This window comes from Triticum urartu, chromosome 7 (genome assembly GCF_003073215.2).
Source record: "Triticum urartu cultivar G1812 chromosome 7, Tu2.1, whole genome shotgun sequence".
Taxonomy (NCBI): Eukaryota; Viridiplantae; Streptophyta; class Magnoliopsida; order Poales; family Poaceae; genus Triticum; species Triticum urartu.
Window position 1 is genome coordinate 180,381,303 of NC_053028.1, and position 72,089 is coordinate 180,453,391.

General features: G+C 42.0%; 2 protein-coding genes and 1 pseudogene across 2 annotated transcripts; 1 reads left to right on the top strand and 2 right to left on the bottom strand.

The window, feature by feature from the left end:
• Window positions 1–39,704: 39,704 nt before the first annotated feature.
• Window positions 39,705–42,414, bottom strand: LOC125518640. The gene is made up of 3 exons (XM_048683466.1): window positions 42,128–42,414; window positions 40,011–40,202; window positions 39,705–39,922 (listed from the first exon to the last, which is right to left on the bottom strand). Exons 1-3 carry the CDS (start codon window positions 42,412–42,414, stop codon window positions 39,856–39,858), a joined length of 546 nt encoding a protein of 181 aa, XP_048539423.1. The 3' UTR covers window positions 39,705–39,855.
• A 1,228-nt stretch (window positions 42,415–43,642) lies between these two features.
• LOC125518641 lies at window positions 43,643–45,389 on the bottom strand (annotated as a pseudogene).
• Window positions 45,390–46,262: 873 nt separating this feature from the next.
• On the top strand, window positions 46,263–53,036 carry LOC125521408 (very-long-chain 3-oxoacyl-CoA reductase 1-like). Its single transcript, XM_048686466.1, has 4 exons — window positions 46,263–46,637; window positions 46,734–47,022; window positions 47,655–47,724; window positions 52,600–53,036. The coding sequence occupies exons 1-4, from the start codon at window positions 46,286–46,288 to the stop codon at window positions 52,900–52,902; spliced, it is 1,014 nt and encodes a 337-aa protein (XP_048542423.1). The 5' UTR covers window positions 46,263–46,285; the 3' UTR covers window positions 52,903–53,036.
• Window positions 53,037–72,089: the final 19,053 nt, after the last annotated feature.

The window sequence follows — 72,089 nt, forward strand, 5'->3', positions numbered from 1 at the left end:
CCAATTTATATGCACTGGAGCATGTGCATGTAGTTCAAATTTGAATTATGCACATAAATGCATCGAAAACTCAGTTAATGCATAAAATGTCCAAAAGAACCCCAAAAAATCACAAAAATTGACACAACACTCATGTTGTTCTATGTTGACACGAGAAAAATTTTAGAAGCAATAAAAGGCAGTGGATATCATTTTGTCCCCAAAGGTGGGACGTTCCCTACCGAAACCATGATGCTTGTTGTGAGAAGCATATACCCAAACCTGCCCCAAACGGGACAAAAATTTTACCACGACATGTTGATGCCGCTCCATGAAAGCATGCCAAGTTTCATGAATTTCAGATGAGTTTTGGATTTACTAGAATTTTAAAACAAGGCATCTCAATGTTTTGCCGGCAATCAACGGTGCCCTGGTGTTTGAAATTCATTCACATTTCTTGCATGGGACCTAAGCATGCACCCAAGGACATAGATTTGATTCTTCAACCAATTTATATGCACTCGAGCATATGCACGTAGTTCAAATTTGAATTATGCGCATAAATGCATTGCAAACTTAGTTAATGCAAAAAATGTCCAAACGAACCCCGAAAAATCCCAAAAATTGACACAACACTCCTGCTGTCGTTCTATGTTGAAACGAGAAAATTTTTGAAAGCAATAAGAGGCAATGGATATCGTTTCGTCCCCAAAGGTGGGACGTTCCCTACCTAAACCATCATGCTTGTTGTGAGAAGCTCTGGTTTCTGAGAAGCATATACCCGAACCTACCGCAAATGGGACAAATTTTTTAACACAACACGTTCATGCCGCTCCATGATAGCATGCCAAGTTTCATGAATTTCATACAAGTTTTGGATTTACTAGAATTTAAAAACCAGGCATCTCAACGTTTTGCCGACAATCAACAGTGCCCTGGTGTTTGAATTTCATTCCCATCTCTTGCATGGGACCTAGAAATTCACCCAAGGACACACATGTGATTTTTCAACCAACCTTAGTGCATTGGAGCATGTGCTTGTAGTTCAAATTTGAATTATGCACATAAAATGCCTAGAAAACCCAGTTAATGCATAAAAAAGGCCAAACGAACCCCGAAAAATTCCAAGATTGAACAAAACACTCATGTTGTTCTATGTAGGCAACAGATATCGTCTCGTCCCCAAAGGTGGTACATTCCCTATCGAAACCATCATGCTTGTTGTGAGAAGCTCTGGTTTGTGAGAAGCTTATACCCGAACCTGCCCCAAATGGGACAAAATTTTCACCACGACATGTTGATGCTGCTCCATGATAGCATGCCAAGTTTCATAAATTTCATACGAGTTTTGGATTTACTAGAATTTAAAAACCAGGAATCTCAACGTTTTGCCGACAATCAACAGTGCCCCGGTGTTTGAATTTCATTCCCATCTCTTGCATGGGACCTAGAAATTCACCCAAGGACACACATGTGATTTTTCAACCAACTTTGGTGCATTGGAGCATGTGCTTGTAGTTCAAATTTGAATTTTGCACATAAAATCCCTAGAAAACCCAGTTAATGTATAAAAAAGGCCAAACGAACCCCGAAAAATTCCAAGATTGAACACAACACTCCTGTTGTTCTACGTTGACACTAGAAATTTTTTGAAAGCAATAAGAAGCAACGGATATCGTCCCGTCACCAAAGGTGGTATGTTCCCTATCGAAACCATCATGCTTGTTATGAGAAGCTTTGGATTGTGAGAAGCTTATACCCGAACCTGCCCCAAATGGGACAAAATTTTCACAACGGCATGTTGATGCCGCTCCATGATAGGATGCCCAGTTTCATGAATTTCAGACTAGTTTTGGATGTACTAGAATTTAAAAACCACGCATCTCAATGTTTTGCCGGCAATCAACAGTGCCATTGTGTTTGAATTTCATTCCCATCTCTTGCATGGGACCTAGAAATTCACCCAAGGACACACATGTGATTTTTCAACGAACTTTGGTGCATTGGAGCATGTGCTTGCAGTTCAAATTTGAATTATGCACATAAAATGCCTAGAAAACCCAGTTAATGTATAAAAAGGTCAAATGAACCCCGAAAAAATCATTCCCATTTCTTCCATGGGACCTAAGCATGCACAGAAGGACACATATTTGATTTTTCAACCAATTTGTATGCACCTGAGCATGTGCATGTAGTTTAATTTTGAATTGTGCACCTAAAATGGCTAGAAAACCAGTTTAATGTATGAAATGTCCAAACGAACCCTGAATAATTCCAACTCTTTTACGACACACATACAGTTGCATGTTCACTGCAGATAAAAGGTCTAGCAATTCAAACACCGTCCATTACCGTTGTGACCCCATTTTGTAATTCAAATCAAGTAGATCCCACACAGTTTATTCTCACCAACCGTGTGAGATGTAGTACAAAATATCTTCGAGCACTGTCGGTGTATAGTACGCCTATGGCTTACGCGAGAAGGTGTGTTGGCTACAGTCCACAGCTGGCGTGTCAAGCACACTAGCTCGCTCCCCAAAACTCCCGCCTCTGCATCCCTCGCAATCTCGAAAATATCTATCGCCTGGAAGGTTTTAATGTTTGATACCACACGATTAGTATGTGCGGACCGTGTGTGATGTCTGTTACTCCTGCTTTGCTTCAGCCCCTTGATTCAAATTTTCAGTAGCCCCGACATTTTACTCCTGCCTCTACATCCCTCGCACTCTCAAAAATATCTGCTCGCCCTTGATCCAAATTTTCAGTAGCCCCGCCTTGTTACTCCCTCCTAGTAAAATTTTTAGTTGCCGCAGTATTTCCTCAAACACAACCTCCGCTCACACAGACGCACACAACCCTCGAAACCATTGGTAGGTCACCGCCATCGCCGGCGCCTCCACCCTCAACCTATGCCTGTGTGCCGAGGAGCTCGAGTAGCCAATGGCCAAAAAGAGGTTTATCGCGGCCTTTTCGCCCGACACCGGCGAGGTGGCCGCCGAGGTGTCCCCGTCATCCTCCGCAGGCCCGATCCACCATCGCCAGTCCCCCATCCGCCTGCCGCCGCGCCCCTACGCCAGTTCGAGGACTTCCCCGTCCTCCCCGGACCCAGCAGCCGACGAAGTCCTACTTTGGGGTCCGGCAGCGGAGGTGGGGGACGTGGGTCGCCGAGATTACAGATCGACAGACCCACTAATGACCCACAAGTATAGGGGATCTATCGTAGTCCTTTTGATAAGTAAGAGTGTCGAACCCAACGAGGAGCAAAAGGAAATGATAAGCGGTTTTCAGCAAGGTATTCTCTGCAAGCACTAAAATTATAGGTAACAGATAGTTTTGTGATAGGATAATTTGTAACGAGTAGCAAGTAACAAAAGTAAATAAAGTGCAGCAAGGTGGCCCAATCCTTTTTGTAGCAAAGGACAAGCCTGGACAAACTCTTATATGATGTAAAGAGCTCCCGAGGACACATGGGAATATCATCAAGCTAGTTTTCATAATGTTCATATGGTTCGCGTTCGGTACTTTGATAATTTGGTATGTGGGTGGACCGGTGCTTGGGTACTGTCCTTACTTGGACAAGCATCCCACTTATGATTAACCTCTATTGCAAGCATCCACAACTGAAACAAAAGTATTAAGGTAAACATAACCATAGCATGAAACATATGGATCCAAATCAGCCCCTTACGAAGCAATGCATAAACTAGGGTTTAAGCTTCTGTCACTCTAGCAACCCATCATCTACTTATTACTTCCCAATGCCTTCCTCTAGGCCCAAATAATGATGAAGTGTCATGTAGTCGATGCTCACATAACACCACTAGAGGAGAGACAACATATATCTCATCAAAATATCGAACGAATACCAAATTCACATGACTACTAATAGCAAGACTTCTCCCATGTCCTCAGGAACAAACATAACTACTCACAAAGCATATTCGTGTTCATAATCAGAGGGGTATTAATATGCATAAAGGATCTGAACATATGATCTTCCACCAAATAAACCAACTAGCATCAACTACAAGGAGTAATTAACACTACTAGCAACCCACAGGTACCAATCCCAGACTTGGAGACAAGAATTGGATACAAGAGATGAACTAGGGTTTTGAGAGGAGATGGTGCTGGTGAAGATGTTGATGGAGATTGCCCTCTCCTGATGAGAGGAGCGTTTGTGATGACGATGGCGATGATTTCCCCCTCCCTGAGGGAAGTTTCTCCGGCAGAACAGCTCCGCCGGAGCCCTAGATTGGTTCCGCCAAGGTTCCGCCTCGTGGCGGCGGAGTCTCGTCCGGGAAGATGGATTATGATTTTTTTTTCTCATCGAAAGACTTCATATAGAAGAAGATGGATATCAGAGGGCCACCAGGGGGCCCACGAGGTAGGGGTGCGCGCCCAGGGGGTAGGGCGCGCCCCCACCCTCGTGGGCAGGGTGCAGCCCCCTGGTGAACTTCTTGCGCTTGGTATTTTTTATATATTCTGAAAATGACTTCCGTGAAGTTTCAGGACTTTTGGAGCTATGCAGAATAGGTCTCTAATATTTGCTCCTTTTCCAGCCCAGAATCCCAGCTGCCGACATTCTCCCTCTTTATGTAAACCTTGTAAAATAAGAGAGAATAGGCATAAGTATTGTGACATAATGTGTAATAACAGCACATAATGCAATAAATATCGATATAAAAACATGATGCAAAATGGACGTATCAACTCCCCCAAGCTTAGACCTCGCTTGTCCTCAAGCGAAAGCCGAAATCGAAAAATATGTCCACATGTTTAGAGATAGAGGTGTCAATAAAAATAAAATACGTACATGAGGTCATCATGATCATTCTTAGAATAGCAACTTATATAATTCTTGTCATATGATCTCTTATGCTAGAGTAATAATTCAATCACAATTTCAAGTATGAATCATAAACTTCATTGAAAACTAACAAACTATAATCTCAGTCATTGGAGCAATTGCAATTTATCATAACATAGGAAAGATTCAATATAAGATCTTTTCAGCAAGTCCACATACTCAACTATCATATAGTCTTTCACAATTGCTAACACTCACACAATACTTATGGGTATGGAGTTTTAATCGGACACAGAGAAAGATAGGGGCTTATAGTTTTGCCTCCCAACGTTCTACCTCAAGGGTAATGTCAACAATAATAGTTCATGAAAACTCACATCCAATTAGCCATATATACCAGGATCTTTCCATCATGTCGTTCTTGCCAAAAGATAAAATGTAAAAAGGAAGGGTGAAGATCACCATGACTCTTATGTAAGGTAGGAGATAAAAGTAAAAGATAGGCCCTTCTCAGAGGGAAGCAGAGGTTGTCATGCGCTTTTATGGTTGGATGCACAAAATCTTAATGCGAAAGAATGTCACTTTATATTGCCACTTGTGATATGGACCTTTATTATGCAGTCCGTCGCTTTTATTTCTTCCATATCACACGACTGTATAAATCTTATTTTCTCCCACACTAATAAGTCATACATATTTAGAGAGCAATTTTTATTGCTTGCACCGATGACAACTTACTTGGAGGATCTTACTCAATCCATAGGTAGGTATGGTGGACTCTCATGGCAAAACTGGTTTAAGGGTGTTTGGAAGCACAAGTAGTATCTCTACTTGGTGCAAAGAATTTGGCTAGCATGAGGGAGAAAGGCAAGCTCAATCATGTTGGATGATCCATGACAATATAATTTATCTCAAGTGTAAGAAAACATAACCCATTACGTTGTCTTCCTTGTCCAACGTCAACTCTTTAGCATGTCATATTTTAATGAGTGCTCACAATCATAAAAGATGCCCAAGATAGTATATTTATATGTGAATACCTCTCTTTCTTTATCACTTCCTATTAATTGCAACGATGACCAAAACTATGTTTGTTAACTCTCAACAACTTTTATTCATCATACTTTTTCTATGTGAGCTCATTACTCTCCATAAGATCCATATGATCTCTTTGTTTCTTTTTTATTTCTTTATCTTTTCTTTTATTCACTCAAGATCATGGCAAAATAATCAAGCCCTTGACTCAACACTAATCTTTATTATATATAGCTCACGGACTCGATTACATAGAAGGATCATAAAGCAAAACTCACAACTAGATCATACTGAAAAGCTTTTATTCTACTAGATCAATATATTATCAAAAGGATCGAACTAAGAAAAACGGTAAAGATAGAAGTGATGGTGATAGGATACCGGGGCACTCCCCCAAGCTTGGCAGTCGCCAAGGGGAGTGCCCATACCCATGTGATTATATCTCCTTTTTCGGGGATGGTGATGTGATATTCTTAGCTATGATGACCCTCAAGATACGATTCTCCTCCTCGAGCTTATTGACTTGCTGCTTGAGGTCCATTATTTCTTTTCGAAGCTTTCCTGTAACAGCCAAAGCTCCCTGCACCCAAGGGTGCTGCATAGCCGCGGGAGAACCGGTGATACTCTTTTTCATATTCTCATAAGAAAGAAATCTAACATTGTAAGGGATAACCGAGTTTGGAATAGCCGAGCTCTGCAGTTCCCCCATTGTGAATCCAGCTTGGAAGAGAGAAGTGACTTCTTGATCCTCCTCCATGGCATCTATTCTCTTCAAGTCAGCCTCCATCTCTTCCTCCGTTGCTGGCCCAAAGTGGTCAACATTGTTGTTTGTCATTGATCTAGGTGCCGGATGAGACACCTGTAACATCCCACAATTCTAAATTTTGGAATGTTATATTAAATAATTAACTTGATTGATTGTTTGATTGCTGTGTGAATGGTTGTGTGAAATTGAGTGAAATTTGAAACTTTTTGAAAGTTAAATGAGAGGGAATGAAATGGCTTTACAAACTTTCATCCTTGCATTTGATCTCAATGAAATTCAAATTCATTTCATCACAATACCCTTGAGTGAAGAAAACATGACTTCTTCTAGAAACAAAAAGGGTTTTGAAAGATTTTTTGAATTTCATTTTTGAAAGCATTTCAAATTTAGAAACTTTATGCAACTCAATGATTTTCATGAGAGAGGATAAAATGACTTCTTCAAAATATAGGAAATATGAGTTGGAAGTATGAAGAAAAGGTTTGAATTTTAAATTCAAAACCATTTGGAAGTTTTTGGGTTTTATTTTCAAATTATTTTTCTCCAAAAATAAAATATATGGAACATAGGGTAAAATGATTCCCTACATTATAAAAATGGAGAAAAATAAATTTTAAATCATTTTGGCATTTTAAAGAAATTTTATTTGAATTTTATTTGCAGCAGTACCACTATTTGTTTTATTAGAATTTGTGTGAATTTTATTTCATCTTCTAAAATAGTTCATATTGTAGGATTTCTTTTTCCGGTCATTTTGATATATAATACTCCTATATTTTATTTTCGTTTTATTTTTCTAAAATGATTTTTCTTCGGGGAATCTTTTAAAAAAGGGAAAGGAATTTTCTTTTTTTGGGCCAAATCCGGCCCGATCCGATCTGAATCTTCTCCTTCCTCCAGCACAGGATATCATCCCGATCAACTGTAAGCACCGCGCCGGACCTCGCCGGAATCGCGGGATTAGCGAATCCTGGCCGACCCCTCGCCCAAGCCGCACCCCAACCCTATAAATACCCCCTCCGCCGCCCCATTCCCCCTAGCCCCTCCTCTCCTCGCCCCACATCGCCGCGCCACCTCGCCGGAGTTCGCCGGCCCACCGCCGCCATTGCCACCCCGCCCCGCCACCACCGGACGCCCCCGCCGGCACCCGCCACCACCATCTGGCCGCCCTCGACGAGCCGCCCCCGCCGGACCCCTCGCCTCGCCAGAGGACCCACCGGAGGACCACGCGGGAGCTTCAGCAGAAGCTCCTCACCGGACTGCTACAGTAAACCCGATCTACTGTTCACCTTTTTTTTCGTTCTGTTTTTTTTCAGAATAGTTCCAAATTTGTAAATTCAATAACTAATTATCTATAATGTATTTTTGAGTGATTCCAACTATGTTGGATCACAAATTTTTTGAAGCTTCTGTTAGTGTTACTGGATTTAAAATTTGAGTAGTTTAAATTTGAATTTGATAAATTTTGTTCAAATTAGTATTTTGGCCATAACTTGAGTTTAAAAATAGATTTTAACTTGATTCTTTTTGCTACTGGTCACTTGTGGTATTGTTTAACTGTAGGATTTAGTTTGGTAATTTTAGAGCATTTTAAATTAGGGTTTTATTAGAAACAGCACTGTTTTGCTTATATAGTTGTTTTGGTTATATAATTATTGTTTTTAATTATTTTAGTTAATTCTTTTTGTAGATTTTTACTTGTTGTTCTATATTTCTGTTAGAATACAGTAGATAATTTTTTATAGTTATTTATTAGAGTTTAGTTATTGTTTTGTTTTACTATTGTTTAGTTATGAAACTAGGATAAATAGAATAGTTTTATTAGTTTTAAAAGTAATTTCTTTTGCCACTTCAAGTTACGTTGTTATTGTTTCTGTTATTTGTAAATTAGTTGTTATATTTATTTAGTATAGTTTATTAATGTTTTAATGATTGCTTGGCTGTTATAGTTGTCTTAGTGTTTTGCTAGTTGTTATAGTATTAACTAGATGGTTATAGTAGTTTTATCTTAGTTCTTTTTGCTAGTTATTAAATTAGTAATTTATTTTCTGTTATTTTATTAGAGTTATTTTTTTGCTGTAGAAAAGTTATTAGAGTAATTTAGTGATGTTATGTAAGATTTGTGTGAATTGGTCTCCACTAGTTTTCCTTGAAGTTTTCTTTTGGTTTTTATTTGGTTTTCTTCTTGCTTTTTGATTGTTATTTTGATTGCTAGTATTGTTTGCTAGGACGATTGCTTATATGATTACCATGTTTGACTATATAGATTTACATCGGAGTGACGAATAGTTTTATCAAGTTTCCGAGAGCGTTTATATCTTCATCAACATACCAGGCAAGTTCACTTTGACCATATTTTCATACCAATGTTTTTATTGCATTTAGTGGCACCATTATTTCAATCCCTCCGGTAGTGATATTGAATTCTTGTAGTTGAGTAGAATGCATGAGGTAGGAACCCACCTCCCTGTTACCAAGCCCGGGACGTATATAGTTTTAATGCTACGCTGTAGTAGACGGGGTTTGGTTTGAGTGCTCGGGAGTGGTGTGAGAATGAAGGACTTTACATCAAAGATGACAACTTCATGATGGCATGTGCAAGGACTGCATCTTCAGGACTCCTCAAGATTTCGAGACTCTAGACAAGAATTCAATACACACTACTGGGTGAAGGACGGTTGACAGGCACTCTGGAGAAGCCAGTGGTTGGCCGGGATGCATGGAGAAGCGCCATGACATCTTGCGGAAAGCTTCACCTAGACTCAAAGAGAAGGAAGAATACTTCATGCCCGGAAGCTTAGCTGTGCAACCGCAAGTCACTATGGGCTCTGGCTTGGTTGACCTTAGTTGTGACTCTGGCTGGGACGGTGCTAGCAGATGTAGAACTATGGTAGGATTGGATGAGCACCGGACAGTGGTCAGAGGAACTCTTCGGAAGACCATGTTTCAGTCATCTTGTTCTCAAACACCCTGAAGTGCGAGAATGTAAAGAGAGGGATCGAATCTTGCGGGTAAAGTGTACAAACCTCTGCAGAGGGTTAAAACCTAATCGATTAGCCGTGTCCCCGGTTACGGACAATTTGAGCCTCTGGACTTGGATCTATCTCGTAACTCTCAACACCGGACTGATAACTTAATTGTGGGCAACTTATGATGATTTGGGCTATGAGACATCGGTTGGCGGAACCATGTCCTGACAGAAAACTCCATAGTACAGACTCCTGATATTCCCTTGTTGTAGGGCAAATAAAACCAGCTTTTACGCTAAAACATCAGACACAGAGCCACAAAGCCATATTGCATATAGAATAGTTTTATCATCTGCTTTCCTCATATTGTGATCTTGCCGGTACATTCAATGTACTGACCTACACGGCTGCAACGTCTCATGTTGCAGATATGTTTCTTCCGACGAGTAAGAGTACGGTACAGGGTTACGGTCTACACTCAACCTGCAGATGGCGTTGATGGGACTCCACACCTGATTGTTTTTTTCCGCTGAGACTTATGAGGTATATATCAGTTTTACTTTATTTATACATGTGATTGCACTTTGATATATACATTGATGTACTGTGTGTTCCAGCATACCGATCCAGGGATGGCACAGATACACAGAGGCTTGACCGTCTAAGGTCGGGTCGCTACAGATATGGTATCAGAGCACATGTTGACTGTAGGACGTGACCCTAGAAATCGGAAAGCCCCTAGGACAGGAAATATCTAAAACTTTATTTTCAAAAGAATCCATTACTTCTCATCTTTTCTGATTTTATCAAATATCCTCTCTTACCTCAAATAGTTAGAATATACCCCTTTCCCTTTTGACCACACGAAGGATCAACCAAAGCCGCTCCAAGAAGGACAAGATATCGGACAACCGATGACCATTTTAGAGTAAACAGGATTTGACCATGCATAGAGTTGAAGCTACACCAGTTGAAGACTCCGACGACTTGAAGAATCAGAAGAATTATTCAACCGCTAGAGGACCAAATCCCTGTTATACACTTACGTTAGATGCGATGATTTGTGAGCTATCATTTGTTTGATGTTTTTCCGACAGCCACAAAATAAAACTCGTTTCTTCAAAACTATTATTTGTATTGTGTGTATCCCTTCCCACCTCTCTCTTATCTCACCCTAAAACCCTTGGACCCAGTAGATGATGAATGAAGTTGGACTGGTATTCTCTGGACCGAAAACCCAGCCGGAGGTAGAGCTATGGATTCATAACATGTATAATCACTTCGGGAGCAATTTGGTTTCAAGGAAGAATGAAGTATCGTACGCTCTTCAGTACTTTGAAGGAAGTGCTGCAACATGGTGGCAGATGCATCAAGCTATACAGGGATGGAATGGAGCAAGGACTTGGGAAGAATTCAAGAAGACTCTGACAAGATCTCGTCTTATCCGGAAGCACCATGATACCCCAAGGAATAAACCTTGTGCCTACAAAATTTGCGGAGAAATAGGACACACCCAGGAGAAACACAAGGAGGGATGCCCTCATTGTAAGGAGAAACACCCAGCTGAGGAATGCCCAACTAGTCAGGTGACTTGTTTCTTGTGTGAAGGAACCACCCACTACCCAGCTCAGTGTCACATTTACCCCACGGTGCAACAAACTATTCAGAAGCAGGAAGAAGGAATGAAAGAAGCCCTCCGAGAAGTTATGAAAGAACATATGATTAAGGAAGGTGTTGAAGACCCTGATGGAGAAAGCCTTAATAGATTTTACTGCAATGCCTGTTATTCATGTGGAGAAGAAGGACATTTTTCACAGTATTGCACCAAGGAAAGAAAAGAGTATCTTGGATACTTCCCGACAGAAGCAGTGGAGTTTGATCCACAGGGAATAGAATGTTTGATCAGAACGAAGAAAACCAGGACGAGAAAACAAAGACACCCTCAGAACAACCCAATTTCTGCAAAGAGGGACAAGAGTCATATTACCTGTTTTGAATGTAAGGACGTCGGGCATTATGCCAATGATTGTCTCGAAAGGAAGCAAGGAACTCAAGGAGCGGGCACCATCACCAAGAAGCCTCGAGACATGCCGGAAGTTATTTGTTTTCGTTGCAAGGAAGCAGGACATCTTGCTAGGGATTGTTCAAATCATGAGAAATCTGGAGCTGAGTAGTGGAGATGTTGATATCAGAAATAAGGGTAGCATGGAAAACACTTTTTCATGAGAATGCGGGGTTGAGTTATGTAATAGATTACTCAGAGATTGTAATAATTCATGACTCAATAAAGTTGATATGTCATATGCTGAAAGGCTTTAAGGAGTTGTTATGTTTTATCTTGGAAATTAATATTCTGGGTGAACATGGAAGAAAATGAGTTGTGATGCATAAACTGGATGTTGGAAATTGAGTTTGAAGTTTTGTTTGAATGATATGAATGTGTACCCAAGGAGATAGGTACCTTATTCTGAGCACCATTTTTGTTTTACAACTGTAGATGACGACCCTTTATGAGTCTTTCCTCAAGGGACCGGAGATGATCATGACCCTGACAAGTGATCATGATTACCCCAAAATCCTGAAGGACATGATGAAGAATATTCACCTTGAAGGAGATGCAGTCTACAAGGGCTACCCCTTCATGCAAAAGGGAGTGGAACTTTGATATGTGGAGGTACACCTCCACCGTATGAAAGGAGTTTGCCCAAAGACGATGGGGCAGTACTTTTTCATCTCACGTGTACCACAAGCAACTTTCTTTGACGTTGTTCGTGAAGCAGCCATGGAAGCCATACGCCAGATCGGAGATATACTTGCAGCAAGACTCCATTATACTCAGGAATACCTAAGCGAAGTGCATGCGGAGATGATGGAGATGAAGCTCAAGGCCACCATGATGAAAAAGAAGATTGAAGATTTCAAGGAGCATGTCGCCCAATTCCAGTGGGATTGAAGGATCCTCAAGGAGGAAAAATGAATAAAGTGGGAAGAAATGCTTGACCATACCAAACCATGTGGATGGCAGCATTTGTAATAAAGTATTTCTTTGGAATTTGGATTTATGAAAAATGGTTAAGGAGGTAATAAAAGATTTGATATGAAAATAATATGATTTATGGATGAACTAGTGCATTTCATTTAAGTGTGGTAGTACTTCGTAAAGCCACAGGATTAATGAAAAAAAGGCGTTGTTCATGACGGTCCATAGAAAGGAGCCGGACGAAATAAGTTGGAGTTTGATTATGATGGTTACCCCAAGAGTATGACAAAATGAAGTACTATTGGATTTAAAGGAGGTTTAATGTTGGAATATGGAACAACTGTAACTCCACAGATGAGTTAACACTATGCAAGTGCTGAAGTGGACCCATAACCCACATGCCCAGGATTTGACAAAGGCACAAGCACAATCTTGTTGAAGGAAGAATTCTGGAAGAAGCTGTGAATTGATCAGCAGACGTTTCATAGGATGTTATGTAAACCCCGAGATTGTGAAGAACGATAGATGTTTTGTTCAGCTTGCAGAATCAATGGGTTTACCCGAACCCAGTTCGAGAACAAGAGAAATTTCTTCAAAGCTTGTGAGGATGCCCAACTGTTAGAAATACGAGATTCACTAAACCTTATACAGGGTAATGATCTGGGTGCGGAATGAATTGATCACCATACCGACTTACTCTTATCATTCAATCTTGATTTTGGAATGGTAAATCTGAGAGACTTACCCATAGTAAAGTGACGATGCTCGTTGAAGCCTTTATTAAGCCTTAGAACGGTATGATGATAAACCCATGTACATGGCAGCTGTTGCCAATCGTAGATTATACGGTGAGAATGAAGCCAATGCCCTTTTTCTGCAGAAAACATTAATGGTAGGCCACCATGAGTATTTCGATAGTTGTCTAGAATGGACGCAGACCTATCAGCTAAGATCCAGTCTCGGACGAACTTCATCTTTGACGAAGCGACCAAAGATTTTGAGGAAAACACTATGCTTCTGACAGAAGAGCATTAATGAAGGAGCTATTGTAAGATATGTGAAGAGATAGATATTGTCGACACTCCGGAGGAAGTATGTGAGTTTATTGGAACTGTAACCTTGCTTTTAAGTGTGGTAGCACCCCTGACCCTTCCGGCCAAAATATTTGCTAGAAGACCCCCAACCCATAACCTTTTCTTGCTAGCCTCTTCGAATCTCGAGGACGAGATTCATTTTAAGTGTGGTAGTTTGTAACATCCCACAATTCTAAATTTTGGAATGTTATATTAAATAATTAACTTGATTGATTGTTTGATTGCTGTGTGAATGGTTGTGTGAAATTGAGTGAAATTTGAAACTTTTTGAAAGTTAAATGAGAGGGAATGAAATGGCTTCCCAAACTTTCATCCTTGCATTTGATCTCAATGAAATTCAAATTCATTTCATCATAATACCCTTGAGTGAAGAAAACATGACTTATTCTAGAAACAAAAAGGGTTTTGAAAGATTTTTTGAATTTCATTTTTGAAAGCATTTCAAATTTAGAAACTTTATGCAACTCAATGATTTTCATGAGAGAGGATAAAATGACTTCTTCAAAATATAGGAAATATGAGTTGGAAGTATGAAGAAAAGGTTTGAATTTTAAATTCAAAACCATTTGGAAGTTTTTGGGTTTTATTTTCAAATTATTTTTCTCCAAAAATAAAATATATGGAACATAGGGTAAAATGATTCCCTACATTATAAAAATGGAGAAAAATAAATTTTAAATCATTTTGGCATTTTAAAGAAATTTTATTTGAATTTTATTTGCAGCAGTACCACTATTTGTTTTATTAGAATTTGTGTGAATTTTATTTCATCTTCTAAAATAGTTCATATTGTAGGATTTCTTTTTCCGGTCATTTTGATATATAATACTCCTATATTTTATTTTCGTTTTATTTTTCTAAAATGATTTTTCTTCGGGGAATCTTTTAAAAAAGGGAAAGGAATTTTCTTTTTTTGGGCCAAATCCGGCCCGATCCGATCTGAATCTTCTCCTTCCTCCAGCACAGGATATCATCCCGATCAACTGTAGCACCGCGCCGGACCTCGCCGGAATCGCGGGATTAGCGAATCCTGGCCGACCCCTCGCCCAAGCCGCACCCCAGCCCTATAAATACCCCCTCTGCCGCCCCATTCCCGCCCCTAGCCCCTCCTCTCCTCGCCCCACATCGCCGCGCCGCCTCGCCGGAGTTCGCCGGACCACCGCCGCCATTGCCGCCCCGCCCCGCCACCACCGGACACCCCCGCCGCCACCCGCCACCACCATCCGGCCGCCCTCGACGAGCCGCCCTCGCCGGACCCCTCGCCTCGCCGGAGGACCCACCGGAGGACCACGCCGGAGCTTCAGCAGAAGCTCCTCACTGGACTGCTACAGTAAACCCGATCTACTGTTCACCTTTTTTTTCGTTTTGTTTTTTTCAGAATAGTTCCAAATTTGTAAATTCAATAACTAATTATCTATAATGTATTTTCGAGTGATTCCAACTGTGTTGGATCACAAATTTGTTGAAGCTTCTGTTAGTGTTACTGGATTTCAAATTTGAGTAGTTTAAATTTGAATTTGATAAATTTTGTTCAAATTAGTATTTTGGCCATAACTTGAGTTTAAAAGTAGATTTTAACTTGATTCTTTTTGCTACTGGTCACTTGTGGTATTGTTTAACTGTAGGATTTATTTTGGTAATTTTAGAGCATTTTAAATTAGGGTTTTATTAGAAACAGTACTGTTTTGCTTATATAGTTTGTTTTGGTTATATAATTATTGTTTTTAATTATTTTAGTTAATTCTTTTTGTAGATTTTTACTTGTTGTTCTATATTTCTGTTAGAATACAGTAGATAATTTTTTATAGTTATTTATTAGAGTTTAGTTATTGTTTTGTTTTACTATTGTTTAGTTATGAAACTAGGATAAATAGAATAGTTTTATTAGTTTTAAAATTAATTTCTTTTGCCACTTCAAGTTACGTTGTTATTGTTTCTGTTATTTGTAAATTAGTTGTTATATTTATTTAGTATAGTTTCTTAATGTTTTAATGATGCTTGGCTGTTATAGTTGTCTTAGTGTTTTGCTAGTTGTTATAGTATTAACTAGATGGTTATAGTAGTTTTATCTTAGTTCTTTTGGCTAGTTATTAAATTAGTAATTTATTTTCTATTATTTTATTAGAGTTATATTTTTTTGCTGTAGAAAATTTATTAGAGTAATTTAGTGATGTTATGTAAGATTTGTGTGAATTGGTCTCCACTAGTTTTCCTTGAAGTTTTCTTTCGAAGTTTTCTTTTGGTTTTCATTAGGTTTTCTTCTTGCTTTTTGATTGTTATTTTGATTGCTAGTATTGTTTGCTAGGACGATTGCTTATATGATTACCATGTTTGACTATATAGATTTACATCGGAGTGACGAATAGTTTTATCAAGTTTCCGAGAGCGTTTATATCTTCATCAACATACCAGGCAAGTTCACTTTGACCATATTTTCATACCAATGTTTTTATTGCATTTAGTGGCACCATTATTTCAATCCCTCCGGTAGTGATATTGAATTCTTGTAGTTGAGTAGAATGCATGAGGTAGGAACCCACCTCCCTGTTACCAAGCCCGAGACGTATATAGTTTTAATGCTACGCTGTAGTAGACGGGGTTTGGTATGAGTGCTCGGGGGTGATGTGAGAATGAAGGACTTTACGTCAAAGACGACAACTTCATGATGGCATCTGCAAGGACTGCATCTTCAGGACTCCTCGAGATTTCGAGACTCGAGACAAGAATTCAATACACACTACTGGGTGAAGGACGGTTGATGGGCACTCTGGAGAAGCGAGTGGTTGGCCGGGATGCATGGAGAAGCGCCATGACATCTTGCGGAAAGCTTCACCTAGACTCAAAGAGACGGAAGAATACTTCATGCCCGGAAGCTTACCTGTGCAACCGCAAGTCACTATGGGCTCTGGCTTGGTTGACCTTAGTTGTGACTCTGGCTGGGACGGTGCTAGCAGATGTAGAACTACGGTAGGATTGGATGAGCACCGGACAGTGGTCAGAGGAACTCTTCGGAAGACCATGTTTCGGTCATCTTATTCTCAAACACCCTGAAGCGCGAGAATGTAAAGAGAGGGATCAAATCTTGCAGGTAAAGTGTACAAACCTCTGCAGAGGGTTAACACCTAATCGATTAGCCGTGTCCCCGGTTACAGACAATTTGAGCCTCTGGACTTGGATCTATCTCGGAACTCTCAAGACCGGACTGATAACTTAATTGTGGGCAACTTATGATGATTTGGGCTATGAGACATCGGTTGGCGGAACCATGTCCTGACAGAAAACTCCATAGTACAGACTCCTGATATTCCTTTGTTGTAGGGAAAATAACACCAGCTTTTACGCTAAAACATCAGACACAGAGCCACAAAGCCATATTGCATATAGAATAGTTTTATCATCTGCTTTCCTCATATTGTGATCTTGCCGGTACATTCAATGTACTGACCTACACGGCTGCAACATCTCATGTTCCAGATATGTTCCTTCCGACGAGTAAGAGTACGTTACAGGGTTACTGTCTACACTCAACCTGTCGATGGCGTTGATGGGACTCCACACCTGATTGTTTGTTTCCGCTGAGACTTATGAGGTATATATCAGTTTTACTTTATTTATACATGTGATTGCACTTTGATATATACATTGATGTACTGTGTGTGCCAGCATACCGATCCAGGGATGGCACAGATACACAGAGGCTTGATCGTCTGAGGTCGGGTCGCTACAACACCCGGCTCTCCACGACCGACTCTTGTGAAGACATCTTGCTCTAATCTGCAGCAGCAACAGCTCGAAACACAAACAGAGGATAATTGCGTGATACGGGAGTCAAAACCTCCGGGAGATTATATAATGAATTTTTACGGACCAAAATACGTGTCGTGTAAGAAAACGGAGTCCGGAGAGCACACGAGGTGCCCACAAGGTAGGGGGCGCACCAAGGGGGGTAGGGCGCGCCCTCCACCCTCGTGGAGCCCTTGTGTCCTTCCCGGACTGCTTCTTAGTTTTATATTTTTCTAAATATTCCAAAACGGAAGAAAATTGCCATTAGAACTGTTTTGGAGTCGGTTTACTTACCGTACCACATACCTATTCCTTTTCGGAGTCTGAAACGTTTCCGAAAGTGTCCCTTATGTATTCCTCCGGGGTTACGGTTTCAATAACATTGGTTTCAACATTTATAGGATTACCTGAGATATAATGTTTAATTCTTTGACCGTTCACCACCTTCGGATTTGTGCCTTCGAAGTTGTTGATTTTTATGTCACCGGAACGATAGACCTCCTCGATAACGTAAGGACCTTCCCATTTAGAGAGAAGTTTTCCTGCAAAAAATCTTAAAAGAGAGTTGTATAGCAATACATAGTCACCTACATTAAACTCACGCTTTTGTATCCTTTTGTCATGCCATCTTTTGACTTTTTCTTTAAACAACTTGGAATTTTCGTAGGCTAGGGTTCTCCATACATCAAGTGAGCTAATGTCAAATAACCTCTTCTCACCGGCAAGTTTGAAATCACAGTTGAGCTCTTTAATAGCCCAATAAGCCTTATGTTCTAGTTCGAGAGGTAAGTGCCATGCTTTTCCATAAACCATTTTATACGGAGACATACCCATAGGATTTTTATATGCAGTTCTATAGGCCCATAATGCATCATCAAGTTTCTCGGACCAATTCTTTCTAGATCTATTAACAGTCTTTTGCAAAATTAATTTGAGTTCTCTGTTGCTCAATTCTACTTGACCACTAGACTGTGTGTGATAAGGAGATGCAATTCTATGATTAACATCATATTTAGCAAGCATTTTATGGAAAGAACCATGAATAAAATGTGAACCACCATCAGTCATTAAATATCTAGGGACTCCAAACCTTGGAAAAATAACTTCTTTAAGCATTTTAATAGAAGTGTTATGATCAGCACTACTAGTTGGAATAGATTCTACCCACTTAGTAACGTAATCAACAGCAACTAAAATATGTGTATATCCATTAGAGGCAGGAAAAGGTCCCATATAATCAAAGCCCCAAACATCAAATGGTTCAATAACAAGTGAATAATTCATAGGCATTTCTTGACATCTACTAATATTACCAATTCTTTGACATTCATCACAAGACAAGACAAACTTACGGGCATCCTTGAAGAGAGTAGGCCAATAAAAATCGGATTGCAATACCTTGTGTGCAGTTCTATCTCCAGCATGGTGTCCTCCATAAGCCTCGGAGTGACACTTGCGTAGGATCTGTTCCTGTTCATGCTCAGGTACACAATGTCTAATAACACCATCTACCCCTTCTTTATAAAGATGTGGGTCATCCCAAAAGTAATGTCTCAAATCATAGAAGAACTTTTTCTTTTGCTGGTATGTGAAACTAGGTGGTATAAATTTAGCAACAATGTAATTAGCATAATCAGCATACCATGGAGCAGTATGAGAAGCATTTATGACATTTAATTGTTCATCAGCTATCATCAATAGGTAGTGGGTCATCAAGAACATTTTCTAACCTAGACAAGCTGTCTGCAATGGGGTTCTCGGCTCCCTTTCTATCAATAATATGCAAATCAAATTCTTGCAGCAAGAGAACCCATCTAATAAGTCTAGGTTTAGCATCTTTCTTTTCCATAAGATATTTAATAGAAGCATGATCTGTGTGAATAGTTACTTTAGAATCAACAATATAAGGTCTGAACTAATCACAAGCAACTGCTAAGAATTCTTTTTCAGTAGTAGCATAATTTCTCTGAGCATTGTCTATAATTTTACTAGCATATTGAATAACATTTAATTTATTATCAACTCTTTGCCCTAGAACAACACCTACAACATAATCACTAGCATCACACATAATTTCAAAGGGTAAATTCCAATCAGGTGGCTGAACAATCGGTGCAGAGATCAATGCTTTCTTAAGTATTTCAAATGCTTCTACACAATCATCATCAAAAACAAATGGTATATCTTTTTGTAATAAATTAGTCAGAGGCCGAGAAATTTTTGAGAAGTCCTTAATGAACCTCCTATAAAAACAGGCATGACCAAGGAAACTTCTTATACCTTTGATGTCCTTGGGACATGGCATCTTTTCAGTAGCATCAACCTTGGCTTTATCAACTTCAATACCTCTTTCAGAAACTTTATGCCCCAAGACAATACCTTCATTAACCATAAAGTGGCACTTTTCCCAATTCAAGACAAGATTAGTTTCTTCACATCTCTGCAAAACTCATTCAAGGTTGCTTAAGCAATCATCAAAAGAGGATCCATAGACGGAAAAATCGTCCATGAAAACCTCACAAATCTTTTCACAAAAGTCAGTGAATATAGCCATCATGCATCTTTGAAAGGTAGCAGGTGCATTACATAAACCAAAAGGCATACGTCTATAAGCAAAAGTACCAAAAGGGCAAGTAAAAGTAGTCTTTGATTGATCATTGGCTGACACAAGTACTTGAGAGAAACTAGAATAACCATCTAGAAAGCAAAAAAATGTGTATGTTTGGATAATATTTCTAGCATTTGATCGATAAAAGGTAAGGGGTAATGATCTTTTTTAGTAGCTTTATTTAATTTGCGGAAATCAATTACCATCCTATAACTTGTAATAATTCTTTGCGGGATCAACTCATCTTTATCATTAGGAACGACAGTAATACCTCCCTTCTTAGGGACACAATGGACAGGACTTACCCACTGACTATCAGCAACGGGATAGATTATACCTGCCTCAAGAAGCTTTAGTATTTCCTTTCTTACCACTTCCTTCATCTTAGGATTCAGCCGTCGTTGATGATCATGAACTGGTTTGGCATCTTCCTCCAAATTTATTTTGTGTTGACACAGAGTGGGACAAATTCCCTTAAGATCATCAAGTGTATATCCAATAGCAGCACGGTGCTTCTTCAGAGTTTTCAATAATCTCTCTTCTTCATGCTCTGAAAGGTTAGCACTAATAATAACAGGCTATATCTTTTTCTCATCAAGATAAGCATATTTAAGAGTAACAGGTAACGGTTTAAGCTCAAACACGGGATCACCCTTGGGTGGAGGAGGATCCCCTAGGATTTCAACAGGCAAATTGTGTTTCAGTATGGGTTCCTGTTTAAAGAATACTTCATCTATTTCCCTTCTTTCATTCATAAACATATCATTTTCATGGTCTAGCAAATATTGTTCTAAAGGATCACTAGGAGGTACGGCAATAGAAGCAAGACCAATAATTTCATCTTTACTAGGCAATTCCTCTTCACGGTGTTGTCTATGAAATTTAGAGAAATTAAATTCATGAGACATATCACCTAAACCAATAGTAACAACATCCTTTTTGCAATCTATCTTAGCATTAACAGTGTTCAAGAAGGGTCTACCAAATATAATGGGACAAAAGCTATCTTGTGGGGAACCAAGAACAAGAAAATCAGCCGGATATTTAGTTTTCCCACACAAGACTTCAACATCTCTAACAATTCCAATTGGTGAAATAGTATCTCTATTGGCAAGTTTAATTGTGACATCAATATCTTCTATCTCAGCAGGTGCAATATCATGCATAATTTCTTTGTATAAGTCATGAGGTATAGCACTAGCACTGGCACCCATATCACATAAGCCATGATAATAATGATCTCCTATTTTAACAGAAATAGCAGGCATGCCTACCAAAGATCTAGGTTTATCTTTAGCACAAGGTTTAGCAATTCTAGCAGTCTCATCACGGAAATGAATAACATGCCCATCAATATTATCAGACAAGAGATCTTTAACAATAGCAATATTAGGTTCAACTTTAATTTGCTCAGGAGGTGTATAAGTTCTAATATTGCTTTTACGAACCACAGTTGAAGCTTTAGCATGATCCTTTATCCTAACAGGGAAAGGTGGTTTCTCAACATAAGAAGTAGGAACAATAGGATCATCATAAGTGATAGTATTTTCTTCAACTTTAATAGGTGCAGCTACTTTTACTTCTATGGGAGGATGATATTTAAACCACTTCTCCCTAGGGAGAGCAACATGAGTAGCGAAAGATTCACAGAAAGAAGCTACTATCTCAGAGTCAAGTCCATATTTAGTGCTAAATTTACGGAAAACATCGGCATCCATAAAAGATTTAACACAATCAAATTTAGGTGTCATACCTAACTCCTTACCTTCGTCGAGGTCCCAATCTTCAGAGTTGCGTTTAATTCTTTCCAATAAATCGCATTTGAATTCAATAGTCTTCGTCATAAAAGAGCCAACACAAGAAGTATTGAGCATGGTGTGATTGTTATCAGAAAGCCGAGCATATAAAATTTGAATAATCATTTCTCTTGAGAGCTCATGATTGGGGCATGAATATAACATTGATTTAAGCCTCCCCCAAGCTTGAGCGATGCCTTCTCCTTCGTGAGGCCAGAAATTATATATATAATTGCGATCACGATGAACAAGATGCATAGGATAAAACTTCTGATGAAATTCCAATTTCAATCGTTTGTAGTTCCATGACCCCGTATCATCACATAGCCTATACCATGTCAATGCATCTCCCTTCAAAGATAAAGGGAATACCTTTGTCTTAATAACAACTCTGGGTACACCTGCAATCTTAAATAATTCACAAACTTCATCCACATATATTAGGTGCTCGTCAGGATCAATTGTTCCGTCTCCTGCAAAATGATTAGCTAGCAGTTTTTCTAACATACCCGAAGGAATTTCAAAGCAGACATTTTCATTTTCATTTTCATTTTTAGTAGGTTTACTAGGTTGAGGAGCAGTTCTTTGATCTACTGGTCGGGGTGAAGATACCCCGAACAAGCCCCTCAGAGGATTACTTTCCATAGTAACAAGTGACAGTAAATTTCAGCACACTATATAAATTTTTCCTTACCAAATTCCACCTACCAAAGGCGTTTCACTCCCCGGCAACGGCGCCAGAAAAGAGTCTTGATGACCCACAAGTATAGGGGATCTATCGTATTCCTTTCGATAAGTAAGAGTGTCGAACCCAACGAGGAGCGGAAGGAAATGATAAGCGGTTTTCAGCAAGGTATTCTCTGCAAGCACTGAAATTATACGTAACAGATAGTTTTGTGATAGGATAATTTGTAATAAGTAGCAAGTAACAAAAGTAAATAAAGTGAAGCAAGGTGGCCCAATCCTTTTTGTAGAAAAGGACAAGCCTGGACAAACTCTTATATGATGTAAAGCGCTCCTGAGGACACATGGGAATATCATCAAGCTAGTTTTCATCACGTTCATATGATTCACGTTCGGTACTTTGATAATTTGGTATGTAGGTGGACCGGTTCTTGGGTACTGTCCTTACTTGGACAAGCATCCAACTTATGATTAACCTCTATTGCAAGCATCCGCAACTACAACAAAAGTATTAAGGTAAACCTAACCATAGCATGAAACATATGGATCCAAATCAGCCCCTTACGAAGCAACGCATAAACTAGGGTTTAAGCTTCTGTCACTCTAGCAACCCATCATCTACTTATTACTTCCCAATGCCTTCCTCTAGGCCCAAATAATGGTGAAGTGTCATGTAGTCGACGTTCACATAACACCACTAGATGAGAGACAACATACATCTCATCAAAATATCAAACGAATACCAAATTCACATGACTACTAATAGCAAGACTTCTCCCATGTCCTCAGGAACAAACGTAACTACTCACAAAGCATATTCATGTTCATAATCAGAGGGGTATTAATATGCATAAAGGATCTGAACATATGATCTTCCACCAAATAAACCAACTAGCATCAACTACAAGGAGTAATTAACACTACTAGCAACCCACAGGTACCAATCCCAGACTTGGAGACAAGAATTGGATACAAGAGATGAACTAGGGTTTTGAGATGATATGGTGCTGGTGAAGATGTTGATGGAGATTGCCCTCTCCCGATGAGAGGAGCATTGGTGATGACGATGGTGATGATTTCCCCCTCCCAGAGGGAAGTTTCCCTGGCAGAACAGCTCCGCCGGAGCCCTAGATTGGTTCCGCCAAGGTTCCGCCTCGTGGCGGCGGAGTCTCGTCCGAGAAGATGGTTATGATTTTTTCCTCATCGAAAGACTTCATATAGAAGAAGATGGACATCAGAGGGCCACTAGGGGGCCACAAGGCAGGGGGCGCGCCCAGGGGGGTAGGGCGCGCCCCCCACCCTCGTGGGCAGGGTGCAGCCCCCCCTGGTGAACTTCTTGCACTCAGTATTTTTTATATATTCTAAAAATGACTTTCGTGAAGTTTCAGGACTTTTGGAGCTGTGCAGAATAGGTCTCTAATATTTGATCCTTTTCCAGCCCAGAATCCCAGCTGCCGGCATTCTCCCTCTTTATGTAAACCTTGTAAAATAAGAGAGAATAGGCATAAGTATTGTGACATAATGTGTAATAACAGCCCATAATGTAATAAATATCGATATAAAAACATGATGCAAAATGGACGTATCACCCACACCCGCCGGTGGCTCGGTAGCTTCCACACGGCCGAGCTCGCGGCCATGGAGTACGACCGCTGGCAGGTCCGCTACCACGGCGCGACGGCTAGGCTCAATTTCCCCTTCGGTACATGTCTGGTCCACCTCGTTCCGCCGGATCCAATGGTGGTGAGCTCGGCTATGGCGTGGGAGGATTGCGAGGCGTGGGAGCGTCTCGAGGCCGAGGCCGCTGACGAGGCCTACATGCAAGAGCTCCGTCGGCAGCACCCAGAGCTCATGGCGGCAGAGCGGGTGATCTTTGCCGGCATGGAGGGCGTCGAGGTTATCGCGCTCTCCTCCGATGACGAGGTCGAAGGCGGCGAGAATGGCGTGCTACCTCTTGAGCACTGTGTTGGATTTCCCCGAAGAGGAGAGGATGATGCAGCAAAGTAGCGTAAGTATTTCCCTCAGTTTTTGAGAACCAAGGTATCAATCCAGTAGGAGGCTACGCGCGAGTCCCTCGTACCTACACAAAAACAATAGCTCAACGCAACCAACGCGCTTAGGGGTTGTCAATCCCTTCACAGTCACTTACGAAAGTGAGATCTAATAGAGATGATAAATAATATTTTTGGTATAGAGATGCAAAGTGAAAAGTAAAAGGCAAAGTAAAAAAGCAAAGCAATAATAAAGTGATGGATATTGATATGATGAGAAAGAGGCCCAAGGGCCATAGGTTTCACTAGTGGCTTCTCTCAAGAGCATAAGTATTCTACGGTGGGTGAACAAATTACTGTTGAGCAATTGACAGAATTGAGCATAGTTATGAGAATATCTAGGTATGATCATGTATATAGGCATCACGTCCGAGACAAGTAGACCGACTCCTACATGCATCTACTACTATTACTCCACTCATCGACCACTATCCAGCATGCATCTAGAGTATTAAGTTAAAAATAGAGTAACGCCTTAAGCAAGATGACATGATGTACAGGTATAGTTTCATGCAATATGATAAAAAAACCATCTTGTTATCCTCGATGGCAACAATACAATACGTGCCTTGCTGCCCCTTCTGTCACTGGGAAAGGACACCGCAAGATCGAACCCAAAGCTAAGCACTTCTCCCATGGCAAGAAAAACCAATCTAGTAGGCCAAACCAAACTGATAATTCGAAGAGACTTGCAAAGATAACCAATCATACATAAAAGAATTCAGAGAAGATTCAAATATTATTCATAGATAGACTGGATCATAAACCCACAATTCATCGGTCTCAACAAACACACCGCAAAAAGAAGATTACATCGAATAGATCTCCACGAGAGAGGGGGAGAACATTGTATTGAGATCCAAAAAGAGAGAAGAAGCCATCTAGCTACTAACTATGGACCCGTAGGTCTGAAGTAAACTACTCACACTTCATCGGAGGGGCTTGGATGATGATGTAGAAGCCCTCTGTGATCGATGCCCCCTCCGGCGGAGCTCCGGAACAGGCCCCAAGATGGGATCTCGTGGATACAGAAAGTTGCGGTGGTGGAATTAGGTTTTTGGCTCCGTATCTGATCGTTTGGGGGTACGTAGGAGGAAGGAGTACGTCGGTGGAGCTTCGAGGGGCCCACGAGGCAGGGGCGCGCCCTAGGGGGTGCCCTCCACCCTCGTGACCGCCTCGTGGATTTCTTGACGGAGGGTCCAAGTCTCCTGGGTCTTATCTGATGAGAAAATCGCGTTCCCAAAGGTTTCATTCCGTTTGGACTCCGTTTAATATTCTGTTTCTCCGAAACACTGAAATAGGCAAAAAAACAACAATTCTGGGTTGGGCCTCCGGTTAATAGGTTAGTCCCAAAAATAATATAAAAGTGGATAATAAAGCCCAATATAGTCCAAAACAGTAGGTAATATAGCATGGAGCAATCAAAAATTATAGATGCGTTGGAGATGTGTTAAGCATCCCCAAGCTTAATTCCTGCTCGTCCTCGAGTAGGTAAATGATAAAAACAGAATTTTTGATGTGGAATGCTACTTGGCATAATTTCAATGTAATTCTCTTAATTGTGGTATGAATATTCAGATCCGAAAGATTCAAGACAAAAGTTTAATATTGACATAAAATAATAATACTTCAAGCATACTAACTAAGCAATTATGTCTTCTCAAAATAACATGGCCAAAGAAAGTTATCCCTACAAAATCATATAGTCTGGCTATGCTCTATCTTCACCACACAAAGTATTTAAATCATGCACAACCCCGATGACAAGCCAAGCAATTGTTTCATACTTTTGGATGTTCTCAACTTTTTCAATCTTCACGCAATACATGAGCTTGAGCCATGGATATAGCACTATAGGTGGAATAGAATGGTGGTTGTGGAGAAGACAAAAAGGAGAAGATAGTCTCACATCAACTAGGCGTATCAACGGGCTATGGAGATGCCCATCAATAGATATCATTGTGAGTGAGTAGGGATTGCCATGCAACGGATGCACTAGAGAGCTATAAGTATATGAAAGCTCAACAAAAGGAACTAAGTGGGTGTGCATCCAACTCGCTTGCTCACGAAGACCTAGGGCATTTTGAGGAAGCCCATCATTGGAATATACAAGCCAAGTTCTATAATGAAAGATTCCCACTAGTATATGAAAGTGATATCATAGGATACTCTCTATCATGAGGATCATGGTGCTACTTTGAAGCACAAGTGTGGTAAAAGGATAGTAGCATTGTCCCTTCTCTCTTTTTCTCTCATTTTTTGGGGCCTTTTATTTTTTATGGCCTCTTTTTTTTAGTCGGGAGTCTCATCTCGACTTGTGGGGGAATCATAGTCTCCATCATCCTTTCCTCACTTGGGACAATGCTCTAATGATGATCATCACACTTTTATTTACTTACAACTCACCAATTACAACTCGATACTTAGAACAAAATATCACTCTATGTGAGTGCCTCCGGCGGTATACCGGGATATGCAATGAAGCAAGAGTGACATGTATGAAAGAATTATGAAAGGTGGCTTTGCCATAAATACAATGTCAACTACATGATCATGTAAAGAAATATGACAATGATGTAGCATGTCATAGTAAACAGAACGGTGGAAAGTTGCATGGCAATATATCTCGGAATGGCTATGGGAATGCCATAATAGGTAGGTATATTGTGGGTGTATGATACAGGCGAAAATTGTGCGGTATTAGAGAGGCTAGCAATGGTGGAAGGAAGAAAGTGCGTATAATCCATGGACCCAACATTAGTCATAAAGAACTCACATACTTATTGCGAAAATCTACAAGTTATCAAAACAAAGTATTACGCGCATGCTCCTAGGGGGATAGATTGGTAGGAAAAGACCATTGCTCGTCCCCGACCACCACTCGTAAGGAAGACAATCAATCAATAAATAAATCATGCTCTGACTTCATCACATAACGGTTCACCATACGTGCATGCTACAGGAATTGCAAACTTCAACACTAGTATTTCTCAAATTCACAACTACTCAACTAGCATGACTCTGATATCACCATCTCCATATCTCAAAACAATTATCAAGTATGAAACTTCTCATAGTATTCAACACACTCATAAGATTTTTTTACTAATCTTGAATGCCTATTACAATTGAAGCAAATTACCACGCTGTTTTGTAGGACTCTCAAAATAATCTAAGTGAAGCATGAGAGAACAATTGTTTCTATCAAAAAAATCCACCACCGTGCTCTAAAATATATAAGTGAAGCACTCGAGCAAAAACTATAGAGCTCAAAAGATATAAGTGAAGCACATAGAGTATTCTATCAAATTCCAAATTATGTATGGCTCTCTCAAAAGGTGTGTACAGCAAGGATGATTGTGGTAGACTAACAAGCAAAGACTCAAATCATAAAAGACGCTCCAAGCAAAACACATATCATGTGGTGAATAAAAATATAGCTCCAAGTAAAGTTACCGATAGAAGTAGACGAAAGAGGGGATGCCTTCCGGGGCATCCCCAAGATTTGACTTTAAGGTGTCCTTAGATTATCTTGGGGGTGCCATGGGCATCCCCAAGCTTAGGCTCTTGCCACTCCTTGTTCCATAATCCATCAAATCTTTACCCAAAACTTGAAAACTTCACAACACAAAACTTAAAGTAGAAAATCTCATGAGCTCCGTTAGCGAAAGAAAACAAAAGATCACTTCAAGGTACTGTAATGAACTCATTATTTATTTATATTTGTGTTAAAACTACTGTATTCCAACTTCTCTATGGTTTATAAAATATTTTACTAGCCATAGATTCATCAAAATAAGCAAACAACACACGAAAAACAGAATCTGTCAAAAACAGAACAGTCTGTAGTAATCTGTAGCTAGCGCAAGATCTGGAACCCCAAAAATTCTAAAATAAATTTCTGTACGTGAGGAATTTAGCTATTAATCATCGGAAAAAATAATTAACTAAATATCACTCTCCAAATAAAAATTACATCAGTTCTCGTGAGCGCTAAAGTTTCTGTTTTTTACAGCAAGTTCAACAAGACTTTCCCCAAGTCTTCCCAACGGTTCTACTTGGCACAAATACTAATTAAACAAAAAAACACAACCAAAAAAGAGGATAAATAATTTATTTATTACTAAACAGAAGCAAAAAGCAAGGAATAAAAATAAAATTGGGTTGCCTCCCAACAAGCGCTATCGTTTAACGCCCCTAGCTAGGCATAACAAGCAAGAATAGATCTAGGTATTGCCATCTTTGGTAGGCAATCCATAAGTGGCTCTCATGATAGATTCATATGGTAATTTTATTTTATTTCTAGGGAAGTGTTCCATGCCATTTTTAATGGAAATTTAAATCTAATATTCCCTTCCTTCATATCAATAATTGCACCAACCGTTCTAAGGAAAGGTCTACCGAGAATAATAGGGCAAGAAGGATTGCAATCTATATCAAGAACGATAAAATCTATGGGCACATAATTCCTATTTGCAACAATAAGAACATCATTAATTATTCCCATAGGTTTCTTAATAGTGGAATCCGCAAGGTGCAAGTTTAGAGAGCAATCATCAAAATCACGGAAATCTAGCAAATCACACAAAGTTTTGGGAATAGTAGAGACACTAGCACCCAAATCACACAAAGAATAAAACTCATAATCTTTAATTTTAATTTTAATAGTAGGTTCCCACTCATCATAAAGTTTTCTAGGGATAGAAACTTTCAACTCAAGTTTTTCTTCATAAGATTGCATCAAGGCATCAACGATATGTTCGGTAAAGGCTTTATTTTGACTATAAGGATGAGGAGAATTTAGCACGGATTGCAACAAGGAAATACAATCAATTAAAGAGAAATTTTCATAATTAAATTACTTGAAATCCAATATAGTGGGTTTAGCATCATCTAGGGTTTTATTTCTTTTAATCCCACTTTTATCAATTTCACCATCAAGATGTAAATACTCCGAATTTTTAGAACGCCTTCTAGGTAAAGGTGGATAGTATTCAGTCCCATCATTATCAAGATTAATATTTCAAAACAAAGATTTAATAGGGGACACATCAATAACTTTTAGATCTTCATCTTTATTTTAATAGGAATTGGAAGAACACGCTTTAATAAAGGCATCTTTCATAGCACGCGTCCTAGCGGTTCTTTCCTTGCACTCATCAATGGAAATTCTCATGGCTTTGAGAGACTCGTTGATATCATGCTTAGGAGGAATAGATCTAAGCTTCAAAGAATCAACATCAAGAGAAACTCTATCAACATTCCTAGCCAAATCATCAATCTTAAGCAATTTTTCTTCAATCATAGCATTAAAATTCTTTTGCGAAGTAATAAATTCTTTAATATTAGATTCAAAACTAGAGGGCATATTATTATAATTTCAATAAGAATTGTTGTAGGAATTACCATAATTATTAGAGGTATTACTAGGATAAGGCCTAGAGTTGAAATTTCCTCTATACGCGTTGTTACCAAAATTATTCCTACCAACAAAATTCACATCCATAGATTCATTATTATTCTCAATCAAAGTAGACAAAGGCATGTCATTAGGATCAGATGAAACACTCTTAGTAGCAAATAATTTCATAAGTTCATCCATCTTTCCACTCAAAACATTAATTTCTTCTATCGCATGCACTTTTTTATTAGTGGATATTTCAGTGTGCCATTGAGAATAATTAACCATAATATTATCTAGGAGTTTAGTAGCATCTCCTAAAGTGATTTCCATAAAAGTGCCTCCCGCGGCTGAATCTAAAAGATTTCTAGAAGAAAAATTCAACCCGGCATAAAATTTTTGTATAATCATCCACAAATTCAAACCATGAGTAGGGCAATTACGTATCATTAATTTCATTCTCTCCCAAGCTTGTGCAACATGTTCATGATCAAGTTGCTTAAAATTCATAATATAGTTTCTAAGAGAGATGATCTTAGCGGGAGGAAAATACTTAGGGATAAAAGCATCTTTGCACTTGTTCCATGAATCAATACTATTTTTAGGCAAAGATGAAAACCAAGCATTAGCACGATCTCTAAGTGAAAAAGGAAATAGCTTCAATTTAACAATATCATTATCGACATCTTTCTTCTTTTGCATGTCACACAAATCAACGAAGCTATTAAGATGGGTAGTGGCATCTTCACTAGGAAGGCCGGAGAATGGATTTTTCATGACAAGATTCAGCAAAGCAGCATTAATTTCACAAGATTCAGCATCGGTAAAAGGAGCAATCGGAGTGCTAAGGAAATCATTATTGTTGGTATTGGTGAAGTCACACAATTTGGTATTATCTTGAGCCATCGCGACAAACAAGCAATCCAACACACGAGCAAACAAAAAGAAAACGGGCAAAAGAGGCAAATAGAGAGGGAGGATATATAGAGAGAGAGGGCGAATAAAACGGCAAGGGTGAAGTGGGGGAGAGGAAAACGAGAGGCAAATGGCAAATAATGTAATGCGGGAGACAGGGATTGTGATGGGTACTTGGTATGTTGACTTTTGCGCAGACTCCCCGGCAACGGCGCCAGAAATTCTTCTTGATACCTATTGAGCACTGCGTTGGATTTCCCCAAAGAGGAGAGGATGATGCAGCAAAGTAGCGTAAGTATTTCCCTCAGTTTTTGAGAACCAAGGTATCAATCCAGTAGGAGGCTACGCGCGAGTCCCTCGTACCTACACAAAAACAATAGCTCAACACAACCAACGCGCTTAGGGGTTGTCAATCCCTTCACGGTCACTTACGAAAGTGAGATCTAATAGAGATGATAAATAATATTTTTGGTATTTTTGGTATAGAGATGCAAAGTGAAAAGTAAAAGGCAAAGTAAAAAAGCAAAGCAATAATAAAGTGATGGAGATTGATATGATGAGAAAGAGACCCGGGGGCCATAGGTTTCACTAGTGTCTTCTCTCAAGAGCATAAGTATTCTACGGTGGGTGAACAAATTACTATTGAGCAATTGACAGAATTGAGCATAGTTATGAGAATATCTAGGTATGATCATGTATATAGGCATCACGTCCGAGACAAGTAGACCGACTCCTGCCTGCATCTACTACTATTACTCCACTCATCGACCGCTATCCAGCATGCATCTAGAGTATTAAGTTAAAAATAGAGTAATGCCTTAAGTAAGATGACATGATGTAGGGGATAGTTTCATGCAATATGATAAAAAAACCCATCTTGTTATCCTCGATGGCAACAGTACAATACGTGCCTTGCTGCCCCTTCTGTCACTGGGAAAGGACACCGCAAGATCGAACCCAAAGCTAAGCACTTCTCCCATGGCAAGAAAAACCAATCTAGTAGGCCAGACCAAACTGATAATTCGAAGAGACTTGCAAAGATAACCAATCATACATAAAAGAATTTAGAGAATATTCAAATATTATTCATATATAGACTGGATCATAAACCCACAATTCATCGGTCTCAACAAACACACCGCAAAAAGAAGATTACATCGAATAGATCTCCACAAGAGAGGGGGAGAACATTGTATTGAGATCCAAAAAGAGAGAAGAAGCCATCTAGATACTAACTATGGACCCGTAGGTCTGAAGTAAACTACTCACACTTCATCAGAGGGGCTTGGATGATGATGTAGAAGCCCTCCGTGATCGATGCCCCCTCCGACGGAGCTCCGGAACAGGCCCCAAGATGGGATCTCGTGGATACAGAAAGTTGCGGCGGTGGAATTAGGTTTTTGGCTCCGTATCTGATCGTTTGGGGGTATGTTGGTATATATAGGAGGAAGGAGTACGTCGGTGGAGCTTCGAGGGGCCCACGAGGCAGGGGGCGCGCCCAAGGGGGGGCGCCCTCCACCCTCGTGACCGCCTCGTGGCTTTCTTGATGGAGGGTCCAAGTCTCCTAGGTCTTATCTGATGAGAAAATCGCGTTCCCGAAGGTTTCATTCCGTTTGGACTCCGTTTGATATTCTGTTTCTCCGAAACACTGAAATAGGCAAAAAAACAGCAATTCTGGGCTGGGCTCCTGTTAATAGGTTAGTCCCAAAAATAATATAAAAGTGGAAAATAAATCCCAATATAGTCCAGAACAGTAGGTAATATAGCATGGAGCAATCAAAAATTATAGATACGTTGGAGATGTATCATGGCGGCGCAGAGGGCGGCGAGGTTATCGCGCTCTCCTCTGATGACGAGGTTGAAGGCGGCAGCGACGGCGGCGCGGAGGGCGTCGAGGTGGGCCCCGAGGACGAGGAGATCGACGTCGATGAGTGGAGGAGTGCCTTCCCCCAATGACCCATACGACGGTATTGGCCTGGACCCGGCTCGCGGCACACCGTACATGACGAGGAAGGATTTGCTCGACCTCTACTTCGACCAAAAGTAGTTTAGCTTAGTTTAAATTTATGTTTTATGTTCGGTTATGCAAAACTATCTATGTTTATTTTTGAATGCGTGCAACTTTCGGTTGAACCTGCTTTAAACTTGATCAAATTGAAGTTTACAACCTTAAGTTTAGGGGATCAACTAGAAAAGGCCAAAAATTGCTAGAGTATATATATATATATCCACTAAGGGTTTTAGTCCTTTAACTTTTTAAGGATCGCCTAGAGATGTCCTTATGACTTGTTTATTTCAGCTCTTCACAATGTGATGCTCTATATGTGCAACTATTTGCTGTGCAGTTCAATTTCATCAATAACAGTTTCAACAATACCACTATGAATTACGATATTTGGTTGTTGTTAAGGATATTGCAGTTAACATGACTTTTCGATTTTCAATTGTTGTTTAGCAACATGCATTGTACTGAATGATTAAATATGTAATCCCAGGCTACATAGCAACAAGGAAGAGTGTTACCTTAATGTTCTGATGATGTCTAGATATACATGTAATAAAATCTTATATAGTGGGATGGATGGAGTGTTGTACTACATCATTTTTCAATTGTTTTTTAGCTTCTAATATTAACTTGGTGCTTTTAGGTACATATATCATTGCTAAAGATCCACACTTCGACCCTTTCTGCGTATGGGGCAATGAGATATTCATGAACCAGCATCAGGTGAGGAAACTAATAAAGATTGTCACTAAAATGGGTCAAAAGATGTCAATCGAACTATTTATTTACACTTTATGCAAGACAACAGTGAACTGCAGGATGGTAAGTAAGAACCATGTAGCCTTCTTTTTACTGCCCGTAATGGGTTGTGTTAGATGATAATATCTGAATCTTTTTTCTTTTGCAGTGGATCCTGAAGCAGATTACTCAAGATTACCTCTCGAACTACATGATTGGCGGCCGACCATCACAAGGGGTTGGACTAGAGTCCTGCATGCTTTCTGCATCCAGGAGAGCACAATAGGGCCATTCCGCTTCACCTTGTTCAGCAACTGGAATGTCTGTCGCCTCTTTCTTTACCATCTGTAATAGTACAAGTATAGAACCCTGGTACATCATTCTTTATTTGGTGTTTCTGTAATTCTTGAACATATGTACCTGTGAATCGAATAATGCATTGGTTGTTGAACCTGATGGATATGAATAAAGCTATAGCCTAATTTCAAGTTTAAATTAGGTACAATTTTAAATAGCAGCAATTAAATTAGGGCGAAATTACGTTGTGCAGGTCATTACGGCACACACGGTTGGTAAAACACAAACGTTTGCGGTATACACCATAATCCGAGATGGTTCACAGAGAGGAAATGTGTGCAAGCATGCACACAGTTGCCGTTTGCAAAGCGTGTGTGATGTCAGACACTATCACATACGGTGCGGGAAAACTAAATGTGTGTGATATTGTCTACCTATCATACATTGTTTATAATCATGAACTGTTTGTGATGTGCCAGGCATCGTAAATCTCCCGTGCCTAGAATATGCCTAGAAAACTGTCATGCCTAGAATCTGCCTGGTTTTAGGCAGAACCACAAAACTCTGACTGTGATGGAAATGCGAGCACAAACGAGTGGCAAGGATGAAGCGTTTGGGATATTCGAGATATCGGAAACGGCTATATATGGAAAACTGTATGCATCAAGGCTCCCTATGCCCGACGGTTTCTGGGTCGTGTAGGAAGGACCCCCTATTGCCCACACTCACTTGGAGACGGTTCCATATGCCGTCATGGAAAGGGGTTAAAAACCGTTTGTTTAGGACCGACGCGCACCAGTGAGAGCAGCTCCAACTCTGATGACCAGGTTGGATTCCATCTTGTTCATTATGCCGGCATGCCAAAGCCTCGAACTTGATCTCTATACTCCAACTGCTACAACTTGTAATGAATTTTACAAAGATATCACAAGTCGACAAACAGGTCGTCATACATTATAGTGCCAGCTCTTTGGCTCCTGCCAGCTGACAAATCATGACACGCATGCCATTTATAATTTACACACATGCATCACATACACATGAACCATACTATTCGCATCAAACCTGCAAAACAAAGTTACACATAGAATTGCATTCTACCGGTTTGAGTGGTCGTGTACGAAATACAAGGCGCTACGCACACGGCGATCCCGTCGAATTTTCCGATCTCACTGATCGTATCATGATCGTGAATCCGATTTGGATTTACGTTTCACTGTTAACCCCGAGGGCGGATACCGACCGGTAGGAGTAGGTTGTGTCATGACCTCATCTATTCCGATCATCAAAAAACTTTGCCACATCGATCCCCATGTGCAGTTTATCTTATCAACCGTGCACATAGCCGATCTCATAAATGACAACAGATCTCATCTGCCGTCTCCACATATCAAATATGCATCTGATCTGAATCCAAATCCTATAGCAAGGACTCTGATACCACTGTTGGGATCTATGGTAGGGTGCATCGACTGCAAATTAAAAATTTCCTAGGCGTAGAACAATCAAGAACATGCTATCGGAGATGGATCACAGATTGTTACCACTAGACGCATAGTGTTGTGCAGCGGAAGAAGAGTTGGGGCAGCGCGTCTCCGGAGTCATCTCCTCCTCGTCTGATCTCCCTCAAACAGCCGCTCGTTGGATCCCACGTATTGGTTTGCCGGAGCGGCGCAAGTGCACTGCCTCTAATGATATTCGCGCGTGCAGGAGGAACACCGTGCGGCGGACTGCTAGGTTCGATCACACTGTCGGCGGCGAGTGGAGGTGGCTATTCGCAACACATGCAAAGCCCAAGTGACAGCGCTGAAGCGTTTAACCAAATGAGTGTGTCGCACCTCCACTTTATATAGGCATTCGTCTCGGGATAACCACTTGGGGCCTTGCACGGATCCTAAAACCCAAAGTATGTTCGGCCTGGATCCAATTTTGAGTAAGATCACATTGAACTCGTGGAGTCGAATCAGGCCTCTCAGGTTCCTTCTCTTAAGCGCGCGACCCCTTAGGTTCTCGTTCACTTGGTCGCGAGTCAGATCACATCCGGCTCGGCTAGTCGATAGCGGCCACTAGCAAAGCGTGCCGAATCCAAGTGTCTGAAGATGGTTAGGCGAACCTGTACATCACACTTCTATTCCCTTTGCCACATGATATATGTTGTCGGGCTCAAGGTGACTCTGTCATCCTTGTGCTAGCCTGACCTCTACGTCGTTCCAATGATGCTGGCCACAAACCGGATTATCTCATAATCCTAATCGCATAGCCATGCTTATCTTGGTTGGATCACACGAAGGGCCCAGAGTATATCTCTACTGACCGGAGGGGCAAATCCCATCTTGCTCGACCATGTCTCGCAGCATGGGTCTGGACAAGCCCGAAATCTACCTTTGTAACTACGCAGTTACGGAGTAGCATTTGGTCGGGCCCAAAGCAAGTATGTCACCATCCCGAGTACATGCGCCAGCTCGGGTCATAGGACATATAATGTATGTTGTACTAGAGACTCACAGATGACATATCGCTGCGTCTCATAGTCGGGTCTATCCAACTCGGACCTTATCTCGACGCGGATTGGAGTACATCAAATCCGACAAGATCCTTCCGAGACCATATTATCCGGTTAGCATCCAATGCTCCATGGCTAGTGATACCGAGCTATCCACCGTGTCATATGCTAGTCTAGTCGATTGCATGTCTATACAACCCTTTCGACTAGGAACCTTTTAGGACAGTCATCATACAATGCATAGTCCCACAAACAAGTCACGTACTTGCTAATACACATCATTGATAATATCCAAGGACTATCTTTATTCATAAACGCATAGAAAATATCATCATACATTATTGCCTCTAGGGCAGATCTCCAACAGCTTTAGCCTTTGACATGATGTCATCCAAGCGTACTTGATATCAATATCCTCTCCTTTCTCAGATTTCTTTGAGGCGCAACTAAATGATTAGGGGTTCATGTAGATATTTTTTATAAAGCTTAGCTCCCTTGTAATTTTAGTGGTATGATCAATATTTAAACAAAGGAATAAACTAGCCTTCTCTTGAAACAAGGCTTCTGCCTCGCTTTATAGATAAAGCAACAACCATGTTTATCCAAAAAGTTCAATACAGAAAAGATAAAAATAAACTTTTTAGGGGAACAATACAAATATGCCATGATAAAAGAAAAAAGAAAAGCCCTCAAGTGGCCGGTAGATCAATGGCTAGGAGGCAGATCAATAACTAGGAGGCAGAGCAATGGCTAGATCAATGGCTAAGGGGTAGAGCACGGCGTCCTGCCATAATCAACTTGTTCTTCAAGTCACCTAACCGATCTCTGCCCCGTTGACTAGGGAGCAATGACCCGTTCTGCGAAAACGTTAGAAATTTGAATATCGAGTCAGTGGCCTGTCGCAAGAAGACCTGCTCAACAATCATCTTGTTACTAGTCGTTCGAAGGGTCTAGGTCATCATCGCGAACACTAACCAAAAGAAGCATCATGAACACTAAATGGGTATTTGATAAAGCTCTCACGCTAATCAAGTAGGGCCAGACAAAATCAAAGATGATACCAAGCTTTGCACTATGGCGAGTAACCTGAAGAACAAGCTTCCAACTGAACTAACTTGTTTCCATTGGGATGGTGTATAAGTCTGCAGGCTTCCAATTCATGAAGATCGAACTAACTTGTTTTCATTGGGATGGTATGTCGGTCTACTCTCTGTTCTACCTAGGTTGTGTCCTTCATGCGGCGTTACCTTATTGAAGGTGTTGCTTTTGGAGAAACATTCTCAGAGTTCATGTGTTGTCAAATATGGTGGTTGATGATGTTGCTCGCTATTTGTGTGTCATTGGTTGCGTTGGCTATCTTTATTTTTCCTTCTTTTTTATTTTCCACCTCCTATACATAGCTTCAGTCTTTAATGACTTTGTTTTTTTGCTGGTGTGATCAATTGTGTGTGTGTTGGTATTGGTTGTGCGCATTCTAGTTGTGCCGAAGTTTAGTGTGTGTTCACTTTGTTTTGTATACTCTTGATACTTCACTGTGAGGGAATAAAAACGCCCTTCATCGGATAAAAATAGTGGACTTTGTATTTTCTCTTCTATCTATCATTAGACACACATGGTTTGAAAAAGAAAGTAAGGTTTCATTGTTATAAAAGTTTCAGAAAATCGCTACATTTAGGTGACCGAGTATCATGTGAAGATTTTAAATTTCATGCAAAGTCTTTCATGTAGAATAAAACCAACACACAGTTTTCTCACGAGAACTTGAAGTCACACATGCATATAAGATTTTTCTCCTCGCGTCGCTCTTCCCCTAGGGCGACTCAGGCGACTCCTAGAAACCTAGCCGCCGCTGCCAAGAACTCCCTCCTCCTCTCCATCCGCAGCCACCGGGGGCCGCCGCCGGCCTAAGCCCGGGGGCCAACGGCGGTGGCGGGGGATCTCCTCTCTCACGCGTCTTCGGGTTGTGGCGGGCCCCCTAGGCATGTGATGGTGCGGCTGATCTGGGTTCTGCGGCGCGACGGATGGATGCTGCAGGTGACGGGTGGCCGGCCCGTCCTTGGACGGCGGCAGCTAGGCACGACGGGTGGCCCAGCCTCAGACGGCTACGTGGCTGCGGGCACGCGGCTGGCCGGCCTTTTCGAGCAGCGGCAGTGGTCTGCGGCGGACAGCTAGGCTGCGGTGGCGTGCAAACTGCCTTCATATCGGCGGCGGCGGCGAGGAGGTCCTGGTGCTCTCGTCGGCGGCATCTCTGGTCAAATCTGTTCTGACTGATGCGACCAGCGCTGGTGGTCATCTCTTCCGTCAGAGGTGGTCGGCCTAAGGCTGGGTGTTCGGATCTCCGTATCCATGATCCAGTACTGGCTGCGAGTCGGGGAGACATAGTTTCCGGTGAAAACCGAGCCGACGGCGGGTGATGGCGGCCATCTATGTCGTTACCTTGATGAAGGCATCGTTGTGTGACTTATGTCGACCTACTTGTACTTCTCTGGGGAAACCCTAGGATCTGGTCTTCCAGATCGGACGATGACGGCACTGCGGTGGCGTTTCTCTCTTGGGAGCATCGTTTGTGGAGCAGTGCTGGTGGTCAGAGGCAGAAGGTGGAGCGGCTTCGTCTTGCACGGAGCTTCGATGGAGATGTCAAGTTATGCCAAACCGACAGGTGCTACGCTTTCTCATGCCTAGTCGGCAGGTGCTATGCATGACAGATCTTTCAGAGACTTCAAGTTGTGTCGGCTGGTGGTACTTGGCGGCATGGTGCTGAGGTGTACCAGCGGCGACCGCGGCGTGCTCAGCCGTTCGCGCGCAGGGTGGTGGTGCCGTTGGGCACCGTGGTGGCGTTGACGGCAGCTAGACCGGGCAAGAATGATGCGTCAGTACAGATCTGAAGATGGAGTGGTGGCAGTTGGTGGCGGCGGCATCTGAGAGCGCGTCGGACCAGTGTGTGTCCATACCCGGCAAGTGGCTTGGTTGGGGCCTCATGTCTTAGATGTTAGCTTGTGTGCGAGGTCTGTGGTATTAGGCCTGAACTATCAGCATCCCTTCATCAGCTGGATAGGAGTAGCGACATTTTTCGCATAGACGGTAGCTTCAGACTTATTATTGTACTAGATGACTCGTTGCGCCAATGGCCCAAAGGCCGAGAGGGAACCAAGTATTATGAGAATATTTAGACACTCAAGTCAAAAACCAAATGTGGCCAACACTACCACATCCTTTGCTTGGAAGCCGCCTTTTCTCACCGGATCTAATATAGATACATGATTCTTCAAGAGCAAATTTCAGAGAAAATATAAAGCATGGAAGGCTTTAAGTTGTACTATTGAGACCATACCACCATATCTTCATTTAGTTTCTTTGAAAATCTAAAGGTCTAAGAGGATGGTACATGTGAGAAGCTGTGAATCCACAACAAAAAACTAAACTAACTTCCAAACAAACATTTCAAGTTTGGAAGCCACAAAGAAGCAGCCCAGATCTCTCGTTGTAGTGCAGGTACATGTCCTTAATCCTGCATCCACAACCCATAATTTTTCAACAACTAAATCCATGAAATCCAACCGAAGGAAATCATGGCAGAAACATGCGCCGTGGCTTACGTCTCCGAGAAGGACTTCTTGGCATTCTTGTGCAGGTTGAACACAGCAATCCTCGCCGCGAGCTGCAGAAAAACCACATAGGCACCTTTCTTCACCTTGCCCTTGGGGAGGAGGGGGGCAACACTTGCAGCGCCGCGACAAATATATCTTTTCTGTCCCTCTATCCCTGCTATTTGAAAACAAGGATCTCCACTGATAGAACCAGAATAAGGACAATAAACAAAGTGTACCCGACAGTTCAGGCTTTACCCCAACAAGAACAGACCATGGTCAATTCACACAAGGATGAAAAAGCAGGAAAAGCACACCATGATACACACACAACCACAAAATATGAATGTCATGAGGCAAACGAAAACACAACGTCAGGCCAAACCCATATAAACACGATCAATGAAGCAAGAATAATGACAATACATAGGTCACACAATAAATGCAATTTCCAGAAAAAAAGGAAAGAAGAAACCCTGATAAGCATAAGAAAGAAGAAGAAAACTTGATCAACAGAAGAGAGAAAAGGGGACCTCCAAGAACATACAACGTAAAAAAGAAAATAAAAGAAGTAACCAGCCCACATGCATTGCACTAAACAACCCATTATTATTAGGATCTGTGTGCATACCCAAACTTCTTAAGATTCTGTGTAGAGCAGAAATTTTGAAATGACCCAGAAAAATGTAGTAAGAAATAAAATACAGGAACTACAAAAACTAACTAATCCAGGTGGTCTATGCACCACAAATCAGGAATCCTACAATTGCACTACTATAAACATATGTCTACTGCATTCCAAGTGCTCATATATTGCATCCTTCTTTTTAATATGAAATCCATCATCCTAACACATATCTCGTGCTTGATTTTTCTCTAGCAAAACATGAGGCGATAAACGGTTCAGTTCTATGTACATACTCCGATATCCAGGAAGTGACTACTTCCATGTTAGAAAATCACGTAAAGACATGGGTTTGACATAATTTATAACCACTTGATAAAAAAGGGCATCCAACAATTATGGTACCGTAAAAATCCATCATGATGAACCCAATTGACTATCCCATCAGCGTGCAGAAAGGGACACTAACAGCAATAAGTACCTTATAATAAATCAATGATGCTACTCGACAACCACATTTCTGTAGAAACTTAATTAGAAATACATTTAACTATAAAATGTCAGTGACAATGGAATACTACCTTCAGTATGCTTACCACCAAAGTAGCCAAGAATATTTTGAGGAAAAATGTTGGTCTATAAAATGTTAAAACTGAAATTTGATTGGAATTCCATTTGCAGAACAAAAGCGAATCTCAGTTGATTCCTTTGTTGATAAACAAGAGATTGTATTTAAGCAATAGCAAAGAAGTGAAAAGAAAACTCATATATTACTTCCTCCTTGAAAGGAAACAAATTAGCCTCTGGATTTGGCCGCCAGCACCAAAGAAAGAAAAAAAATACAGAAGGAAGAAAACAGTAGACAATCGAAACAAACGAAAGCTTACAATAGGAAGCAGAAAGAGGCCATTCTAGAACACAACTGAATAAGTGAATATTAGAGCACCACTTGTTAGAATTACCATACTGATTCATGTTTGGGTAGGCTTCAGAACCACCGCCACTATTATGCCAAGTAAGATAAAATAACATTCAGATGTGCTTTAGTTAATATGTATACTTGACTTGAAAGTAACTAACTTGTAATTTCATAACAAAGTTAAATGTTAGAGTACCACTTCAAGCAGCACAAAAGAAAACAAATCACAAAAGGGCACCACGCCGAGCTCCAGAAGAAATCCCTCCGCAACACCCGTCAGGCACCGTCCCCTAGTAGTTCATGCTCTACCCAGCAAGAACTTGGCTATTTTCAACATAACAATGTAACTATGTTATGGTAGTTCATGTTATATTTATTACTTTGACTAAATTACTGATCGAATTTGAGAGTGCAGCATGAGATGTATACTATCCTCAGCTCACCACAACACTACCATATGACTAAAAAATCGGCGCTGGTTCTAACATTTGCATATAATTTACAAAATGATGATACTAAAACCAATCATGACCAGTGAAGAAAAAATACAAAGAAGGAAAATGAGTATGGATGGCCTTATACCTTATTATGTTCAACACCAATCTGGTGAGGCAGTGGTTAGCATGCAAGGAAGGAAGCGGGAGGCAACAAGCTACTGTGGCCGGAGCTGTGTCGCGGAGGACAAAGAGCAGTGGATAGGAGGGCGACGATGCAGCAAACGAGGCAGGGAGGTGGCGAGCAGTGGCCGTCCTCCCCTCCCCCTCGACCGATGGCCCTAACCCATCACCTGAATCGCTGCTCCTTCCCCCACCTTCGTCCTCCTCACCCTCCCCGCTCCTCAACACCCACAGTAAAACCACGCCGCCCATGCTCTTGAATTGACAGTTACATGTGCCCGGCTGGACAAAAATGATGGCACTCAACAAGCAGAATCCAGAATTAGAACCACATTTAACTGAAGAAAGCCATGATAATGGAGCACTAACACCTTACAAACATGGATATGAACCAATGGCATATGAGTACTCAATAAAGCAGGAAACGGGCCAGGAGGATATCTATAAAGATAGGCATTCATAACATTGGGAATAAATTGCTGCGTAATGATTGGATTTAATTACCTGAATAAAAATTAATCAGATGCTACCTAGTGCTTTCGGTGATGGGTATCAAGTATCGATAATAATTGAGTTAAAGTGCACTAAAACTAATCTTTGGGAGCAGAACTTTGGTGATCTGAATATGTAACATAGTATGATGATGGTTGTGTTGTTCCGGTCAATAGCATCACCTAAATAGTATGTTTCCCTGTGCAAACCCAGAAGCTAAAGAAACTACATTGCATTACATAGAACTGACATTTTTTAGTACATAACAATGGTTCAAAAATTGCATGTTCAACAAAGCGTATACATTTTTTTAGATTCATAAAGCCAAAAAATTATATACGGAATTAACATTACTATATTACTTTTTTACCAATTAACATATTAGGAGGTACACTCAGTCAGCCACTATTGACATCAACATTCGCTATCTGATAATTAATTTGATAAGAACCAACTCTGAAACAGTCAGCCGGTGAAAACTCCGAAACAGTATTGAGTCTAAAATAGTCAACAGTATTAAAAATGAGTCACTTCACATCAACAGCCAACTTTGAAACTAATTAGCAATGGTCACTATTTAAATCAACAGTCACTATTTACATTAGTATATTACCATCTGATTAGCAATTAACATCAAAAGTCAGTTACCACTAAAGTCTAAAACACTCAGACTATGACACAGGAGAGTTTCACTCAATCCCTTGGTTGATACAAAAAAATTGCAGATAGTATCCAAGTATTGCATAGAAAGGGCAAAAAAGTACCAACTCTTCCATGAACGCAAGAACATGTCAAGAATGGATTATCTAGGTAATCTGACTCCCTGACGGCAACATCAAATAGGAGAAGAAGAACCATCATCTTCTAAGAAATTAAGAAAATGATGTCATATCAGAAATGTCATAAACACCAACTCAAATAGTTAATTCACGAGGAACACATAAGATTAAAGAATGAATTATTACTCCTTGATGGTAGACAAAGCAAACTTCTTTATTGTCACTGCAATCAAATAATATACAAAACTGCCAGGCTAATTCTGTACTTCTGTTGTTGGCAATCCATCCATGATTAGATTAATTAGTAGAAAATAGTCAATGGAGTTAGTGAGTGAGGCTCACTGACCATCCCAACTGGAACTCTTGTGCTCTCTTAGCGGACTCAACATCAGCTGTGGAGTTTGAGACAGGCTCGTACCATATCACATCCAACAACATCCCCACCTCTGCATTCTGCTCTGCCTGCATAATATTAATGCGCAGAAACTCAATCGTTTATTGTTCATTTCAAACTATATTGCAACTTCAGGCCCAAGGGAAAACCACATCAATTTTCAAAGAGCAAAACCTGAACTAAACCAATATATAGGATGTTCCGACTTCTGACCGACCTTGTACTTCTTCCTGTAGATGTCTGAAACAGTGGCATGAGCGAGGATCATGTTGTGAGTGACAATGTAGGGCTCAGTGCCGGAGCTCCCTTGTTTGCAGTAGAGGTGGCGGAGCATAGAGCAGCGACCCGACGCGTGGATCCCACTGTCGTAGCCCTGCACCGCCAGTGTGTGGCTCGTTGAAGGTGATCCAATGCTTCACCCTATCCCAGACGCCTTGAAACACGTCTCTGCATACGCCACGCAGTCATTGCTGCATCTATAATTTGCATGTTTTGGTTGTTTGACCACCATTGCAGGACCCAAGAAAAGTTGCTCCAAATCAAGGTGCCTACGGTACATACATTATCTGCCTGTCAAGCAGCCCACTGTACTTGTCTTCCAGGGCCTGGGAAAGGTCCCAGTGGTAGAGGGTAACATATGGCTCAATCCCTGGAAAAATGATAATTCTAGTTCACATTGTTAGTGAGCTCATAACTAATTTGGATTTAACAGTTATTTTCGATAAAACTTCAACACTGGTCAACAATGTTTTGATCTTTAGAGTGTACAAAAGTTCACCTTTTGTTAGGAGTGCATCAATGACCTTGTTGTAGTGGTCGATGCGTGCCTGGTTGACCTCACCGGTGCCATCTGGACATCAAGCAAAACACACAAGGCTATTACTATTAGTGTGCTGATATATATGTTGATTTAATTCTCCATAATTGGACAACCCTGTCTATCAGTCAAATTATTAAGGGGCGCAAAAAATTTGTACTGATAATGCATACTTGGGATAATCCGAGACCATGCAATTGAGAATTTGTAGGCATCCAATCCCATATCTGCCATGAGTTGAATGTCCTCCTGAAATAGTTAGTTGTTTCAAGGGCCATGAGTATATTTTACAACGTGTGCATAATTAACTGCTCATGTTCATATTCGACAACACATCCAAGAATCATAGCAAAAATGGGCTAATTAAGAACAAAGAAATGCAAACGAGGCACGTACCTGACTGAGAGGGCTGAAGATTTGCGAGGCTGCTCCCCTTCTCCAGATCGAGGCCACACTCCTGGCCTCTCCTTCTCCAGATCGAGGCCATGCTCACCGCCGGTCGACCACGAGCTTCGCCGAATCGGTGATGGCAGAGAAGGAGGACTGGGGGCGAGGCCCTGGATGCGGCATCAGGGGAGGAGGCGGGGGTCGCGGGGAGAGGGTGAGGGCGAGGCCCAGGAGGTGGCGGCAGCAGGGGAGGAGGCGGGGGTCGCGAGGAGGAGGTGGCGGCGGCAGGAGAGGAGGCGGGGGGGACGCGGGTTAGGTCGCTCTCGCGCGGGGGCGGGCGACGGCCAGGTTTCTCCATCGCAGCGGGTGACTTTTATACTCTGTACGTGTTTGTACGTGAAGTTACTAAGATGCCCTCGGTGGGGAACGGAAATTACAGGCGGTGGCAGCAGAAATTTAAAGGTGACGTGGCTAGCTTCGTTGTGCCTACCACTTCTTCAGGGTTTATATGTTCAATTCTTTGTAAGGTCTTTGGTGAATAATTAATAAAATGGCTGCATGCATAGCCTAGATGCAGAGGCCAGGAGTGATCCTCCTTTAAAAAAACATGTTCATTTATAAAATGACAGCTTTTTTTAGGTTTAATAAAAAATTGAAACTACTTAATAAATAAATAAACAGAGCACATTGGTTTTTTTTAGCATCAGTACAGACACAAGCGCTCATATACACGCGCATACACTCACTCCTATGAAGGCACACATGCACACCCTACCCCTATAAGCACCTCCTCGTAGGCGCCTCGTCGTCGACGGGAACGTCTCCTCTCACTGAAAGCGCATCGCCGGAAATCCTGAAATAAATCCAGGAATAATGCGAGCACCAGGATTTGAACCCTGGTGGGTTGGGGATAGCACTACCACCTAACCAACTCAACCATAGGTTGATTCGCAACAGAGCACATTGGTTGATGTGCATATTGTTATGGTTTTTCAACCGTTAACAAATAACTGCATGAGACATGTCCCCGCCAAAAAAAACTGTATGAGACATGTGTTTCTAAAGTCCGAATTCAAAATTTTAAAACAGTGAAATACGCGTTGCATCGTTTTCAAACGAAGGAGTACTTGGAAGTGCACATCGTGCACAGCTCGTAGTTGGCAGCCGACCAGCCGTGGTAAATGCACACTGTTTATTTAATAGGAGAGAGGATGTCATGGTGTCATAAAGAAAAAGGGGAGAGAACGGCGAGAGATGGCATTCCTCAGTCAAGCGCAGGCGGCGCCGGCATGGTTCCTCTCGCTGGCCTTCCTCGGCACCCTTTACGCCGCTGCATTCTCGTTCCGGCTCCTCGCCCACCTCGCGCTCTGCTTGCGCCGGCCGAAGGACCTCCGGCGCCGCTACGGCGCCTGGGCCGTCGTCACCGGCCCGACGTCCGGCATCGGCCGGTCCGTCGCCCTGGAGCTCGCCAGCCGGGGGCTCAACCTCGTGCTCGTCGACCTCAACGCCGCCAATCTCAAGGAAATCGCTCACACCGTCAGATCTCGCCACGCCGTGCAGACCAAGACCGTGGTGTTCGATCTCTCGCTCGTTTCTACTGCCCAAGGTAATTAAACTTGTACTACTACTCAAACTCAAGCACGGCACAGAAGCAAATAGCAACGAATCGCTTCATCACTCTCATGGTGACCGCCGCCGGCAGGTGACGAGGCGATGCGGCGGCTCCGAGAGGCCGTGGTGGGGCTGGACGTGGGAGTGCTGGTGAACAACGCCGGGGTGGCGAAGCCGGGCGCCGTGTACCTGCACGAGGCCGACGTGGAGGCCTGTGTGAGGATGATGCGGGTGAACCTGTGGGCGCTGACGGAGGTGACCGCCGCGGTGCTGCCGGGGATGCTGGAGCGACGCAGGGGCGCCGTCGTCAACATGGGCTCAGCCTCGTCGGAGGCCATCCCCTCCTTCCCCCTCCACACCATGTACGCCGCCACCAAAAGGTATGTCTCACACAAGCGGACTGGGATGAGGTGACATGCGCTACGGTGACATGCAGCTCAAATTTAAATTTAAACATTGTAAAAAAATCTAAAAAAAATCATACATGTTCACATCACATGCTAAGTTAACCCTTAAAAATTTCAGATCAAAACTCGAAACATACATCGAGAAACGAAAAAGAGAAATCTGTCATGAATAATTTTCGAATGGTTCTCTGTAGACTATTCACATCTAAGTTTCTCTTTTTCGTTTCTCGATGTATGTTTCGGATTTTGATCTGAAATTTTTAGGGGTTATCTTAATATGTGTTGTGAACATGCATGATTTTTTTCAAATTTTTTCGCAATGTTTAAATTTGAATTTGGGCCGCATGTCACCGTGCATGTCATCGTATAATATGTGCTGTGAACATGCATGATTTTTTTCAGATTTTTTCGCAATATTTAAATTTGAATTTGGGCCGCATGTTACCGTGCATGTCATCGTAGTGCATGTTACCTGATCCCAGTCCCACACAAGCGGGGCATTTCGCGGTACGGTGGAGCAAATTTAGTTCCTATGGATGGAGCGAGACTGTGAGACTGATTGGTTTTTCTGCTTACATTACACGTCGGTGGTTCATTCCAAGCAGGTATGTTGCGCAGTTCTCCAGGAGCCTTTACGTTGAGTACAGAAGCAAAGGGATCGATGTGCAATGCCAGGTAATATATATTGCCCGTTACATGTTCGACGCATATTTAGCTTCATCTGAGAGTCCCTTTGATTCAATGGATTTCCATGCAAAAAGATGAAGGATTCTAATTCTTATGAACTTTTCATACACGTTGGCTGTTTGATTGCAATCCATAGGATTTTTTCCTTAGGATTTATTTTATAATTTCCATCCACTTCCAAACTCACGTAAGGAAACAGATGTTTTTCCTGCGTAAAATCAAACAACCATACAATCATGTATGTCATGACACTCTATTCGTGTGCTTTTCTATTCATGCGTTTTATTTATCATGTGAATCAATGAGGCCCTGAATTGTTTCCCTATATAGAGATGATTGTTCAAAGACTAGAAGATATCCAGATTATTGGAGAAGTACTTATGAACTACTGGGATAAAAAAATCTAGAATATGTAAACTAAACATAATAAATACTCCCTCCGTTCCTAAATATATGTACTTTTAGAGATTCCACTATAAAGACTATATTCGGATGTATATATATCGACGTCTTTTAGAGTATATGTTCACTCATTTTGCTCCCTATGTAGTTTATACTGGAATCTCTCAAAAGACTTATATTTAGGAACAAAGGGAGTACATAATAGAGGTAATATCACCGAAAGTTATAGAACTTGCGTCACACGTTTAGTTTGGTGCTAGTACTTTCAAAAATATGGTTTTGTGGTTACATAATTTGACTCAAGCGTGCAGATACAGTCACACTACGTATATGTTGACGTATCCATGTGCATGACCCCACTTGTCATTGACCGATGGCGCTGGGCGTGATGTATTTTACACAGAACACCCTCAAAAAAATTATTTGCGGAAAAAGTCAACCACAGCGACACATTTTTTGCACAAAACATCCTCAAATTGTTTATTTATAGAATAGCAGGACCATGGTACTGTACATATATGTGAAAATTAACAAACAAAAAGCGTGCACCAGGACTCAAACCCACTAACAATTTATTTAACACAAAACAGTCTAGCCACGCCACTAGGATATTCTAGTCAGGTTGTTAAATATGGATAACCAGCGTATATGTACTTGAGGAGGACTTATGTGGAGCTTAATTGGGCTGTGGATACTACAGCCCATTTTTCGCGCGCTATTTTTCTTTAAAGATAATTTCTAAAACATATATAAGTAATAAAGTTACGAACTCCTAAAAAGGTAATAAAGTTACGTTCAAATATTTGTGTGTTAAAACTATTATATATACAGATGATGATTAGTATATAAAACATTTAAATATAAAACTGTGTATTATATATTTAATATTTAGTAAACATAAGTAATAAAAGAATTTAAGACATTTGTAAAACATAACTAATAAAATTATGTTCAAATATTTGTTTCTTAAAAATACAATACATGCAAACGATCATTTCTAAATAAAAACTTTAAATATAAATTTTTCTATTATTTAAAAACTATTTGGTTAATATGTACATTGAAAATGTTTATTAGATGAATATGTTTAATTAATCCAAAAAATATACACTTCTGGCTTATATTTAAATTACACAAAAAGATGAACACAAACATTTACTAAATATTTATGACTATTCACTTGTGTAAAAAATTTTATTCATGACTTATATTTAAAAAATTTATATAACTTAAATATTAGCCACGCCTGAATATTCATATTAACAGTTTAAATTTTAAATTATTAATATTTTGAATTATATAAACATTGAACTATACAAATGTGCGTATATATAATTATTCAAATGTTCATATAATTAAAATAATATTTTTTGAATTGTAACTGTGAAAACCAAATATGCAATACGCACAGTTATATAGTACACATGTTTATATCTTTTAAAAAATAGGACGGACAAAATAGGCTGCAGTATTCTTAGCCCATTTAAGCTCCACATACATGCACCCTCATTTAATACATTTATGTTCGTTATCCATGTCAGACATCCCAACCTGATCTATTGTAGTGGCTTTTCTGTATTGAGTTAAAATAATTGGACCCTGGTTCGAGTCCTGATGTTAATTTTTGCATTTTGTCTTCTCGTGTTAGAAAATAGTTGGTCGTCGGTTCGAGTCCAGGCATACGCTTTTTGTTGTTAATTTTCGCATGTGTAGTATTGTGGTCTTGTTCCCCGCAAAAAAAAAATATTGCCGTCTTGTTTTCTGTAAATAAAAAAAGTTAGGGTGTTTTGTGCAAAATGCGTCGATGTTGTTGAATTTTCCCACATAAAAAAATTCAGGGTGTTCTATGTAAAAATACGTCACACCTAGCGCCATTATTCACTGACAAAGTGGGGCCAAACACATGGATACGCCTGCATACGCGTACTGTGACTGTATCTGCACTCTTGAGTCAAGTTAGATGACCACAAAACCGTATTTGCGAAGTTCTAGCATCAAACTGAACATGCAACACAAGTTCTATGACTCATGGTGATATTACCTCTACATAATATGTCACCCCAAAGGACAAGTAAGACTTTAAAATATACATTGAGCAGTTGCTGAAATTAGGAGTAATAGGAGAAAGTAGAAACCGGGGCATAGGTCTTTATGTGAGTCACCACTAAAATAGTTATAGGCAAATAAAGAAAGAGACCTGATGACAACACGGTAGAAGATGCTTATAACATTGCAAACAAACAATATTGGATTAATAGAAAATAAGGAAACAAATATTTTTCAAAACTCAATTTAAAACACTAATTTGCAGTCAAAATGGCAGAAGAATCTATAGAGTGGGTAACACTTGCATGCCCTCAAGTACATTTCAGTGGCTTCTGACAACCTTTGGAATAAAAAATGCATCCAGATTACTTTAAAAAAATGCAAAATATATTTAATGAAAATGAAGAATTCATATAGGTATATGTAGAACATGAGTTGATATTCTCTAAACCGGACAAAGAACATATGGCTCGTCGTGAAAAAATGAGTAGAGCAAAACGGGTTAATATTACCGAGAGAGAAAACGGAAATCTGCAAAGAAAAGATAGTTTGTTGACATGAAATAGGAAAGGGAAAGATATATTTACAAGAGAAAATTTCCAGCTTCTTACAATTCCATGACACTATGAAGAAAGAGGAAACCCCAAAATATCCCATGTGTAAAGAATGTTTGGTATAATGGCGCTTGATCCTTTAGACGGGTAATATATAGACGAAAAGATCAATGTACTGGAAATGAAAATGTTGAACGTCTATTATATCATAGTTTTCTTAGGGCCAGCTTAATTCATTGTTTTAGTCATCAAAAAAGGGCAACCTGGTGCATGGAGCTCTCGCTTGCGCAGGGTCCGTGAAAAAGATCCGACCACTTTGGATCTATAGTATACAATCTTGGCCTACATTTTTATAAGAGGACTTGAACCCCAAGGCTCCCTTCTGTTTTAGTCGTCGAAACCAGCATAAAATCATGCCCGATTACTTCTCCTCTGAGGGATGAATGTTATGCTTGTTTGGCGGATTTGTACTGCACCGAATCATCTTTTTCAATTTTCCATGAAAAATTAAAGCATCAAGAGTCCCATATTCCAATAGGTTGACTTGTCCTATTTGCCGCTCAATGTGACAACTAATTGGACAAACTCCACACCAGCCATACGGGTTGGTAATGGAGCGGCATATTTAGGTCCCTGTTTTTCAGGAAAAAGTGAACATGGTACCTCCTATTTGACGCATTTCATGCAAACAGAGCCGTGACGCACAGGGCGAGCGCGACTCGGATGGACCATTAGAGGCTGCTGTAGCGAGCAGGCCACTGTATACTAATTTTACCTTTACTAAAAAAGTATACTAGTTTGGTACTGTAGTAAACATACTGTAGCATCGACCTTTGAACAGTTTTAAAATTCCAAGTTCTTTTTAAAATTTATGAACATTTTTAAAGGTAAAAAAATCAGAACGTGAATGAATTTGGAAATTGCTAACATTTTTTTAAAAAGGTGAACATTTTTAAAATCCCCCCCAATATTCGAATAAATTAACATTTTTAAAATTTGTGAACAAAGTTTAAAAACTGAACCATTTTTTGAAATCCTGAAGAATTTTATGAAAACACAAACATTTTCAAACATTTTTTAATTTGTGAACAATATTTGAAAACAAGGACTTTTTTAAAATTCTGAGCTATTTTTAAAAATCATGAAAATTTAGAAATCCCTATACATTTTATAAAAACGTGAAATTTTGAATTTTTGACAAAATATTGAATGCAGGAACATTTTTTGAAACTCTGGTGATTTTTTAAAAATTAGGAATGTCTAGGGCACATCTCAAGTAAAAACAATAAGAAAAACAAACGGAAGACTCACGAACGAGGAAGAGGAAGTAACAGAAATGGACAAAAAGGGCAGCCCTGCGTCAAATAGGGTTTTCCCATTAACGTGAGCTCGGGTGTGTGGAAATCCCTCAGAGGAGCCTTTCATCTAGTTTTTCTAGACCTTTCTAACTCCATGAGGCTTCTCATGACAAAGATAGTGGGAATTTAAGTTAAAAAAAGTTTCTTTTTAAAGAAGATAGTAAGAGCTTTTCCTTTGAGATGTCTAAAATATGGTTCCTTTTGACAGTAACGTGGTACATTGACATATTTGCATTATGTGCATGGATGCGCTTTCGAGACAAGTTTTCATCCCGCTTTATATGTAAAGCAACAATCACACAAAGTACATGACCGAATGATGCAAGATGGTGAGATAGTACTCTTACAAAGCCGATTCCGGAATAATCAAGGAAGGTAGAACGCAAACGACTACACAACTGAAAGATAACGTAGAAAGACCTGAAAACACCGCCACAATACGCCTTAATACACGTAAGCTCCACCCCGCTCTCGCTAACCAGCTAGCACTTTATTTCGTGCAGGCTCCGTTCTACGTGGCGACCAGGATAGTGTCAAGGCTGGCAGAGACCGGGCGGGCCGGGCGCCTCTCTATGTTCCTCATTGCGCCGACGCCCGATGCGTACGCGAGCGCGGCGGTGCGCTGGATCGGCCACGGCCCGCCCCTCTGCGCCCCCAACCTCGGCCACCAGCTCCTGTGGTGCCTCGCCGCCGTCCTGCCGGACTTCGTCCACGACTGGCTCCGCATGCGCGAGCACCTGCAGCACAGAGCGCTGGCTCAGAGAGCGTCGAGACGTCGTGCCGGCGTGCCAATAACTGTCAAGTGAATTCCTGGTGATCTTGGACGACATGCCTGTGTTCCACAAACCACACGCTCTGGTGTTCAATTAACTGAATTTCCGATGAACTGAATCATGTAATCGTATTTTGCCGACATGCAATTATTTGTCCACGCACTGCACCTTCACCGTTCGTTAATTAGTTGCATCCAACATTTACCGTTTGACAAAGAGCGCGTACAATGCAAATGTTGCACAAGTCTTTAGGAAAAGGAAGTTGATTCTTTTTCTGTTTGCCAGAAAACCTATCCGAGAGCAAAGTGTTTTTTTAAGCAATAACACTGGCTATTTCTTAAAGAAGCACTTGCCTTCCCTAAAATATCACACCACATGCACACATTCATGCTGGCTACTGAGTACCGGAGCCATTGAAACTGCATGCGAGATTGATCATAATCATCGTGTTCTTCCTGCTATCCATAGATCACTACACGAAAAAACATATTCTACCTTGTGTTTCTCGATACGTGAGTGTAAATTATTGGTCACTTGGCTTACGCCACTGTACACCGTGTGTGAACCTGCGGTGCACTTTAACATGTGCCTCAACGTACTGCCATGTACGACGTGACACCCCTCAAAAACACTCGGCCTTCAGGGATTAAAGCCGAGTGTTTTAGAGGCCCGCACGGTTAGTGTAAATTGATCACTTGGCTTACGCCACTGTACACCGTGTGTGAACCGGCGGTGCACTTTGACATGTGCCTCAGTGTACTGCCACGTACGGCGTGACACCCCTCAAAAACTCTCGGCCTTCAGGGGTTAAAGCCGAGTGTTTTAGAGGCCCGCACGGTGAATAGCGGTGCCACGTGGTCGTGCTCGTCGCAGTTCATAGCGCCGTGAAGAGGTCGTACGTAATCCGCGGGCCATGCATGTACGGTGTGTGCCTTCAACGACACACACGGCATAATGCATGCTGGCAGACGGTTGTTCACACGCAATGCCAGTGGCATGATCGTCTGGATTCTGATACCACCATTAATGCATGCATAACGCTGATACATCTATTTTGCATCATACTTTTATATCGATACTTATTGCATTATGGGCTGTTATTACACATTATATCACAATACTTATGCCTTTTCTCTCTTATTTTATAAGGTTTACATGAAGAGGGAGAATACCGGCAGCTAGAATTCTGGACTAGAAAAGAAGCAAATATTATAGACCTATTCTGCACAACTCCAAAAATACTGAAACTTCACGGAGAATTATTTTGGAATATATAAAAAATATTGGGCAAAGAAAGCACCAGAGGGGGCCACCTGCCATCCACAAGGGTGGAGGGCGCGCTCCCGTACCTTGTGGGCCACCTGGCAGTCCCCCGATATCCATCTTCTGCTATATGGTGTGTTTTGACCTGGAAAAAAAATCAGAAGGTAGCGTTCGGGACGAAGTGCCGCCGTTTCGAGGCGGAACTTGGGCCGAACCAATCTAGGGCTCCGACAGAGCTGTTCTGCCAGGGAAACTTCTCTTCGGGATGGGGAAATTGAAGCCATCGTCATTGCTAACGATCCTCTCATCGAGTGGAGGTCAATCTCCATCAACATCTTCACTAGCACCATCTTCTCTCAAACCCTAGTCATCTCTCGTATCTGATCTCTGTCTCAAAATCTTAGATTGGTACCCGTGGGTTGCTAGTAGTGTTGATTACTCCTTGTAGTTGATGCTAGTTCGTTTATTCAGTGGAAGATCATATGTTCAGATCCTTAATGATAATTAATACTCCTCTGATTATGGACATGAATATGCTTGATACGTCTTCGTCGTATCTACTTTTACAAACTCTTTTGCCCTTGTTTTGGACCCTAATTTGCATGATTTGAACGGAACTAACCCGAACTGACGCTGTTTTCAGCAGAATTGCCATGATATTATTTTTATGAAGAAATAAAAGTTATCGGAATGACCTGAAAATACACGGAGATCAGTTTTGGAATTAATAAAAAATATTGGCAAAAGAATCAAGTGAAGGGGGCCCACACCCTGGCCACAAGGGTGGGGGGCGCGCCCTCCGTCACAGTTGCCCCCTGGACCTCCACCAACCTCAACTCCAACTCCATATATTCACGTTCGGGAAAAAAAATTAGAGAGAAGGATTCCTCATGTTTTACGATACGGAGCCGCCGCCAAGCCCTGTTCTTCCTTGGGAGGGCAGATCTGGAGTCCGTTCTGGGCTCCAAAGAGGGGAATCTGTCGCCATCGTCATCATCAACCATCCTTCATCACCAATTCATGATGCTCACCGCTGTGCGTGAGTAATTCCATCGTAGGCTTGCTGGACGGTGATGGGTTGTATGAGATTTACCATGTAATCGAGTTAGTTTTGTTAGGGTTTGATCCCTAGTATCCACTATGTTCTAAGATTGATGTTGCTATGACTTTGCTATGCCTAATGCTTGTCACTAGGCCTGAGTGCCATGATTTCAGATCTGAACCTATTATGTTTTCATGAATATATTTGTGTTCTTGGTCCGATATTGCAAGTTATAGTCACCTACTACATGTTACGACGCGGCAACCCCGTAGTGACAATAGTCGGGACACTTCCCGGTGATGACCGTAGTTTGAGGAGTTCATGTATTCACTAAGTGCTAATGCTTTGGTCCGGTACTCTATTAAAAGGAGGCCTTAATATCCCTTAGTTTCCAATAGGCCCCCGCTACCACGAGAGGGTAGGACAAAAGATGTCATGCAAGTTCTTTTCAATAAGCACGTATGACTATATTTGGAATACATACCTACATTATATTGATGAACTGGAGCTAGTTCTGTGTCACCCTATGTTATAACTGTTGCATGATGAATTCCATCGGACATAATTATCCATCATTGATCCATTTCCTACGAGCTTTTCACATATTGATCTTTGCTTCGTTACTTTTCCATTGCCACTGTTACGATTGCTACAAAACTGCTACTGTTACTTTTGCTACTCTTACCGTTACTTCCATACTACTTTGTGCTACCTCTTGAGCTTGCGTTGGTTTTTCCCTTGAAGAGGAAAGGATGATGCAGCAAAGTAGAGTAAGTATTTCCCTCATTTTTGAGAACCAAGAACATCGAGGAGAACATGGTATTGAGAGTCAAAGAGAGAGAAGAATCCATCTAGCTACTAGATATGGACCCGTATGTCTGTGGTAAACTATTCACGCTTCATGGGAGAGGCAATGGTGTTGATGTAGAAGCCCTTCGTGATCGAATCCCCCTCCGGTAGGATGTCGTAAAAGGCCCCAAGATGGGATCTCATGGATACAGAAGGTTGCGGCGGTGTAAAAGTGGTTTTGTGGCTCCCCTGGAAGTTTTCCGAGTATATGAGTATATATAGGAGGAAGATCTAGGTCAGGAGGTCACCGAGGGGCCCATAAGGTTGGGGGCCACGCCCTACCCCCCTGGGCGCGCCCTCCACCCCTGTGGCTGCCTCGTGGCTCTTCTGACTTGCACTCCAAGTCTCCCGGGTGTCTTCTGGTCCGAGAAATATCATCGCGAAAGTTTTATTCCGTTCAGACTCCGTTTGGTATTCCTTTTCTGCGAAACTCTATAACAAGGAAAAACAGAAACTCGAAGTGGCACTGGGCTCTAGGTTAATAGGTTAGTCCTAAAAATCATATCAAATAGTGTATTAATGCATATAAAACATCCAAAACATATAATATAATAGCATGAAACAATAAAAAATTATAGATATGTTGGAGACGTATCACTTTGCTACTAAATACTTTGCTGCAGATACATGTGTGGTTGAATTGACAACTCAGCTGCTAATACTTGAGAATATTCTTTGGCTCCCCTTGTGTCGAATCAATAAATTTGGGTTGAATACTCTACCCTTGAAAACTATTGCGATCCCCTATACTTGTGGGTTATCAAGACCTTTTTTTGGAGCCGTTGTCGGGGAGCATAGCTCTATTCTCTGAGTCACTTGGGGTTTATATCTGTTGATCACTATGAGGAATCTAAAAGACAAAAAAACCAAGATCTATCCCTCACTACGAGGGGAGTTAAGGAACTGCCATCTAGCTCTGCACTTCATTCTCCTTTTGTTTTAAGTAAACTTGCGACACCTACACCTGTTATTGATTCCGATATGTCACATGTTATTGATGATGCCACTTCGGCTATGCATGGTGCTTATGATGAAACTACTTCTCTACTTGATAATACTGTGCCACCAGGTGAATTTCTTGATGAACAACTTGCTAGGGTTAGAGAGAATGAAATTACTAAAACTGATGATATTATTAAAACTGAAGATTATGATTCTCCCCCTAGGTATGAATTGCCTATTGTACCTGAGGGTTATTGTCGTGGAAGTGTCACGACAGATGTCCTCATGGAAGGACTTAGTTGTGGAGCTATTGCGATGAGGTTAGCTTAAAGGGGTTAAACGGGACAAAAGACACGGAGAGTTTATACTGGTTCGGCCACTTGCGGTGAAGGTAAAGGCCTACTCCAGTTGAGGTGGTATTACTAGGGTTTTGATTACCAGGGAGCAAACACGGTTTTCCTGGCTCTCGATTTGATGTTTCTTGCCGTAAGCCGCCATCGGGTCGTCCCCTTATATACATGGGTTGACGCCTTGCGGCCTACAGAGTCCCGACCGGCTCATACAATGTGTCCGGCTCGGTGACGTATCTTACATGCCTTACATTACAAGTCTACACATACATGGCGGTTTACACTTACGGGCCTTAAGCCGCCTCTGGGCTTGGGCCTCTTGTAAGCCTAACAGTGAAACACCATCTTGTATACTCTTGGGCTTCATTTAGATGAACCGCCATTGAGGTTGACCCGACCCCTCCTGGGCGGGTCATATCTGATAGTCATATCCCCAACATTAGGCCCCAGGTTGATTTGAACTTGTTCATGTCAATCTTCAACACTTAGAAAAAATCCTTCTACATCTGCTGTGAAAACATTGTAACCCGCCATGAAGTCATCTCCAGAAATTTCAGAAACCCTCCACGACGTCATCTTTAACGGATCGTTTATCCTTAATGACCTTCCGGAAATCGAGGCGTTCAATTAGTTGGATAATCATCATTTGGCCTCCTCGTTTTTCACACCTGCCTGTTACTCCTTTCCTTATAAATAGGGTCAAACCGTCCAATTCTCATTCTCTTATATTCTCCTTCTCGTCTTCTTCTTCCTCACGACGCACCAGCCTGCATGAGCTCCGCCACCGTCGACCTCCGTCCCCTTCGACAAACTCCGACCGCTGCATCACCCTGAACGGACCAGAAACGCCGCGGCACTCCTCCGCTATCAGCTAGCACCAGTAAGTCCTCCCTTTTCCTTTTCATGGATCTGTTATTAGGGTTTTGGTGTTCGTCGGTGTTCATCACCGTTTCTTCCCTTTCTCCTTTCTATATCGCGTAGTTTAATCTGAAAATAACATAGGTCCTGTGCGGTAGCAGTTTTAGCATCTGCTTTTGATATTAGAACATATCCACATCGCGACGGATCTCTTCTGGGGCACCTCCACTTTTCTGCTGCCGCCTCTATAGGTTTAGAATTTATTTCCTTTTTCTGAACAGTTGCAGATCCGAATTTACAGCCTTAACTTGTGGAACCTGTTTGTCCCAACACTTAGCAAATTTTGCTCTTGTTAGATCTTGAATATCTTAGTCATGGCGGCTTACTTTACCGGCTTATCGTTACTTCATATATCATTAGCCCCTGCTTAAGCCGCCATTCTGCATGTACACTGCAATCGTTAACTTGTGATTTCACCAACTAACTTGAGCCGGCAAATTATACCCTTCCTTTAGGTTGTCCTTCTTTCACAATGCCGCCAAAGACAGTTACTACATGTAACTGGGTTCCCTCCATCGTCATTGAGGGTACTTTAAAAGATTTTGTCAAAGTTGGATATTTGCCAAAGAAGAGTGTCATGCATTACCGCGCTCCTGACCCGGACGAAGAGAGACCTCTGCCAAAGGACAGTGAAGTCATTGTATTCACTGATCATATGAACCAGGGCTTCTCTCCGCCTGGCTCTAAGTTTTTTCGAGATGTTCTGCACTTCTTCAAACTCCATCCTCAAGACATTGGACCCAACTCCGTGTCAAACATCTGTAACTTTCAAGTTTTTTTTGTGAAGTATACCTTCAAGAAGAGCCTAGCGTCGAGCTTTTCAGGGAATTATTCTATCTGAACTGCCAAAATGAGTTCACAAACAGGCCCAACTTGGAACTTGGTGGGATCTCGATTCAACGCAGAAGAGACGCCATCTTCCCTCAAGCAGCTCTACCAAGTCACCCCAAGGACTGGAATCAGACGTGGTTCTATTGTAAAGATATCTCGCCGGCTGATCAAAATCCCTTGCCGGGTTATCATGCTGAACGTCTTGACCCAAAACATCAACTCCCTGAAAAACTTACCACCGCCGAACGTAAGAAACTCGCCCCTACTATCAGAAAGGTCCAAGCCCTGCTAGGAAACGGTTTAACTGGAGTTGATTTGGTCCGCTGCTGGGTACGGTCTCGTGGAGGATCATACCCTTAAGCCGCCGATCTAACGTGATGTGTACTTATACCGGAGAAAAGACGATCCATTACGCCATAGCTCTCTGCGTCTGACTAAAGAGGGCATTATGGAAATGGCAACAACACTTGTAAATGGAAAATTTGAAGACTATAGCAAAGTGGGCCTGAACCCTTTCTACAAGCTTAACTCGTCGCCAGATGTAAGTCTCTTGATTTCCCTTACTTTACCTCATCATCCAAATATTATGTGAATTCAAGTATGTTACTATTCCACAGGCTAAATCTGACTTCTGGAAGGCAAAATATGACCACAAAGCTGCCAAGAAGGCTAGGGCTGTCGCGAAAGCCGCCAAAAAACCCAGCAAGAAACCTAAGAATAAATCAAGCGCCTCTGATCTGCGTACACTAGATGACACCTCTGAGTCGGAGGTAGCCCTTGACTCTCTTGGCTTGTTCTCCAACCATGTTATTTACACCGACTATTACCAGGATGACACGGGAGCCATCCAAACAGTTGAAGAAGAGGTAACTATTATTTCCTCCGACTCAGAACCTTTGCCAAGACAGACACTTCGGCGAGTAACCCGGAAAATAAGGTTTTCACAACCCTTGGCATATTTAGATCCTCATTTTCTTTTGAAATGACAGCAACACGAGAATCGCCGCCAGACCCGGACCAGTGGAGGTGAAGAATTATCCTCCGGTTTACCAAACACCCCACCTCGAAAACGCCAAAATGAGGTTCCTTATAACCTTAACTCTTTTATTTACTGGCGGGTTTCAGCCACTCAATTCCTTCGATTCAATCTTGCAAGAGATTTCTCGTTCTTCCTCTGGCGATTCATCTCAGACCTAGCTACCGGCTTTTAAGACTGCCCCTGGGTAAGCACAATTACCTTTCTCCTGTACTTTTATATCCTCACCATTATGCTGACTTGTCCGAATTCTTTTAGTGGTCAAGCAAAGCCCAACAAGAAGGCAAAGGTGATAAAACTGGCCGAAGACCCTAAAGTTGCTGAACCAGACCAGCAAGCTTCTGCACCAGAAGCCTCTGAACAACAACCAGAAGATCCTGCTTCCAACACTCAAACTGAAATGCCTGAGTTGTTTGTTGATCAAACCAACATTGACACTTCAACTACTGAACCATCCAGCTCACTTAACCCGCCAGAGACTTATGCTGATGAAATTCTGATCATTGGCACTGGTTTTACTGAACCGGGGAACCCAACTGTGTTAGCCAGACATTCTGCCAAGCAAGAAGTCATGGAGAGATGGAATGTGAGATTTGATGTCTCCCACTATGCTCAATTGATCAGTAGTGAAGTATTGTCTGGTTATCTCAGTCAAGTACACTCCAGCCGTGATTTGGAAATTGAGATGGTGAAACAGATGCACCAGAAGTATGAGGTATGTCATCCGGCTTACATAAGTTACGTATATCCTGCTAGCCCCCAAGTCTTCAGATTATGATAAGAATGAATAATCTGTAGACTTAAAAAACCATAAGCTTCTGTCCTAGAATCCCTCCAAGTCCGGTTTAAATCTAAACCTGATGCTGAAATAGCATAATTTTGCATTCGTAGTCCCCAAGGGCTGGTTTAATCAGTATGAATGAGTCGGCCCTATTGATCACTGTTTAAAAGAGTAGAGCTTAACTGCATAGTCCCCATGAGTCGGCTGAGACTGTTTACATCACATCCGGTTCATTATTACTAAGATACGAGCAATATGCATTAGCCCCCAAGTGCCAAGTAGTGTTGCTTGCAAAGTGCTTGGGACTTTATTCATAAGAGCCGTTTCTGTGAAAATTTGTTTTGACAGACATTAGCCCCCAAGTGCCAAGTGTTGTTGCTTGCAAAGGACTTGGGACTTATATTGTTGTAATCCTCCATGAAATATGTTTGATAAATCTGTGCTGCATGCAGGCTGCGACTGCTGAATTGGAATCTCAACTGAACGATGCCAAGACCCGGCTGGCGGCTCAAGAAAATGAAACTCGGAAAGCTGAGTCGAAATTCCAGTTTAATGTGACTGAATCGGAAAAGTTGAAGACCAGCTTTAAGGCGGAGAAAAAGACTTGGGTTGAAGAAAAGACTGCATTAACGCAGCGGGCCAAGAAAGCAGAAGCAACTCTTCAGGAGGTGACCACTGAGCTCCCCGGCTTAAAACATCGTGTGTCTCAGATGGTTTCTGCTATCTTCAGTGAGTCTCCTTGTTATTCATCCAAAGTAAGTACTTGTTGCCATAATGTAAGCCACCATTTTAACCAATCTATGACTTACTCAGGTCCCAGGAGCAGCAACCTTAGCCAAGACACTCTTGTGAAGCTCAAGGTGGTTTATACTCTCATCGAGCAATTGTATACTGGAGCTCAACGTACATTGGCTACCATATCTCCGGCTAATCAAGGACCCAATCTGTTAAGTGATGTGGTGAAGAAATTATCAATCTTGCCCACCAGGATTCAAGAGATAAAACAGTCGTGTGCGAGAGCCATTGCTGTGACGGCCTTGAGCCGTGCTAAAGCGTGGGTACCGGAGTTAGACCCGGCAGATGTAGCCAGTGGATATCCAAGTCTGAAGGAGGACGGTACATCTTTTGATCAACAAGACTTTGCGGCTTGTGTTAAAGCAATCCATCCTCATGCAATAGTCATTGCTGAAGAAACCAACCTCTCTAAGTACCAGCCGTCTTACGACACAGAGAATCAGAAGATGCATATGTCTGCGTGCAAAGTGATTGACTTAATCCCGCCGATTCGTAAGCACACTTTCGCTCTGAAATTGACCCGTCCAATCTGATTGATGATGAAGCTGAATTCTTCTCCTTGAGTGGATTTGATTGGTCCAAACCAAACTTCCAGACGGCAGAGGAGGAAGAAGAACCGGCAAGGGATGAACCATATGCCTCCCATCAGCAAGGTCAAGAAGATTGAATCGCCGGGCGATTTAGAGACTTAATCTTTGACAAAACACTTGATCTCCTTTTGGTTCATGGAACCGTGTAATAGAGTAGTTAAAACTTGTCTTTGCCGTGCCATCGTGCATGTTTCTGTTGTGTGTAATACTGCTGATCCACCGGTTTAAAAAATCTTTCTAGGTATGATAGCCTTCGATGTATGCAGATTTGAGTTATTATTATCCTGCATGCAAAGAAATCACAAGGGCCCTGGCAGCTTACCGCTGGGTGGGTGATGATACCCAATTAAAGCCACTGGGGACGAATAATCCATAACCAGAGCCGGTCTGACAACTGCTAAGTAAAACGATATACTTGTACTATATACTTAAACTGCCGGCTTATCAACTTCATGCAATTGAGAGGTGTTAAAGTTATACCTCCAACCATAGGATTCATCACGCTTTGGCAATTTAGAGTCTGTCCTCCTGACGGGTTGTATAAACCCAAAGTATGCTTCAAATATGAGCCACAAACGGGGCAGCTGGGCCCAACTTACAAAAACCAGAAAACAACAAAAAAGCCAAACACAAATAAGAAAGAGATTTGAGGCTTTTGTAGGCTGCCAAGCCAAAGTGTCTTCTTCAATGAAACTAGCCTGAGCCACTGGATTGTTCGTGCTGCCGTGATCCTGATTCACAGTGTGCCCAATCGACATTTGAACCTTGGAATAAGTCTGGTCTAGCTCAAAGACTTATCAGGAGTACGCGAGGCCAGAGTAACAGTATCATGGGCCGATTTATCCAAGTTCCAAGGAAGGCAGCTTATGAAGCCTGGATCCATCTGACTCTGTGAACCGTGCTCTCGCATGACAAGCCACCATTTGAACCTTAATCGAACTCAGATCTTTGTCGAATACGCCGTAAAGACTGATCGTTAAGAGTTCGGCGGGTCAATCAGGATGACCTGATGGAGTTGAAGCAGCTGGTGTATAGGTAGGATGACCCAGTCAGAGTTTGTTCTCTTTGGTCGAATACGCCTATGTTTGAACAAACCTGGTCAAGAGGGTAGTAACGCTATGCTCTGTTTGGTCGAATACGCCTATGTTTGAGCAGGAAGCCCCCAAGTGACATACTTACAAGTGTGGTGTTTGAGCCGATCAAGAGGGTACCGACAGCTATGTTCTAATCGGTTTATATACCTATGTTTGAACAGGAAGCCCCCAAGTGACCTTATGAGTTTTGGCATTGCGCCGATCAAGAGGGTACTGACAGCTATGCTCAATGAGCAGGAAGCCCCCAAATGACCATGTAGATTTTGGCATTGCATGGATCAATAGGGTACCGACAGCTATGCTTGATGAGCAGGAAGTCCCCAAATGATCATCAAGGACCTATGTTTGAGTTGTGTTGTGCATCCAACTCTCTTTGATCCCTGAGATTGTGGGCGTTGAGCCTCTTAAATGATGATAAAGACTCATCTTCGAAGAAGTGAAACGACAAAGGCCCTGAATTGTCAGGGATGCCGGCTTTATTATACTGCTTATAATATATACATCAGATAACTATGTACATCATGAGAGCCGGAGGCTCAAGTATAGTAGGGTCGAAGATGAGCGATGTTCCACGGCCGACGGGTCTCCTCCTCCGATGTGCGTGAGTCCTTGTTGTCCCGAACATCGATAAGGTAGTATGACCCATTATGCAGATTCTTGCTGACCACAAAAGGTCCTTCCTAGGGTGGTGATAACTTATGCATATCTGTCTGATCTTGGATGAGCCGGAGCACTAAGTCGCCTTCTTGAAAGGTTCTGGTTTTGACCCGGTGGCTGTGGTAACGATGTAGGTCTTGCTGATAAATCGCCGAATGAGCCGCCGCGAGATCGCGCTCCTCATCCAATAGGTAAAGTGCATCTTAATGTGCCTTTTCATTGTCAGCTTCAACATAAGCCGCCACCCGGGGTGAATCGTGACGAATGTCACTAGGGAGAACCGCCTCCGCTCCATAAACCATGAAGAAGGGTGTGTAACCCGTTGATCTGTTGGGGGTTGTATTGATACTCCATAATACCGAGGGTAACTCCTCTACCCAACAACCCGGAGTTCTTTGCAAAGGAACCATAAGCCGGGGCTTGATACCTCACAAAATTTCTTGATTTGCTCGTTCTGCCTAACCATTGGACTAAGGGTGAGCCACAGAGGAAACATGCATCAAGCCGGATGTGCTCATGTTGACAAAACTCTTCCATGACGCCCTTAGATAGATTAGTGCCATTATCTATGATAATGCTATGTGGAAAGCCAAAACAGAAGATCACCTTCTTCATGAATTGAACTGCCGTTGCCGCATCACACTTACTAACTGGCTCTGCTTCAACCCACTTAGTGAACTTGTCAACTGCCACCAAGAGGTGGGTCTTCTTATCCTTGGACCTCTTGAAAGGCCCAACCATATCAATCCCCCAAGTTGCAAACGGCCAAGTAATTGGAATCATCCTCAATTCTTGAGCCGGCACATGAGCTCGTCGTGCAAATTTCTAATAGCCATCACATATGCTTACCAAATCCTCAACATCAGTGTGAGCCATCAACCAATAGAACCCATGACAGAAAGCCTTGGCTACAAGAGATTTAGAGCCGGTATGATGTCCACAATCTCCTTCGTGGATTTCTCGTAGAATCTCACAACCTTCTTCAGGAGAGACGCAACGTTGAAACGCCCCCGTGACACTGCGATGGTGTAACTCCCCATTGACAATCGTCATTGACTTAGACCGCCGGGTTATCTCTTTGGCCAAGACCTCATCCTTTGGCAACTCACCCTGGGTCATGTAAGACAAATACAGAACCATCCAATCAGGAATAGCATGGAGAGCCGCCACCAATTGTGCTTCCGGGTCAGGAATAGCAAGGTCCTCCTCTGTATGCAATTTGACAGAAGGGTTAAGCAAAATGTCCAAGAATGTGTTAGGTGGCACCGGCTTATGCTGAGACCCTAGCCGGCTTAAAGTATCAGCCGCCTCATTCTTCCTGCGATCAATATGATCAACTTGATAACCCTTGAAATGACCCGCAATGGCATCAACCTCTCGACACTAAGCCGCCATGAGTGGATCTTTAGAATCCTAAGTACCAGAAACTTGCTGAGCCACCAGATCTGAATCGCCTAAGCACCTTACCCGGCTTAAGTTCATCTCCTTAGCCATCCGAAGACCATGGAGTAAAGCTTCATACTCAGCTGCATTGTTCGTACAGGGGAACATTAGCCGGAGAACATAAGAAAATTTGTCACCTCGTGGGAAAGTCAAGACGACTCCAGCCCCCGAGCCTTCCAACTGTCTGGATCCATCAAAGTGAATAGTCCAATATGTATTATCCGGCTTTTCCTCAGGTGCCTATAACTCTGTCCAGTCATTGATGAAATCCACAAGTGCTTGGGATTTGATGGTTGTATGAGGCACATATTTTAAATCATGAGGCCCCAGCTCAATGGCCCACTTAGCTACCCGGCCTATAGCTTCCCTGCTTTGGATGATATCTCCTAAAGGAGCAGAACTAACCACAGTGATAGGTTGACCTTGAAAATATTGCTTAAGTTTCCGGCTTGCCATGAAAACCCCATACACAAGCTTCTTCCAGTGCAGATACCTCTGTTTGGACTCAATAAGCACCTCACTGATGTAATAAACCGACCGCTGGACCGGGTACTCCTTGCCTGCCTCCTTTCTTTCCACCATGATGGCTACACTGACAGCCCGACTATTAGCAGCCACATATAACAACAGAGGCTCTTTATCAACAAGGGCAGCAAGCACGGGCGGCTCAACCAGCTGTTTCTTTAGATCCTCAAATGCTTGATTAGCAGCATCACTCCAAACAAAGTGATAGGTCTTCTTCATCATCTGATAAACATGAATAGCTTCTCCCCCAGCCGGCTTATGAACCGTCTTAGAGCCGCAATCCGACCCGCCAGACGCTGAACATCATTAACACACACCGGCTTAGCCAATGAAGTAATGGCTTTGCTCTTCTCCAGGTTAGCTTCAATGCCTCTGTTAGAAACTAGGAAACCCAAGAGCTTGCCTGCTGGCACACCAAAGACACACTTATCCGGGTTGAGCATCATCTTGTAGACCCGAATATTGTCAAATGTCTCCTTCAAATCATCAATCAGGGTCTCCTTCTCTCTTGACTTCACCACAATGTCATCTACATAAGCATGAACGTTGCGCCCAATATGATTGTGAAGGCAATTTTGCACACACCAATGATAAGTCGCCTGGGCACTCTTGAGCCCAAAAGGCATAGACACATAGAAGAAGGCTCCAAACGGAGTAATGAAGGGTGTCTTCTCCTGGTCCTTAACTGCCATCTTGATCTGATGATAACCAGAATAAGCATCCAAAAAACGCAAACGCTCACAACCCGCCGTAGCATCAATGATTTGATCAATACGAGGGAGAGCAAATGGATCAGCCAGACAGGCTTTGTTTAAGTCTGTGTAATCCACACACATCCGCCAAGTGCCACTCTTCTTGAGCACCAGCACCGGGTTAGCCAACCACTCAGGATGGAAAACTTCAACGATAAACCCGACCACCAAGAGCCGGGCTACTTCCTCACCGATGGCCTTTCGCCTCTCCTCATTAAATCATCGAAGAAATTGCTTGATCGGCTTAAATTTTAGATCAACATTAAGAGTGTGCTCAACGAGTTCCCTCGGTACACCTAGCATGTCTGAAGGCTTCCATGCAAAGATGTCTCGGTTCTCACGGATGAACTCGATGAGCGCGCTTTCCTATTTTGGATCCAGATTAGCACTGATGCTGAACTACTTAGATGAGTCGCCAGGGATGAAATCAGCCAACTTAGTATCATCTGCCGACTTATACTTTAACAAAGGATTGTGCTTCGTGGTTGGCTTTTTCAAGGACGTCATGTCTGCCGGGTCAACATTATCTTTGTAAAATTTCAACTCCTCCGTTGCACAAACCGACTCAGCATAAGCCGCATCTCCTTCCTCACATTCCAAAGCCACCTTGCGACTCCCATGCACTGTGATGGTGCCCTTATAACCTGTCATCTTAAGCTGCAAGTACACATAGCAAGGCCTCGCCATGAACTTAGCATAAGCCGGCCGCCCAAACAGAGCATGATAAGGTCTCTTGATCTTGACCACTTCGAATGTTAAGGTTTCGGACCTGGAATCATGCTCATCTCCAAAGGCAACTTCCAAAGATATCTTACCCACCGGGTAGGCTGACTTTCCCGGCACCACACCATGGAAGACAGTGTTTGACGGCTTAAGGTTCTTATCTGTTAGTCCCATGCGACGGAAGGTCTCATAATAAAGTATGTTAATGCTGCTACCTCCATCCATGAGCACCTTGGTAAACTTATAACCCCCAACCTGAGGTGCCACCACCAAAGCCAGATGACCCGGATTATCAACCCGGGGTGGATGATCCTCTCGACTCCACACAATAGGCTGCTCTGACCATTGCAGATAACGCGGCACTGCCGGCTCAATTGCGTTCAGGGCCCTCTTATGAAGCTTCTGGTCCCGCTTACATAAGCTAGTGGTGAAGACATGATACTGTCCACTATTCAACTGCTTCAGGTTGGTCTGATAACCAGACTGCTGCTGCTATTGACTCCCCTGATTACTCTGCTGATTGTAACAACCCAGGTTACCGTGACCTTGAAAATCGGAACTTGAACCGCCGCCTCCATGACCCGGACCAAGAGAACCAGACCCTGATCCGCCATTTGGGCCATGGTGGCACTAGATGGATTCCCGAAAACTTCTCATTATGCTGCAATCCTTCCATGAATGAGTAGCCGACTTACGACCCGTTCCGTGTTTTGGACACGGTTGATTTAACATTGCCTCAAGGTCGAATCCTGTCCTTGGAGCCGGCGGCCCCGTCTGTCCCCTACGATGCTGGTTGTCATTGCACGCACCTGTGTTGGCTACAAAGTCATCAGCTTTGCGCTTACCGTTGCCACCCTGATTGGTAGGGTTGTACTATTGTCCCCTTGATGCCGTTACTCTTCTTTCTCTTTCCTGATCTTTCGTCCTCTGAGTCAGGGTCCTTGGTACCATCAGAGTCGGCATATTTAACAAGAGCCGCCATCAGCTCCCCCATGTCGTTGCAATGACGCTTCAGCCGCCCAAGCTTCTGGTTGACTGGAATGAAACGGCACCAGAGCTATTTGAAGAAGCTCCCTGGCCCTTTGGGTTTCAACCGTCGCTGGAGTTTCACCCTTGATGGGCAGAGCCGCCAATCGGGTAGCCGCAACAATCATGTTGTCCAAAGGGGTGGAGTAATGACCCGGTGGTGTCACCACACGCTGAGACGGAGTGCCGTTTATATGTGGCTGGCCTAGCGGTTCAACTATCCGATTCACCACCGGCGGGTTACTGGCCCCAGCTCTAGGGGTGTTGAAGAGATCCCTCGACTCATAAACCAAGGGCAAACGACTCCTTTGCTTCCTCATCAAGACTTCGTGTGAAGCGTTCTGATCTACCCTAAGCCGATATGAATCTGCTTGAATCCGCTGTGCTTGAGCGTCCAAAACGGCTTGTTCTGCAGCCATCCTAGAGTTCTTTGCCGCTAAGTCTGCTTTAGCTTGCGCTATTCCATCACGTAATTTAGCCACTTCTATCTTCTGTTGCTCCTGGTTTTCTGGGGTTACCTCAACCTCCATCAGAGTCGCCAGAGCATCCAATAGATCTGTTAAGACTTGAGCCGGCGGGCGAGCTGAACCGCCAGCCCTGGCTGCCATAACCGCAGCTGCACTAGGGGTCATAGCCGTGGCGGCTGTCGAGCTAAGAACCGGCTATGTGCCAGCCATGAAGATCTTCACCCTGTTCGGCGGCTCATGGGGGTCCAAAATATTGTCACTATCGGAACAGCCCCCAAGCCTTCCATCATGCGGCTGATACATTGAATCGGTCTCACTCATGGACTCATCATGAGAGTAAATTTCTGTCTCATCACCAGAGATAGAGCCTTCCAACTCAGCTCCATGGGTGAATGATAACCCACAAGTATAGGGGATCGCAACAGTTTTCAAGGGTAGAGTATTCAACCCAAATTTATTGATTCGACATAAGGGGAGCCAAATAATATTCTCAAGTATTAGCAGCTGAGTTGTCAATTCAACCACACCTGGAAACTTAATATCTGCAGCAAATTATTTAGTATCAAAGTAATATGATAGTAGTGGTAACGATTGCAAAAGTAATGGTAGCAAAAGTAATATTTTTGGGTTTTTGTAGTGATCATAACATCAGCAACGGAAAAGTAAATAGCGAAGAACAATATATGAAAAGCTCATAGGCATTGGATCGGTGATGGAGAATTATGCCGAATGCGATCGATCATGTAACAGTCATAACCTAGGGTGACATAGAACTAGCTCCAGTTCATCAATGTAATGTAGGCATGTATTCCGAACATAGTCATATGTGCTTATGGAAAAGTACTTGCATGACATCTTTTGTCCTACCCTCCCGTGGCAGCGGGGTCCTATTGGAAAGTAAGGGATATTAAGGCCTCCTTTTAATAAAGTACCAGACCAAAGCATTAACACATAGTGAATACACGAACTCCTCAAACTACAGTCATCACCGGGAGTGGTCCCGACTATTGTCACTTCGGGGTTGCTGGATCATAACACATAGTAGGTGACTATAGACTTGCAAGATAGGATCAAGAACTCTCATATATTGATGAAAATATAATAGGTTCATATCTGAAATCATGGCACTCGGGCCCTAGTGACAAGCATTAAGCATAGCAAAGTCATGGCAACATCAATCTCAGAACATAGTGGATACTAGGGATCAAACCCTGACAAAACTAACTCGATTACATGATAAATCTCATCCAACCCATCATCGTCCAGCAAGCCTACGATGGAATTACTCATGCACGGCGGTGAGCATCATGAAATTGGTGATGGAGGAAGGTTGATGATGACGATGGCGATAGATTCCCCTCTCCGGAGCCCCGAACGGACTCCAGATCAGCCCTCCCGAGAGAGTTTAGGGCTTGGCGGCAGCTCTGTATCGTAAAACGCAATGAATCCTTCTCTTTGATTTTTTTCTCAACGAAAATTAATATATGGAGTCAAGGTTGAGGTCGATGGAGCGTCAGGGGGCCCATGAGGTAGGGGGCGCGCCCAGGGGGCAGTCGCGCCCCCACCCTCGTGGACAGGTGGAGCCCCCCTGACATGGATTCTTCTTCCAGTATTTTTTATATATTCCAAAATAATTCTCCGTTGATTTTCAGGTCACTCCGAGAACTTTTATTTCTGCACAAAAATAACACCATGGCAATTCTGCTGAAAACAGCGCCAGCCCGGGTTAGTTCCAATCAAATCATGCAAGTTAGAGTCCAAAACAAGGGCAAAAGTGTTCGGAAAAGTAGATACGACGGAGACGTATCAACTCCCCCAAGCTTAAACCTTTGCTTGTCCTCAAGCAATTCAGTTGATAAACTGAAAGTGATAAAGAAAAACTTTTACAAACTCTGTTTGCTCTTGTTGTTGTAAATATGTAAAGCCAGCATTCAAGTTTTCAGCAAAGATTATGAACTAAGCATATTCACAATAACAATTAGCTCTCATGTTTACTCATATCAATGGCATAATCAACTAGCGAGCTATAATAATAAATCTTGGATGACAACACTTTCTCAAAACAATCATGATATGCTATAACAAGATGGTATCTCGCTAGCCCTTTCTGAGACCGCAAAACATAAATGCAGAGCACCTTTAAAGGTCAAGGACTGACTAGACATTGTAATTCATGGTAAAAGAGATCCAGTCAAGTCATACTCAATGTAAACTAACAGTAATGAATGCAAATGACAACGGTGCTCTCCAACCGGTGCTTTTTAATAAGAGGATGATGACTCAACATAAAAGTAAATGGATAGGCCCTTCGCATAGGGAAGCAGGGATTTGTAGAGGTGCTAGAGCTCGGTTTTGAAATAGACATGAAGAATATTTTGAGCGGTATGCTTTCATTGTCAACATAACAACCAAGAGATCTCGATATCTTCCATGCTACACACATTATAGGCGGTTCCCAAACAGAATGGTAAAGTTTATACTCCCCCTCCACCAACAAGCATCAATCCATGGCTTGCTTGAAACAACGAGTGCCTCCAACTAACAAGAGTCCCGGGGGAGTTTTGTTTGCAGTTATTTTGATTTGATTTGCATAAAGCATGGGACTGGGCATCCCGGTAACCAGCCATTTTCTCGTGAGTGAGGAGCAGAGTCCACTCCTCTTGAGAATGACCCGCCTAGCATGGAAGATACAGACAGCCCTAGTTGATACATGAGCAATTCGAGCATACAAAACATAATGTTTATTTGAAGGTTTAGAGTTTGGCACATACAAATTTACTTGGAACGATAGGTAGATACCGTATATAGGTAGGTATGGTGGACTCATATGGAACAACTTTGGGGTTTATGAAATTGGATGCACAAGCAGTATTCCCACTTAGTATAGGTGAATGCTAGCAAAAGACTGGGAAGCGACCAGCTAGAGAGCGACAACAGTCATGAACATGCATTAAAATTAATCAACACCGAATGCAAGCATGAATAGGATATAATGCACCATGAACATAAATATAGTAGAGGCTATGTTGATTTTGTTTCAACTACATGCGTGAACATGTGCCAAGTGAAGCCACTCGAATCGTTCAAAAGAGGACACCACCCTCTCATACCACATCACAATCATTTTAATAGCATG

What these genes read in the sequence shown, in the direction of transcription:
- LOC125518640 (XM_048683466.1), bottom strand. Translation starts at nt 42,414, where the DNA reads ATGGGCGGCGTGGTTTTACTGTGGGTGTTGAGGAGCGGGGAGGGTGAG. An exon ending in TTGGTGTTGAACATAATAAG is followed by an intron (nt 40,203 to 42,127) that starts GTATAAGGCCAT and finishes TGGTTCTATCAG; the next exon opens with TGGAGATCCTTGTTTTCAAA. An exon ending in AAGAAGTCCTTCTCGGAGAC is followed by an intron (nt 39,923 to 40,010) that starts GTAAGCCACGGC and finishes TTGTGGATGCAG; the next exon opens with GATTAAGGACATGTACCTGC.
- LOC125521408 (XM_048686466.1), top strand. Translation starts at nt 46,286, where the DNA reads ATGGCATTCCTCAGTCAAGCGCAGGCGGCGCCGGCATGGTTCCTCTCG. An exon ending in ATGTACGCCGCCACCAAAAG is followed by an intron (nt 47,023 to 47,654) that starts GTATGTCTCACA and finishes CATTCCAAGCAG; the next exon opens with GTATGTTGCGCAGTTCTCCA. An exon ending in GGATCGATGTGCAATGCCAG is followed by an intron (nt 47,725 to 52,599) that starts GTAATATATATT and finishes TATTTCGTGCAG; the next exon opens with GCTCCGTTCTACGTGGCGAC.